Source organism: Symsagittifera roscoffensis, chromosome 1 (assembly GCF_963678635.1).
Source record: "Symsagittifera roscoffensis chromosome 1, txSymRosc1.1, whole genome shotgun sequence".
Taxonomy (NCBI): Eukaryota; Metazoa; Xenacoelomorpha; order Acoela; family Convolutidae; genus Symsagittifera; species Symsagittifera roscoffensis.
The window spans coordinates 6,527,594-6,592,373 of NC_087062.1; the positions used below are offsets into that span (position 1 = coordinate 6,527,594).

Here is a 64,780-nt window from a genome sequence, read left to right on the forward strand (position 1 = left end):
ACGCCCACAGGCGACGAGTATGGATCATGGCGGGCCTCAAGCTGAGGATAGTTTTGCTAATAGGTCCAGTTTTTCTCAGCAATCGGCAAGTTTGATGTAATTATTAGCCAGAGGCAAAACAGTGGTTTTCCATGAATAGCTGAACAGCTGCAACCTTCACCATTTCCTCCTAGTTGGTGTAAATGACATAAATCTAACTGAATATACCTGAATATGTAATCTAGACTGGATGATGACTCATTTGAGATATCGCAGGGGGAGCCCACATAGCCCATCACGCCGCTATCCCCACCCCCCTGCAACACCTTCACCTTCTGGTGTCTCTCTCCGTTCGGCCCACTGTACAGGTGTCTCAAACTGCGGTCGTCCGTCGGGCCAGCATAGGGGTACACGTCATGACTCGTGATTTCCGCCACGCTTTTCGTCGATTCTTTTTCACCACTCATTCTGGCTGATTCGGGTTTGGGAATTTTGGGGTATTTTCTGTTATACGGCTCAAAACTAATTTATTTGTTAATTTGAAAATTGGAGTATTGCTCGAATTTAATTGGTTGGACTTATTTTCAACAAAATATTAGCTGAATTTGCATTAAAATCATTAGCTGATATTAGCTGAATTTGCATTAAAAACATAATCTGAATTTGCATTAAAGTTCAATTAGAAAATTGGTAATTTTTGGGCCGTAAAACAAAAAATACCCGAGTTGTTACCGGCTGGTTCCTTTGGCTTCCGAGTTTTAATGGAGCACGAGTTATTAAAATTTATAAAAAGACCAATTTACAAAATGACAATTTATCAGCTTTAATTGCGTGATTAGTTAGTTCTTTTTTCTAAATAGCACGATTTTTTTTATTAAATACCAATTGTGTTCTGTTCAACCGTCTGTTTTGTGATGCAAAACTAGAAGAGCGTCAAAGGACCGGTTAATTATGTATGTCTGGATATAAATCTCTTGATAATCGTCCATATAATTTTCGAAACATGTATATGAGAAGTATATTGAGCTGCTCATATAGAAAAACTAAATCTGCTTACGTACGTACTATATAACTGGTATTTGAGCTTGGTTCAAATTGACAATAAACTGGTTCAAACTGGTTCAAATTGACAACAAGACTGCTCGTGTATCAGGGCAAAGCCCTCAAGATTGACCTGCATTTTAGAGCCAATTTAAAAGTTTTTTGGGTGGAAAATTGACGAAATAATCAAAAAAATAAAACCAAGGTTTTACTACAATCTTTTTCCTTCAATTTATCCTCCCGCATGCTAATGTAAGCTACAAAGAGATGTATATAGCGTCTTGTGTTCGAATGATTTGACCAAATGTCTTGCCCCAGTTCAATTTGGAACGCATTAATACGCCGCGTCAAAAATATTACAAATTGCGGGTTACAACCGCAATACTATTCAGATAATCATCAAGATTAATGAGGTCAAAATCATCAGAATTTTTTAGTCATGAAAACTCATCTGCATATTATCTAATCGGTCAATATTAACACTAATGACCTGGATTTATTTTCGTACTTTGAGATTTTCGCGATTTACTTTGAGATTTTGAATACTCAATTTTGATTGGCTGAAAGTAAGCTGAAATTAATTTCAAGCATTCGGTCCTTCAAGCATGAGGGACGCCACCATTCGCCACTCGTAAATAATGCGCGTTAAACTTTCAGCCTCAAAGTGTCACAGCGCTCTTATAGTCACGTTAGTCTATTAGTGAGCGTTTCACCGCGATCGTTAAGAGAGGATAGACGAATGGTGAGCGCGCCACTTCAGGGAACACGAAGATCCGTGGATCGATCACTAGAGGGAAATTTCTCTAAGAAATGGTCTGAATAAAAAACCACAAACATATATATGCCTCATTTTCTTTGAAAATCGGAAAAAACCTACCCCAAGCATAGATATTCCGCATTTTCTTGGAAAGTCGGAACGATAAATTTTGGGTGTAGATTTTTTTTCAACATATATGTTTTAGAAAGCTGCAGTAATGATCTGAAACGATTGCAAGTTTGAAACTTATATTTAAGTTAATTTCAGACAATTTATCCACAAGGGAAAGGCCTAAAATACGAGCTGATCACCCATCACGGAGAACCGCTGTTGTGCCTCTGCTTAAGAACTGCATGCAATTATTTTTTTAATATTATTTTTGTTAAACTTATTTTTCATTGGAGGAAACAGTGATTTTCAGCCGAGTTGGTTGAAAGTTGAGTCAAACACCTCGACAAAGGGACTAAAGTTTTTTCCAGAGCAAGTCAGCTAAGAGAAAAAACGAGGAAATGGCGTTTGAATACAAATTTTATTAGTTCGGATCTTTTTTTAGACGAGGACAACGGAAGTACCTCGGGTTCTAACGGAAAGAGTGACGACGACGGCGATGACTCCTCTACGGACGAACAAGCCGACGGCGACTCGGCCGAAAACGTTGCGGCAGGCGAAGATGATTTCGGGTTTGCAGAGACAGAACAGGTGTTGCGTCTCCAATCCGCCGACTATTCGAGTCAACCCGGAAACCGAGTGAAGAAAATCGAAAACGAACTCACAGAGAAACTGTTTGCATTTATTTCCAAGTAAGAACTTAATTTCACCAATATTGCAAAAATTGTAATTAACAGTAAATAACTGCTCGCTTCGCAGATACTGTTCTTAATGTTTTATAGTTAAAGCCAATCCATTGGCCCAAGCGATGACCGCGAGCACCTCACGTGCTGAATTGAGTGAAAAATTGAATTTTGACTTCAAAAAGAGCAGCTTTAGTTTATTTATCTTCGTTCAATTTCTATGGCCAAAAAATATTGCACCAATCAACATTTCGGCATTAACTGTACAAATTGATTCAAATTTGTATCGATATTCCGAAATTTGATGGATGTGTTCATTATTTTGAATGACAGCCAGACGTGATAGTTGCGGGTATCGCTCTCAATCATTAATATTTCGGATCTTTTTAGGAGTTTGACCCCAGAACATCGTCTCATTTTCTCAGCGTTCCTCGCTCTCAAAATGAAATGGTCTGATATTACAAACGACGAAATAATCTTCCTCTTCTACGGGAATCTTCAGGAACGCATGGATTCCAAAGGTCTCGAAGACTTCGGAATCTCGGCAACCCTTCCTGATTGGCTGCCGAAGGACAGGTTCGATGACGTTATTACTGTCTCGCTTCTGCAGGACTCGCCTCTTAACGGACTGTGTCGTGAAGTAGTTGAGCACCACGACGAGTGGAAGGACTGGTTTATGAGGGAACAGTGCGAGAGTTTTCCAATGCCGAGAGACAATGACGAAGATTGGAAGGATATTCACAAGCTGATTGTGATTCGCCTCTTGAGACCCGACAGGTTTTGTGCCGCACTCAAACTCTTTGCCCAGGTAAATCAAAATAGATAGCGGTTTGATTATAAGTTTTATGACGATATGGGAATTTTCATTGCCTTTGAACAGCTCTGTAATCTGACTAAATTTAACAAAAACAGTGAATGAATGTAAACTGTGAATGAAATAACTATGAATGTTCCAAAATTTTCTTAAAATCACAATTTTAGATTATTTTCGAACTTTAAATTAAGTCCCTGATAGTTATTTTAAAATACGAGTGTTATAGGACAACTTGCCAATCATAAACGACATGATGAGTTCGAACGCAGATGAGAAGCCGGACTCCCAGTTGTTGGATCTTATCAAGTCCAACCCTGGCTTTGTCGTGTCTCTTCCTGGAACCGGCTTGGAGTCCACTGCAAATCTATCGAATGTGGAGCACATGAACATCGAAGACGATCTGGTCGAGCGAATTGAGAAATTAGCTGAGGTAAAAAAAGTACTACTTACTATATGTGCGGATCATGCTTTTTTCTATCATGCTCAGCGCGTGAGGTATTCGTTCTATGCGCAAGCTACTGAGTGTCAATGAACATAGTCAAGACACTTATATAGGTCTTGGTTTCTTTTAGGAATAAATTATTTTTCGCCTCCAGCAACAACAAAAAAACAACTTCTAGTTTCAAAAGTGGGTTTTATTTTTTTAGATTTCCTACCTGAACTAAAAAATTAATCCAGTTTTATCAATTTGGATTCATTATCATAAAAATGTCTATCATAAATTATTCTTGAAATTCAAAGAGCTTTAAACGTATGTAATTTTGTTCTGACTTTCGATACGAAAGTAACAGAATATTTGTGCCCGATGAGGTTTTTTTTCTTCAGACAAATTTCGACTTTTAACTAGCTATTTTTGACAGAATTTGTTATATTCAAAAAGTATAGATGTTTGAAGATTAATTTTGAAAAGATATTTTAGCTGTGATCTTTTTTCGTAAAGTTATGGTGGTTTAAAGATTGTAATTTTGGCCGATTTGGGACAATTAACGCGCAATATATTTCGCTCTATTAAAGCGTTAGCGGAGATTTAATCCATCTTAAAAATCTTTCCAAATTGGTTGTAGGAAGCTTATTTTTCATAATTTATTTGCTACTAGGAGCGAATTCTATCACTTTGTTTTTATATGGCGTGTGGGGGGATGATTTTCACAAATCTAAAATAAAAAAAATCGTTTTCTTTTATTACATTCAAATTTTTCATGTTATCACTGCTCCATAGACCTTAAAAGGCAGTCGGAACATTCAGGTCTTCGCCCTGATACGAGCAGCCCTGTTTCCTTTGAAGTTCGATTGTTGAAGTTTTTTTCAAAACACAAGCCTCGCGTTCCTTGAATTTTTTTCCATCTTTGGGCTATTTTTGGTACTTGCTGGCTTGGCTTGTGGAAGCAAAAGATTCAGTTTAGTTTTAGCTCGGTCAAACTTTGAAATCAAAACTGAGTAATTGAAGCATTTGTGTTGATGTGAGCGAATTTCCGCTATTTAAAATTAATTTATTTTTCAAGCATACATACTGAACTTTACATAAAAACGCTTTTCTTATAATGCGAGTTTTTGTTCCTACTTTCATAGCGAAAGTAACGGAACAATTGTGCTCGGGGTGGATTTTTTTCTTCAGACAAATTTCGAATTTTTAACTGGCGACTTTTGACGGAGTTTTTTATATCGTTCAAAAGGTATTGTTGTCTTGAGCTTAAATTGGAAAAGGTATTTCACCTGCGATCTTTTTTCGTAAAGTTATGGGGGTTTAAGGATTGCCATTTTTACCAACTTGGGACAATTAACGCGCGATATATTTCGAGCTATTAACGCGTAAGCGTAGAATTAATCCGTCCTAGAAATTGCGTTTTTCTTGATTAATTTAAAAAACCAAAAGAGCCATTTTTAGGGTAAAATTTTGCACCATATTATTTCTAGTGAAATTCTAAGCAACTTTTGTTCCCATCACGTTTTGTCTAATCTTAATCCAATTTGAGGAAATTGCGTTTGAAGTTTCAAGTTTTTTGCATTTTGTGCGGAAAATTTAAATCAGCACTGTATGCATTTTGAAGAGAAACAAGACTGCTCGTATCAGGGCGAAGCCCTGAATGTTCCGACTGCCTTTTAAGATTTCATGAGCAGTAATCACAAAAAAAATTAATTCTAAAAAAAATTAAATTAAATTTTTTTTTCTAAAATTTGAAGTTTTTTTAAATGAAAATCATTCCCCCACACGCCATATAAAGTAAAAAAAAGATAGATTTCGCTCCTTGTAATAAATCAATTATGGCAAATAAGCATCTTTCAACCAATTTGGAACGATTTCTAAGACGGATTAAATCTCCGCTTACGCGTTAATAGCGCGAATTATATCGCGTGTTAATTGTCCCAAATTGGTCAAAATGGCAATCTTTAAACCCTCATAACTTTACGAAAAACGATCACAGGTGAAATATCTTTTCCAATTTAAGCTCAGGACAACAATAGCTTTCGAATGATATAAAAAATTCTGTCAAAAATGGCTAGTTAAAAAGTCGAAATTTGTCTGGAGAAAAAAAAACCCACCCGAGCACAAATATTCCGTTTCTTTCGTATCAAAAGTCGCAACAAAAACAAATTTTTTTTGGGACTGATTTTCGGACGGTTTTTTCGTTCGTTTTCATACTTTTCCGGACTGTTTTGCATTGGACTGTTTTGTACAGACATGAAAATTTTTCAGGCCAAATATAATTGGAGAACAATTAAAGGGCAGATGTAATATTAGGGGACTTGTCCTGATATACGAGAAATCTTATTGTTCCGACTTTCGATACGAAAGTAACGGAATATTTGTGCTCGGGGTGGGTTTTTTTTTCTTCAGACAAATTTCGACTTTTTAACTAGCATTTTGGACGGAATTTTTCATATCATTCAAAAGGTATTGTTGTCTTGAGCTCAAATTTGAAAAGATATTTCATCTGTGATCATTTTTTGTAAAATTATGGGGGTTTAAAGATTTCCATTTTGGCCAATTTGGGACAATTAACGCGCGATATATTTCGCGCTATTAACGCGTAAGCGGAGAGTTAATCCGTCTTAAAATCGTTCCAAATTGGTTGAAAGAAGCTTATTTGCCATAATTGATTTATTACAAGGAGCTAAATTTATCTTTTTGTACTTATAATGGCGTGTGGGGGATGATTTTCATTTAAAAATTTCAAAATGAAATTTTTTTTTTTTAAATTTTATTACATTTAATTTTTTAATGTTATTACTGCTCCATAAAAACTTAAAAGGCAGTCAGAACTTTCAGGGCTTCGCCCTGATACGAGCAGTCTTGTTTTCTTTTCAGACTAATTTTTGTTTTTTCTTGCTGTTTCAAATTCCTATTTGCCATTTTTGCTTTTGTTTGCAAAGTCCAAGTTTGTTCTATGTAAATTGTTCGCTTACAATCTTTTTGTTTAGATTCCTATATTTGTTTAATAAAGAACGATTTCTGACATTAAAAACAACCGCGTCTTAGACTAAATTATTAAAGTGTCAATTATTTTACATATCTAGGCCGTGTCGTTTTTTTTATATTTCTGGAAAAGTGCAAAAAAAAAACTTTAACGCTCAAAGCAACTCTTTTTTGTTTCAGCTGGCGGTGGACGAACAGGTGAAAGTGAGTGTGATAGACCCAGTGACTGCACCGAGTACCACTCACATGCTGGAGATGGTTGAGAGGAAACTGGGACAGTCCAGAGATGCGGATTGGGTGGTGGTGAGAAACTTCTCCTCAACAGACACACAATTCCTCCAGAGGTTCTTCTACACCTTAGTCCACGTCACCCAATCTGAAGGTCAGTCAAGATCAAAACGGGTTCTTTCGGATCTCTTTAAATCCCCCCTCATTTTTGTTAAAGGGGGAAAGTTCGCTACTAGATGGAACATTTTAAGGGAATGTCCCTCATGTAGGGGAATGTCCCACGTTTCGCCCAACACATATTTCGCCCCTCTTAAATTTAGTGGCACATTTCGCCCCTAACTTATTACACAGTTAATTAACCGCCGCTTTCTTAGTTTACGATTTGAGGGGACGAAATGTGTGACTTGTAGAGGTGGATATTTGTTAGTAGGCGGAACCACAAGAGTGAAATTAATAACGAGATCCCTTCATTTAAGTTAAGCGTAAGCGAAGTAATTTCTTCGCATATAGATTTCTTCGAGTCAACTCTTCAACAATTACAGGCACGCAAAAGGCATACATGCAGATATGCAGTGGCATCAGTATAGTCACACATAGGGGCACACATACAGACACATGTGAAAATTTTTTCTCCGCTAAATACAAATTATTTTACTTGATCCTCTTCGATAATTTTTTCGTGGTTTTAGTCAAGAACTGCAACTGCAAACTCTGGCTTCTGGGCGAACCCAAAGCCGAATTCAACATTCCAAACTCAGTTAATTTATGTGCCATATCTTACGACACCATGTTGGGCAAGCCTAAATTCGGAGTCGATCTTATAGACGCCACGACTCAGAGCTCCGATGGCTCGGAACTAAACCTGAAGCCTGAGTTCTTGAGTCAAGCGATTCGGCAGAGTGTCAAAATGATACCTGATGATGTCTGGAACCGAGTCAACTCTTCAAATCCGACGATTAGAAACTCGGTTCTGGCGCTTTGTGTGATTAATGGAATACTCGTGGCGAAACAGTGTTTGTCCACACAAGGGCTGAGCAAGGTCTATGCGCTCTTGGGCCAAGAGTTACTTCAAGCGGTTGAGAAGTTTTTGTCAAGTGTTGGTCCAAATGATAGCGGAAGTAGCTCTTTAAACAAGATTATTGATGATGATTCTATGACTGTTATGAGGGGAACCAGCAGAGAAAAAGCGAGTGAAGAACTCGTGGAGTTTTTGGTTCAAGTGAGTTTAAAATTATTAAGTTTCTTTTCGCAGTTTTCGTTTAGTTACACATTGAATAATCCAAGGATCGTTAGCTTTTAATTTTCTTGAAATATTCTTAAATCAAATATTTATTGCATATAATTTTTGAGTCGTCTTAAACATCGATTAAAATTTATAATGAAAGTGTTAATAAATTAAAAGAACAGACGACGATTTGTAAAAGATTGAAACTCCGTTATAATGGATTATAAACTACCTTTACTATCTACAAATTAATTTTTATTCAAATTTTAATTTTTTGTTTCATAGCACGTGTACGGGCGACTTCTGTCCAACGAAAGCGACTTCTTATACGTAAAAGCTCTCCTCCTGAACGCCTTCGTCAAATCAGACCTGAAAGAGCGAGTAAACTGTCTGCGCCTGTACAGTGTGCCTCTGCCCCCCGCCAATCTGACAGACAAAAACCAGGTGGGAGAGTGGTTTGTGGATAAGTGTGAATGGGGCAAGTTCACTTCAGCTGCGTATTTGGATGTGTCCAGTCAAGGATTGAATGCTGTGTGCAGAACCAAGTCAGTAGAATAATCATTATAATAATAATTGTAGTTCCTGCGAATCGCAGAGGAGCTATCAGTAGGCCTTAACAGTCCTGTCGAGGATAGTCCATTTGTATTATCTCCCCACATTCCAGACAGTGTTATTTTGCTGAGCGAAGCTGTTTTTTTGTGACTCAAGGCCGTTTTTTTGCGCCTAGAACTTTTACGTGGTACCACTATTGCAGCCAAATTTGGTCAGGTTGTGGTAGACCTGAAGCTGGAGATCAAGTGAGAGCTTTTCCTCATACACTATCATTGCCATGGCATGGGATCGAATACACGATCTGACGATTTCAAAGTGAACGCCTTACCACTGTGCTAAGTGCTAAGTAGAATAGTTCTAAGTCAGTGAATTATCTTTCAACGAATCTGAGCGAAGTTTATACTTACTTAAAACTGCTCAGATTGATATTAGAATTCAGTTTGACCAGTTTTCAATGCAGAAACAATGCCCACAAATTTGGCATAACTATATACTGGTAGTTATAGTCGAGCGCATATATTCGCCTGTAGAAAACTAAAAACTATTTTTAGTAAGAAAACTAAAAGCTATACCAAGATCACTCGGCAGATTCCAAGTTTTTGTTAAGTTTTCGTCTTTTTGTACCTTTCGAAAGGTTAAAATTTTTTTATACATATAAAAAAAATATTTTAAAGTTGTCTCAAAAGTTAGAACTTGGAATCAAGTCAAATTAGAATTGATTTAATCCTTTTTGTATAGCCTTTAAAGTTACCCTCATTTTTACTATCTAGGAACGAATCGACCTTCAAATGGATCTCGACATTGGGCAGTGTGTACCGCCCCTTAGTCCCCGGTGCCTTCAGCGGCTCACCTGACCTTGAAAATGAGGTCACTCAAGCCAGGATGTCCATTGATCTGTGTTACGACCACTTGCCTTCGCTTCTCAATGTTGCCGAAGACGAGACGTCGTTGTTCGTGGAGCCGACAGTGCTTTCCTTCCCTTACCATCCTCCGAGCAGATTCAGCTCAACTGTGATTAGCTCGGCTGAGAGTGGTTCTAACCATATGATGTCCATGCTACTCCAACAGGCAAGAGTTACTCATTCCATGTGCATTCTAAATTATAATGATAACCGTAATAATCATCACTTGAATAATTATAACATTAATAAAATTAACACGAATAATTGAAACGTTAAAAACTTTAGCATTAATAAATTTTACCTGAATAATTATAGCAGTAATAATTTTTATGTGAATATTTATAACCTTAAAACATTATTAATTTTGGATTACTATGTTGACATGTTTTTAATTTTAGTTATTTTTACACTAGCGAGCAGCTAGTGTTTTAGTACGCACCTTCTTTTTTTTCTAATCTAACTCGCAAAAAAGTGCTAATTGAAAGTAGAAAGTGTTTTCGTATTTAGTGGCAATTTTGCTTATAATCACGACGCTTAGCATTGGAAATTTCATAACATCTGTTCTCTGGTTTATTTGTGGCTAGTGTTTGTCATCAATAAAGCGTCCTTGGCTGAGTGGTTAGTTCGTGAGATTTAAAATCTCTAGGTTGTAGATCGAATCCGAGACGTAGCCGAATTTTTACTAATTCGTGGCTTATTTCTACTTTTTTTGCATTTTATGAAGCTGCTTTTTTCGTGTTCTCGCTAGGGTTTTCGGAGCGAAGCCTCGCCTCTGTGTAAGTGACTATATTGGCACTAATTTTTTTAACATTAATTATTTTAAGTTATAATATTGACATTAAAAAATTTTAACATTCGTTATTTTAACTTGGTATACTGACATTGATATTTTTTTGATATTTTTATAAGTAATTATTTTAAGTTCCTGCGTTAACATTAATAGTTTTTACACTTGGCAGCATCTAGTGTATTAGTACTAACCTTCTTTTTTTTCTAACCTAACTTGCAAATAAAAATGTTCATTGAAAATGTTCACTTATATGGAAATTTCACTGTAGCATTGGAAATAGCATAGCATCTGTTCTCTGCTTTATGTGTGGCTAGTGTTTGGTAATAGTTAAGGTTCCGTGGCTGAGTGGTTAGTGCGTGAGATTCGTAATTTCTAGGTCGAAGTAGGAAGTAGGTTCGAATACGAGATGTAGCCAAATTTTTATTAATTCAAGACTTTTTCTACCTTTTCTTATTGCACTTTATAGAGCTGCTTCTTTGCATTCTTGCTAGTGTTTGCGAAGCGAAGCCTCTTCGCCTCTGTTTAAAAAATTATGAAGAAAAACGGAATGATGACACCATCTTAAGGCTTATAAGCTAGCATGATGACAAACCGCAATTTTGTTCGTGTTTGTGCAGAATTGAATTTTGTCAAAAAAAAGTTATGATTACATTGAATTTTTTTCCTATTTTTAAATTTTAATCAGAAATGTATCGGAATGTTACAGTTGTTATGCAATTGTTATTTAATTTTGATGTTAATTACGATTTATTTTCAAGTTCAGTTCATTTTTTTTGTTAAAAGGAAGTCGAACTCCACTATCGAACAGCAAAAGTGTAACGAAAAATTTGATCGACATCTAGTTTCGAAAGTGGAATTCAACTTTCAGATTTCCCAGCGAAAAAAAAGTATTTATTGATCGAGTTTTTCAACTTGGTTTTATTTCATCAAAAAATTGCCAGCCGTAAAATGTTTTAGAAATTCAGAGAGCTCAAAGGGGATTTTTTTCCTGGAAAGTCGAGAAGAAAACAAGTCAGTATTTTTTTTCTGTTTACATGCGTTCATTGACTTTTTTCCATCTGTCTGTTGGTTATGTTTGATCTTTTATTGATAGTTCCAAAGTATTGGTTTTCAAATAGAGCAGTCTAAGATTTCGTTCAAAACCGTTGACCGAAAAGGAAAAGTCCTGGTAACAGTTTGGCGATGAGTATATATAATGGGACTTCTCGTATCGGGGCGAAGACTTGAATGTTACGACTGCCCTTTAAGGTCTATAGAGTAGTGTTTGCTTGAAAAAGAACTGATGAAGTTTCAAAAGCAAATAACGAATTTCAGAACAAATATATATCTTTGTTCTATATAAAGAACAAAGTGATACATTCGATCTGAATTTCGAAGAAAGCGAGAAGTATATGTACTCAGGGTATTTTTTCTAATTGTGACCAATTTTCAAAAGAGAGTTTTTCTCTCGGGAATCCGATCTCAGGATCTTTGTGGGCCCCTTAAAGCTCGCAAACCACCATATTAACCTGACACGAATGTAGGTAATCTGCTCGTTTTTATAATTTGATACTGAAAATGTAACGTGCAGTATTTACGCGTGGTGAATTATCCCGCCTTATAAATCGTTCCAAATTGAATTAAGACAAGCTCACTGGTCTTATCATTTTTATACACGACTCAAGTTTTTACATTTGAAATTGGAAATTGTCAGCCTGAAGTTCATTATTTTTCAATATTTCATTAACCAATAAAATATTCGAGATCAGTTATTAGCAGTCGGAACATTGAGGATTTTGCCCTGATACAAGTAGTATTGATCGCATGTAGGAAAGTATTAAATAGACCAAATAGCATGTCTTAATTCAATTCGGAACGATTCGTAAGACGAATTAAATCTTCGCTTACGTGTTATTAGCACGAAATATAACGCGTGTAAATTATTCCTATTTGGCAATTATTAAACCAGCATAACTTTGCATCAAATGATTGCAGGTGAAATATCTTTTAAATTTGAGCTCAAGACAACAATACCTTCTGAATAATATTTAAAAATTGCTCAAAAAGTGCTAGTTCGAAAGTCTCCCCGTCACTTTCTTTGAATAAAAAGTAGCAAAAAGTTGGAACTAATAGAATTAATTAAAAAGAGCAAAGGACTTATTTCAGAGAAAATGTCGCATGCAAACGCTTAATCCCAAAATTGGCAGATCAACCTTTTAGATTAATTGTTAGATTTTTGTTACATATCAATGCTCTGGATAGTTTTTTTATTGAGACCAATTTTTCAAAAGTCTGGCCCCTCGCATCCCATAGTATCCTGTCACTATTCCGACTAAACTGCTCGTTTCACAATATACACGCGTGGCGAATTATCCCGCTCTACAAAATTGTTCCAAATTGAATTGAGGCAGCTAATTAGTTTTATTCATTCCTTACACGACTCAAATCGTAACTCAAACTTAAATATGATCAGCTTAATATCCATAGTTTTGCCAATACTTAATTTATCAGAAACTATTCGAGACCACTTAAATGGCAGTCGGAACATTCAGGGCTTTGTACTGATACGAGCAGTCTTGTTTACTTTGTATTTCAAAAGTTAAATTATTTTCTGTCTCTTTGCGTTCATGGACTTTTTTCCAACAGTGTCGTGGCTTTTTTCTCTTCAGGAAAACTAATAATTCTTGGTTTTTTTTTCGTCCAAAATACTGTTTACCCATATAATGTGTGTATTTGCTTTCAGGAGTGTCTATTTTTTAATGAGTGGCTCTGCTTCATTCGCCAGTCTCTGCACCAGATAGAGGCCAGTCTTCTCCGGGGAATCGAGTCCCTCCCACCCCACTTGCAGACAGCCGCGCACTCTCTGGCCAAAGAGGAAGTGCCTCTCAGCTGGCTGTCGAACTGCCACACTCCCTCCACGCACACATTGTACTCATTCCTCAAAAGTGAGTGGCCATTTATGGATCTAAGTTGGAATATTCGGCCAATCAGAGTCATCTATTTTTTACACCCTGTACTAAGCTGTGAATGGTGTGATAAAGATTGGTTTCATTAGTACAATTGAAACTAATTTATTTAACACATAGTTTGTTTTTTTTTCAGCAAAAGACAGTTTAAACAAAAATCTCACAAAACCTGATTTATAGTTCAGGCAAAATTGTTGGCAATATCGGTGACCTTGAGCAGTTAAATCGGTCAAAAACTATAGCATTTTAGGTTAAATAGTTTTTCGGAAACCGTTTTTACGAGTTTAAAGTTTATTAACTTCGTTCAGATTCGTTGAACGAAAAGTTATTGCCACTGCCAACAATTTGGCATTAACTATACTTAACAATGTCCCCCCATTAAAATTTCTCCCTGCAAAAAAAAAGAATTCTCAAAAAAAGCTCTAGTGCTAATTTACTGTTTTTTAGAGCAACTCTTTCGTAAATTCCATAGGGGGATTGTTAATTAGATCCACTGAACCTATTGATTAACCGGTAGTTGGCCAACAAGCCGAAGGGCCAAGAAACCGAAAATAAGATTACCATTCCAAAAAGCCGAAAATTAATATTGTTGTGCATCATAACAACAGATTGTCACTGTTGTTATGCGATTGTTACGTAATTTTGATAAAATTTACGTTATTCTGATGTTTTTTCAGATTTACGATATGCTGCTGGTTTGTAGATATGGCGGTTTTTTGAATATCAGGCCGATTAAAATTTTCAAAAAAGTTCAAGCCCGAAGTTCACTTAACAGGAATTTACAATTAAAAGATATGGAAAATTTATAGTTTTTAATTTAAAAACCACATACAAAAATTCGTTCTTCGCTTATGTTTCCTTGAACTCGCTAGCGCTTCCTGAAACCTGTTTTGGCTGTTACGGATAGACCGAATAAAAAAAAACATTCAATAATGATGTTGCGATTATTTCGATTGTTAGAACAATCAAAATGAGTTGATTCATAACGAAAAAGGTGATTTTTGAATTGAAGTCATTTTATGCAATGATCGTCAGATATCTACAGAAGAGACTGAAAGCGTATTTAAGTTATTTTTTAGAAACATCAGTTTTCTGAAAACAAAATGAGGATCTGCTTAACAATTCCCCTCCCCTATGGTATCTACTAAAGAATCTCCACCCCTATAAAAAAAATACAGTAAATGAGCACTACAGCTTGTATTGAAAATTCGAATTTTGCTGCATTCTGAATGGTCGAAAAAAAAGTTGAAAGGGGGGAGGTTGTTAAGTAGATCCCAAAATGAAGCATATATAATATTTATAGCAGTTCGTGTTTTTTTGGGCGTCACTTTGGAAAAATCTATGAATGTGTTTTAGATTTAACTGCTCGCCACGAGCAGTTTTCGGACTGGTTGCGAAGGGGAGTTGTAGCTAGTAAGAGGAACCCCAACCCCAATGGGACGGGGAGGGGCGCTTTGAAGGAGATCTGGCTCGGAGGCCTCGTGAACCCGACGAACGTCCTCTGTTGTCTCAAGTCGACGGCTGCGAACAAACTTGACTGTCTTATTGATGAGGTATGCGAATCATTCGGTCCCAAATTTCTAATATTTTATGAAGTCTCGAATGTGTTTTTCAATCTTGAACCATCAAAAGTAAATTTTATCAGTAATCATAAATTTCAATCTTATCATTGTCAATCGTTGCAAAAATTCTTTCAACTATACTTAAATTATTTGTCTCTTGATCAAAATGTTCGAAAAAACTTCAAATTGTTTTTGTTTTATACAAAAAACATACAATACTTATTCAATCCATGATAAATTTTGGGTCATTCAATACTGTTCCTTTTAGATCGTGTTGGACTTGGACTTTTCTACTGAACTTTACCAACTGAAGCCACTGTCTCTCCGAGGCAATGAAGATGACCCCACCATTGTACTTCGCTATTTATACTTGGAGGGTTCCACGTGGGGGTTGGAGGAGTCCAGACTGAGAACTGTGGGGGTTGCCGCTGGACCGGTCCCGATGCCCGCAATTGTTGTGAAGGCTGTAAAGAGGAAAGACTGGATTCAGAAGAAAGGACGAGAGGACGACTTTTATAATTGCCCTGTGTTCACTAACAAGGTAAGGACCTTACCATCAAGTTTTTAGCCCCCCCCCTCTCTCTCTCTCTCTCTCTCTCTCTCTCTCTCTCTGAAAGGACCAAAATAAGATCCGCCTGACCACAAATTAATGTGGGTTGATACTTGCTCCGCAATGCGCAGAATAGTGTCGATTTTGAGTGAAAGATTGTTCGAAATGTATAAGAAAGTTAAAGTCTAACTTCCTAAGCTGCTGTGGGGGTGGTGGGTGTTAACTTAATACTAATGAGTTTTCACTAAAAATTTTGTACAGCTGATGAAAATTAGGTAATGATAGATGCTTTTAACTTTTATGAATTAGTGTCTGATTTAAAAAAAAATTAATGAAATTTAGGAAAAAGATTAAACAGTTTTTAAAAAGTCAGAAAAAGATCGTACTTCTTTTTTGTTTTGGGAGAGCTCAAAAAGTCAAAACAAGATCGTTTTTCTTTTTTGTTTTGGGAGAGCTCAAAAAGTCAGTTTATGACCTGAAAAAATGAAAAATTGTAAAAAAAAAAACGTGCGATTTTTTCAAAAATTTTATAGAATCCTCACTTGGCGAAAATCTTAGATCTGCTTTGTAACCTTTTTACCAACTTTCAACTCGTTTTAGCAAACTTAAGTTTTTGAGACGTTTCAAACTTGGATGAACAAAATAACTGTTCGACGTTTCAAATAACATTGGAAACCAACTCATCAATGAATTCTCTGTTCTAGTCACGTGCTTCCTTCGTCACCAACTTGAATCTCCCGTGTGAAAACAACCCTTCAGTCTTCAGCAGTGCCGGGTAAATACTCTTCATGATCGTTTCAAAAACAAAGTAGTTTTTATTATGCCCGCGCACCCCTAAATTTGAAATTGACGTAAGTGTATAGCATATTTTTAGCTATTGAGATTAGCTTATTCTCTTCTAAATTCAAATTTGCCGTTTAAATGGGTGGGAGGGGCAAGCAATACAACAGAAAAGACCCACAAAATGCGTATGGTCATTTATTTATCACGGGTGAGCTGAATTAAGATAACTGGGCAAGTCTTTTTCTCAGACTTCAAGAATTTTTGTCGAACATACTTTGAAACGACTCCTAGGTAATTTCGAAAAGACTTGTTATAGATTTTTCTTGATTTTAGCTGAGAAAAAAAATTAAATTTTTATTGAAACGAATTCTAAAAATTTAAGAAACGATTGTTGAAGACTATTTTTAGGTTTAGTTGAGAAATAATTCAGAAAAAGTTACCGTTATCATTTCATGTTACGTCAGTACTTTTTTAGCTCCAGATCGAATCCCGCTCGCGCGGTTTAATTTTTTTCAATTCAAAATTGTTCTACTTTACTATGCACTGAGATGATGTCACCTGACACTGGTATTATTTTTCTCCAGTCTCACCTCGACATGTCTGCTGCTGGACGCTGGCCCTGAAGTGGTCTCTTCTTCCGACTCCAGTCTGAGCAGTAAGAGGATGCGACTGGCACACATCAAGTCCATCCCCAAAGACATCCCAGACGAGACTCACTCTGATATTATATCCACTGCCAGGACCAAACTCACCAGGGGTAACACTATTTAGGATACTCAGTAGCGTGCCTAATGGGGAGGGGGACCGCCCCCCCCCCCCTCAATTCTGGTCAGTAGCGGATTTAAAAGGGGGGGGGGGGATCAGACGCCCCCCGCAGGGATTCGACCCCCTACCGACCCAAAGGCTCCCCCTTTGCACTATTTTCAGATATCCATATTTGGTGATGGACCCAAAATTTTTTCTAAAGGCGCCTTCGGCACAAATCTATACTAATTTTGAGTCAAAATTTTCCAAAAAGTGCCTAAAAACGCCTTAAAAAGCAGCCTAAAAGGCAGACAAAAACTGTATTAACCAATCAGAATCGAGACAAGGAAGAAATTAATAAATACTCGCAGTGATGACAAAAATGGATAAAAATCGATCATCTATAGAAAATATACAGATTTCAGATCTGTTGTAATTTTTTATAGTAAAACTTCGATTATGTAGTTTTTATAATCGATTATAATGCATTTTGTTTTGCAAAATTTTAATACTGTATATCTCATTATCTAATCATTGCCAAACCACTCCAAAACTAATTTTTCTGTATCAAATTTTATGTATACTATAAACAGATTTATACACATTATCTACAGATTATCTACATATTATCTACAGAATACATACTGATTATACACAGATTACATACAGACTAAATACAGATTATATAAAGATTTTATACTGACTACAACACATTAAACACAGATTATACACTGATTTTCTCAACATTCTCACCAGTCAGATCGAATGAGTATTTTGAAATAAAATTATAATGTAGGCTTTTTATTGCAATTTTTGTACTGATGTTTGATCTAAAAACATTCAAATTTTTTTTTGTGTAAATAAGTTGCAGCAAAGCTAAGTTGCTCTGTTATTTTTTCTAATTTTTATTGATGTTTTTCTCACAAAATTGCGCTGAATAGGTTAATCTTTTAAATGGCATTTGAAGAAGTTTTGCACATAATTACTTTTCTTACCGCGGAAATCCTTAGGTTGTCAAATCTTAGAGGGATCTCTTGAAACTTGTAGTTTGCGGTGACCAATTTTCCTCATGTGAGTTCAGCTCACTATAAAACGGAGGAAAATTTTTCCTGATAGCAAATTTTTCTTGAATTTGTCATAAAAAATCATTAATTTAAATTTTGAAAGGTCAAAGTTGAAATTTTTACGACCCCTATAGTTTTTAGGCGATTTAATCAATTTGATACAGATTATCTGCAGGTTTTTTTGTATAAAGTTTATATACTGACAAATGCAGATTATCAACAGATTATATTGAGGTTTTACACCATAGAAAAATTGATTATTTTGGCACTGAAATCCATTTATTTTTGGTGGAAAAAAATGGATTCTATCAGTACAGAATCGATTATCGTTCGAAAAATGGTTGTAGATACACCAATTTAGTACGTTAGTTTGTAGATTTTACTGTATATAATCAATTTTCATCCATTTTTGTCACTGCGGGTAATTATGATTTGTTTCGTAAGTTTGCTTTCCCATCTCGATTCTGGTTGGTTCATACAGTATTTGTCTGCTTACTGACGAGTATGAATATGCGGTTGTCTAAATACAGACCGCGCTCTGGTTGAAATAACGTGAGATAAAAAATGAGAATTGATATTTTCAGGGGAGAGTCTTCAGGACTTGATCAACAGCATAGATCAGAAAGAAAAACCGAAGCCAGCAGTCGAGAGTGAAAAACATACTCCACGTTAGTTCACATATTTTTTCACAAGTAGTTCACAGATCGCATTTAATCGGAGCGGAATTTTTTGCAATACTTGTTTTTTTCCGAATAAATGTAAACGTATTTAAGGTTGCGTCAAAAGAAAAATTGGTTTAAAAATAGAATCAACGGTGACTGATTTTACAATTTAAACAGTCAGTGCACCGTTTATTTGATATTAGCGTTTTTCTTAGCTTAACTTGAATATCATGATTCGCACTCGCTCAAGTTAAGTTACTGCTATTTAGTGATAATTTTTAGTCATTTTTGGAGCATTCCACAACTTTAAACAAATTTAAATATGATCATTCAGGACATCAAATATTATTTGAAGTTGCATCTACTAAACTAGAAGAACTTGATTTTTGAGCCGGGGTTTTGTTTTTAGAATCTCGAAGCGATAGAACTGCGTCCTCTGACAAGAGTATAAAAAAGACAGCGAATGAATCGATGGCTGAAAAAGTGTCCGAACAACAGGAAAAGAGCAGAGTCCAAGACAGGACCTCATCTAGTGAGGGCAGCGTGAAGCCAGGAGGCATAGTGGTCGACGGAGGTGGTGCTCACCCGGGCGGAGAGGGGGATGATGTTGATGAGAGTTACTCGATGTCGCCAGGTTCGCAGAAACAAGACATCGAACGACAAGGTATGATGATTGAGCTCTGCATTAGGAGTGATAATAGTTTGAGCTAAAAAGCAGAAAAAATCAGAAATTTGACGGTACGTTTTTTTTTATAATTTTTTTACTGAGCGAACACAGAAATTACTGCAAAAACCTACCAGAGCGCAGATACACAGATAAGTACTTCTAATTTTCCTAAGTTTTATACGGATTTGAGAAAACAACATTGCTTCAAAATGACTGATATTTAGAAAGTTCTCATTTTTTTCGAAACTAAACGGTGAACCGGTCAAAAGTCTACTTTTTAATCGAAATATTGGGTTTTCGAAATTTTGAAAGGTTTGTATTCATTTTTTCATACAAGTCAGCCAATCACAGCCGAGATAACACAATTTAACTTAATACTCAATTCCTTTTTAGGCGAGCAGTTTGAATCGGAATCCCAAGAGTTCGATGATCTTCTATCCCCCAACGAGGCTTACAAGACTCATTTAGACTTCCCAATTGCGTCGCCAGATACTATTGATCCAACATCACCCGCAAACGACACCCCACGAAGCCAAAAAGCCGAACCACCGCAGGCTATTCATGACACTCCAAAATCTGAATCACGAGGACAACACAACGAGTCGACTGAAAAACAACCCGAGAATTACGAAGAACAATCTGACAGCCGAGATGTTTCCAAGGGCGGAGACGAGTCGTCAGGTCGAGTTTCGGAACGTCCGCGTAGCGAATCGAAGACAGAATCCGAGAAGGGTTCGTTTAAGAATCAAACAGACAACAATCCTCTTAAAAGTGATTCGAGACTGCTAGAACAGATTATAAACGAAGATCCTTGAGATACAGAATCTTCGACAGAATCATTGCCTACAGCGTCAAATCAACTGTCTATAGGCTATCAAAACTATATTTCTCTGTTGGGTTCATTTGAATTAATTTGATGAGCTTCACCCTTAGATTGGAAAAGCGAACTTTAACCTTGTTCATTGTAAATATGTATATTTTGTGAATCAGAGATCCAATTCAAACAAACTTTATGTATACGATAGCTTAAAATCTAAGTCGAAAATTAAAAAAAAAAATTTCGAGATGAGAGTGCATCTGCGGATTCGTGAAAAATATGCCCAATCGGTAGATAACTGAAAAGTGAATATACAAAGCAGGGGCGGATCTAGGATTTTCTCGAGGGGGGGGGGCGGATTTTCAAAAAATTTTCCAAAATTTTGACGAACTTTTTTTTTTTTTAGGTCGACCGAATTGATTTTTGGAGCTCTCCCAAAGCACTGTTTTGCCCCTATTTTGGCTAAATTTTCTGCGCCGCAGGCAAATTTTTGAAAAACAGGTGAAAAAAGCCGTTTTTGGCACTTTTTGGAAAATTTTGACAAAAAAACGCGTTTTTTTGGCGCGCGCTCCCCCTCAAAATTAGTATATATTGGCGCCTTGAAAAAAATTTGAGGGTCGGTCGGCCAAAAATGGATTTCTTAAAAAGTGCCAAAGGGGGGACCCTTTGGGTTGGCAGGGGTTTCGAATTCCTGAGGGGGGGGGGGGCGTCCGCCCCCCCCCCTAAATCCGCCCCTGATACAAAGTGAAAATACCAAAAACTGAATAGTGAAAGTACAAGCGAGTTGTGTTATCTATGCAAAAGCAGATAATTATGTTCATCATCGTCAAAGATGCAGCTTAAGCTCTTAGCGTTCCATTTTTGTCTCTTTGTAGTCAGTACAGTATTTGATCCCATGCCATGGCAATGATAGTCTGCGAGGACAAGCTCTCACTTGACCTCCAGCTTCAGGTCTACCACAACCTGACCAAATTTGGCTGCAATAGTGGTACCACGTAAAAGTTCTAGACGCAAAAAAAAAACGGCCTTGAGTCGCAAAAAAAACAGCTTCTCTCAGCAAAAAATTAACACTGTCTGGAATGTGGGGAGATAATACAAATGAACTATCCTCGACAGGACTGTTAAGGCCTACCGATAGCTCCTCTGCGATTCGCAGGAACTACAATTATTATTAATTAGTGGCTTGTGAAGAGTCATTAGTCCTTTCAGCTCTAAAATGATACTTTATTTATGCCTTCAAATAACGATTCGATTAAATTACCAGGAGTCAATCAAATACAAGGTCAAGTTTTGGTTGCCTCAACAATTATTCGAGACCAGTTCTCGCTCACTAAAATCATCACTTGAATGAAGTCCCAGATTTTAAGCCCGTGTTTTTACACTAGCAGAAAATTTTGTTATAATATGAAGTTCATTTTTCCCTACCTTACGTCGCAAAAAAGTGCTCATTTATTTGGCAAAGACATTATAGCTGGCTTAGTTGAGCTACATTAGCATTATTATTTGTATCTAGTTTATTGGTGCCTAGTGTTGATCAAGGTTTTCTTACTTAATCCGCCAAAAAAAATCTAAATTCTGTTGTTTTCAATTTATGAAGGTGTTCAGACAATTCGGTCACAGACAATTCCGCCAATTTCAAATTCAGTCAAAATGAGTGAGACAATTCGGCAAAAGACAATTCAGACAGTTTTAAAGTTTTAAAACGTGCGCGCAAAAAATTTTCACATGCGGCAAAACATCGAAGCTTTCATTAGACGACTTATAATTAATTCCTTTCAAATGCACATAAAAACAAATATAATTAAAAGAAACAAAAGTACCTAAACATAATAAAACTTCATGCAATTCATTAGTTTTCCAATTTTTAAATAGTACCTAAGCAAAAATAGAACTCAACAAAAAACTGCACAATACTTAAAAATTAACCAATTTACGGCAAAGTGGAACCGAGATTGGGAGTTTTACCGGCGGTCAAAAAGGATATCAGTTAAAGGGTTGACCACCCATATCAAGTACTGGCCACACAGTTACGCTGATATTCTTATCATGCCTTAGGTGGGGGGAGGGTGCAACCGCCTATTAGGTATTTTGGGTATTTGGTAGAAACTAATTAGAAACCTCGTTAAAATATAAACTAATTGCGATTAAAATATTGTCCAACCAGAAACCAGTACCGCGTTCAACGCCTACTTTTTGCAGTTAGATTGTCCATTTACACAATTAACAACAATTAACATTGATTAGTCTTCATTAGTAACTAGCTTGAACAACTGACTGATTAGTATCTGAATCATTCTAAATCTTTCACTTTTAGCAAAAGTTGTCGTAAAATGGAATCGTAAAATCCGTAACATCTGAACGCGGAAAACGTATCTTTGACTTGATGGCTAAAAATACATTGAAAAAACCAACTTAAGAACGGTATCATTAAATGGCAATGTACCTTTGGAAATTGCTGAGCAGTGGGTTATTTGGACGAACAGCAAGAATTCACCTTAAAAACCGAGCATGATCATTTACCAGTCACCAGTCTTACCTCGAAACCCTCAAAAATTCAAGGTAAGAAATTTGCTAACGAAGTTCGAGAAAAAGCCGCAAACACTGGTAACGCTCCCCGACAGATTAAAATCATCACTTGAATGAAGTCATCACTTGAATGAGCGTTACCAGTCTTACCTCGAAACCCTCAAAAATTCAAGGTAAGAAATTTGCTAACGAAGTTCGAGAAAAAGCCGCAAACACTGGTAACGCTCCCCGACAGATTGTCTTCAACGCCCAAATTGACCTGCCTCTTTATGCAGCGCCTACAATACCGAGTTACTCAACATCTCTTCGGAGTATAAACCGAATCAGGCAGCAAGACTTAGAAACAATGCCAAAACCAAAAAACCTTGAGAGCGTCGACGAAACTCCTGAACCTCTCAAACTCACACACAGCGGTGATACGTTCCTGTATTTTGATTCTGGTAAGTCGGACAATCGAGTTTTAGTTTTTGCAACATTACCAGCGCTTGATTTGCTTTCTCAGTCGGAAATCTGTCATTGCAATGGAGCGTTTTCAGTGGCACCAGATGTCTTTCACCAAGTTTATACTATTCATGGTGTAATCGAAAACGCAGTTATACCCTTGGTGTATGCTCTGCTGCCCAACAAGACTCAAGACACATATGAAAAAATTTTTGGCTGCCTAGAGCAATTTGGAAAAAAGTAGTCATTCGGTTGAATGTCAAAAAAATGATTTGCTTGGCATTCGTTCCCATTGGAGGCATCGATTGGCAGCTTCAATAAAAATTCGCGTCGATAAAGCACCCCGCCCTCCCCAAGCTGATCACACGTTTCAAAGATGAGCAAAAAAATGCCGAAATAAATGTAGAGAGACTGATGTCCGGCGGTTTTAGTAGAAAACCGAGGCCCAAGTATTCACTCGCCAATGAGAAACTCGTTCAAAACGCAAAAAAACTACAATCGAGACCATATACAGAAGTATTTAAAACTTTGTACCTTCAATGTACTTATATCTTAAAATTTTATGCATAGCAAGTTTGTTTTGATCTTTGAAAGTTGTTATTTGATGTTTCACATTTCTTTGTTAAAGTGTTGAAAGCCTTCGGACTCTAATCAAATTAGAAAAGTTTTAAATTTTCCTTTTATCTAGTCTCTTTAATCTAAATAGGCCGAATTGTCTTTGGCTGAATTGTCTGAAATTTTTTGGCTGAATTGTCTGTATTTTAAATCGGCTGAATTGTCTCTGCGCCTTTATGAATACAGTGAACAAAACACTGATCGCGCTGATTCGTTGATTAATACAAATGCCATCATTTTAATTATTAGACAATTTCTAACAAGTCCAAATTATGAGCAGATGTTTAGTATTTTTGTACTGCAGCTATTTTCTGTGTTTTTTTTCTGGTCTGGGTAAAACTGCAGATTATTTTATCACAAACTTGAATAGTTTTCAAAATAATTAGTATTTTAGCTCATTCGGTTTAATTATAATATTTAAAAAAACTGAACTTTGATGATTGGCTAATTCTAATCCATCAAATTGAAGCACAATAGTTTCATTTTAAAAAAACCTAATCATTCAAGGTACAAAACCACTTGTACCTAATATAAACACAGCGGAGCAATCAGTCGCTACCTGCCAAGGGTGCATGAATTTAGTGCTTTTGTAGTGCTTTTGTCGCCATGGTCATTACAATTCACTGGCAAAAATTTGCCAAATCAGGTATCGATTTTTGCGGCTTTTATATCCCAATAAACTTAAATCAGTTTAAAGGAAATCTACTTTTGAAAGCTAGCCAGAATTACTGCTGTTTGATCTATATGCAGTTTTATACAACCTCGTTATGTAATAAGCCTGAATGATTTTGAATTGAAAGTTGGATAAGTTGAAGCTTCTACAGTGGGTGATTTATGGGAGATGGCACGTCTTGTCCAATGGTTTGAGTAAGAAGCAGACTTGAATCAATATCGAAAATTTGATCTAATCTCACCGACCTTGTGTGTGTTTTGGAGAAACCAATTGTAATTTTGAACCAAACCAAAATAGTATAATAAAGAATTAACGTTTTTTGGGCTTAAACATATTGAAATATTTTTCACGTTTTTCTTCAAATTTGTCCGAAAAGCGCAATTTCAAAATTAATTTTCTTGAAGCTGTCGAATCATTGAAGCAATCACGACTAAAAAAAACTTCAACTTGACGTACCACGTGATTTATGTTGGTGGAGGCTTCTTGTGTTCCCTAATTTTCCTTGGAAACGAGAAGAGAAAATTTTTAAACACTTAACCGAAAGCAAAACTTCTTCCCAATTTGTGTTTCCTTTCCACCAAAACTGGTAACTAGTGCCCTCATGACGGTTAATGATGGTTGCTTTGAAATAAAAATTACCAGCTGCAATTTGAAACTTTTGAAACTCGATTTTTATTCGTCCGTTTTTTGAAATTTTTGCTCCGATTTTGAAGGAAAAAATTAGAAAATGATCATGGATGACAATTTTGGATGACAAAACGACCCTAAGTGTGTTGATCGGACTTGAAGCTTGAATACATCCGACGCAAGTTTTGAGCAAACTGTGGTTAAAAAATATCACCGCGCTTCAAGTTGCATCAAAGCTTGTATCTTTTTATCGGCGCTAAAACTATTGAGCAGAAACTATGAAAAACTAAAATTAGTGCCTTTTACTCATTTTTTGTTAGTCTGACTGACAGGAAACAGGAATTGGTGCAGAAAAAAACGTGCAGAAAGATCCGTTTTTGGCAGGTTTGTGAAAAAGTGACTTAATAATAAGTTTATCAAGTGTCGTCAAAAAAATCGAGAAGGTTATACGCGAATGTTTCCCAAAAAAAAATGATGCTTATTATAACAACAAAAGGATTGACGTTAATTCAAATGAGCTCAATTTTTAGACATAGAATTTTGTCAAAAAATCTCGGTTACGCTTTTTCTGAATAAAACGCAGTTGTAATGCAAAAACAACAAGTTGAGTATTCTAAAATCACTGTTTGAGCCCCATAGGTTGAGCCCCATAGTCTGATGAAAATGGAAATTTATAATTTGAGCTGAAAGTGGAAAAAATCAATTTATAGATTAGCGAAAACATATATAATTTTGTATTAGTATTTAGCAGGCTTCCTTGATTAAATTTTGCTCAATACAGGTTTATAAATTGTACAACTTATAAGCTTATCATATCAGGTCTGAAAATCTCTGGACTAAATAAATATTTTTTTTTTGTTTTGATTGGAGTTTAACAAACTAGGTTGCGGTGCAGCATCGAAACAATTATATACTTTTTTTTTCATATGACGAAATTAGTTTTAGTATATTGTTTGGATATGGGTTGATCTTATCCCCACAGATGAATTTTGTCTTTTTTTCGGTCTAAAACTTGACATAACCCATACTAATTTTGCTAACTTAAATAACCCATGCTAAAAAAAACTAGCTGATAGCGTTGGTTACCCTAAGTGGTTTGCTTCCAAAACTTTTAAAATTTTTATAAAGTGATGCCGTTAGGTGAGAAATCACGTGTAAGCAATTTTTGCTTGAAATCAAATTCTTAAGCGTGTTTTTTCTACTTTGGCTGTTCTGGCATCTCATATCAGAAACAGTTATTCTGGCAAAAACTAACAGATGAAGAAAACTTTAATGCCTCATTTAAAAATCATATAATTGAAAAAGACTGTCAATTACTGAAACCCCAATTAGTTAAAATTGAACTTTCAGCTACCCGTAAAATTATACAAAAAAAAATCAATCAAACATCAATGACCGGTAGCAGTGACTTGTGTTTTTAGTTGAATTTTTTCGTCCAGAATTTTGATTAAAATAACGGGAAACTTGTGATCGGTGTGCTTTTTTATGATAACTTTGATTATTTAGCCAGCAGTTTGTAAACACTATACAAAAGCTATCAATGAATTAGCTTTAAATTTCAGGTCAATTTGGCTGTTTTGTGATAAATCTGATCTAATAAAGCGTAAGTAGTTTTAGACTCCGGCCTAAAATTCAGTCCAAAATGGTTTGAGTCAACTTTTTGACCTCATTCAACAAAAAAAAATTTCTTCCCATTTCCCACCATAGAGCAATAATTATTGTTCCGACTTTCGATACGAAAGTAACGGAATATTTGTGCTCGGGGTGGGTTTTTTTTTCTTCAGACAAATTTCGACTTTTTAACTAGCCATTTTCGACGGAATTTTTTATATCATTGTTGTCCTAAGCTTAAATTTGAAAAAATATTTCACCTGTGATCATTTTTCGTAAAGTTATGAGGGTTTAAAGATTGCCATTTTGGCCATTTTGACCAATTTGGGACAATTAACGCGCGATTTAACTCGCGCTATTAACGCGTAAGCGGAGATTTAATCCGTCTTATAAATCGTTCCAAATTGGTTGAACGAAGCTTATTTGCCATAATTGATTTGTTACAAGGAACGAAATCTATCTTTTTGTACTTTATATGGCGTGTGGGGGGATGATTTTCATAAAAAATTTCAAATTTTTGAGAAAAAAAATTTCATTTTATTTTATTACATTTTAATGTACTGCTGCTCAATAAACCCTAAAAGGCAGTCGGAACATTCAGGGCTTTGCCCTGATACGAGCAGTCTTGTTCAATTTAAATTTTGTTCAATGTTGTTAATGGAATATTTAAATTTGGTCAAGTTAGTTTACATAGCATACGGTCTATGCAGCCAATCAAAACAGAAAGCTGTTAGGCTCTTTCACTGGCCATGAATGGGTTATTGTTCCGACTTTCGAGACGAAAGTAACGGAATATTTGTGCTCAGGGTGGGTTTTTTTTCTTCAGACAAATTTCGACTTTTTAACTAGCCATTTTTCACAGAAATTTTTTATATCATTCAAAAGGTATTGTTGTCCTGAGCTTAAATTTGAAAAGATATTTCACCTGTGATTATTTTTCGTAAAGTTATGATGGTTTAAAGGTTCAGATTTTGGCCATTTTGACCAATTTGAGGCAATTAACGCGCGATTTAATTCGAGCTATTAACGCGTAAGCGGAGATTTAATCCGTCTTAGAAATTGTTCCAAATTGGTTGAACGAAGCTTATTTGCCATAATTGATTTGTTACAAGGAACGAAATCTATCCTTTTGCACTTTATATGGCGTGTGGGGGGATGATTTTCATTGAAAAAATTTCAAATTTTAGAAAAAAGCGTTCATTTTATTTTATTTCATTTAAATAAAATACGAGCAGTCTTGTTTAGTTTCCGGGCCGATGTTGTGTTTTTGTGATTACACTGCAGCGACCGATTTATGGCGTTTTCGGATTTAACAGACATAGGAGACGTCTACGCTGCCAGCGTATTCCGTGTAAATTTATTGGCAACCGGTGCAAGGAAACGTTGATCGCGACTAGCACTACTGCATACGATGTTTTTTTATCAGAATGAAATGGTTATTAGAGTTATTTGCAATGTTTCGACCGTGCTCGACCGTTTTCGATGTATGTTTCGAATGTGCTCGGGGTATGCTTCGAATTTGTGCTCAGACCAAACCCCTGTCTCGGCAATTATTTTCAGTCGAGCACTGACATGTGCTCAACTTTTGAAGTCAAAAATTGAAGTGACCATCTCGACCCGGGGAAAAAATTCCAGCTAATTGATCGACTTTCGCATTTGTTGCATATTTTTCTGCTACAATTTTACACTTTCAAATTAAAAAATTTGTGATTGCCGTTTAATGGTTTTTGCTATACAAATTAGGGATTCGTATTGTATTCCTCAAAAAAATCTCAACTTTTGAACTTTTTTTTCTTACTTTTTGAAATTGCAAGCCATTGCGACCAAAATTTGATATTTTAGACCTACGCGGTGAATTTGGGAATATAATTTTTTTAGGTGTGGAACGAATGCCGAAGACACCTTCATGATGTAGCTTGCCGGGGATTCTGGGCACTATTACCAAAAGTGTTTATTGATTTTTAATTTACGAACTCGAATGCCACAAATAACAGAAACGGATAGTTAGATTCTTTGTTGAAAACACATGAAAATTGAAAAAAAAAGTTCGGTATAGCGATTGTGCCTTTGAAGTCGAGCACGCATTTATCACCCTCTTACTAACGGTTCCACAACTAACGGTTCCATAGGTGAAGGAACTGAAAAATTTTATTAGGTTCTTCAGCAGAAATTAAACGGAAAACTCGACACTAGTTACACTATTCCGATTAAATTCATAAGGAACTAGTTATCATTAATTCTGGTCACAGATAGCTCATAAGTCTTCATGGTCACACAAAGCGACAGCAGTTCGAAGCTATAACACACAACAAAATTAACGGTATAACCGAAACCGATATTATTTTCACCAGTTAGAACCATCATCTTTAACACCTTTTCAACAATTGCTACTTACTCTCTTGAAAGTGTTAGGGCTTCACTTATTTGCAATCATTCGACGATTTTGAGCAGCTGTTTCAACTACAACCAACTGATTCACCAGAATTTGCAAAATTTTCAAAAATTCTTGAGTTTTCAAATTTTCAGCCAAATTTTTCCACGTTGTTTATGTTTCAGTTTATGTTTCAGTTTATAATTTCAGTTTATGTTCGCGGCAATAAATTTAATGAAACACAACTCCATCAACTTGAAGATGAACAAAAACTTCATCAATGCAAAATATTTTTAGATCGAGTTTGTGACTTGACTATAAACACATGTCGGATTATGACGTTTTTTTTTGCCAAGGAATTAACATCGGCGCGATATCAGAAATCTGAAAAGACGTCGCGCGACTCAGCCCGGGTCTTTATAACCCAAATTAGTTTTAATTGAGCTGCAGCCTATTCTTGCTTTACAAAAAGAAAATTGAATGTTCCGCGGTGTCACGTATTATTAGGTCAATTTTGAAACAAAGCGTAGCAATCAAGTTTATTTTAAGATTTTCTCATTGATTTATCGTACTGTATGTGCCGTACCCAAGTGAAAGTAAATCGAACCTAAACACCGATTTCCAGAGGGGATTTTCCCTCTTTTCAAAGCCAGTAGTTCGCATTTTCTGGCTATTCTTTTATCTTGGTCAAAAATCGTGCCAATTATTTACCACTGCGGGAAAATTTATTTACCTCTAATTCCGATAAAACCCTGAAATTTGAAGCCGAATTGTTATGATAGCTATATTTTCTTTTAGGGTGTATTATAATTATATCCAAGAATTCCCTGAGAATTCCATAATTTGTTTGTTTAGGCGAAAAATATATCTGATTCGTTCAAAGAAGGTCTAATTTGAAAGCATACGGGACCATTTGAAATGAATCACTCGACTTTGCTTTGTTATCATAACTTGCGTGATCAAATAATTAATGAAGTGTGACAAATTAAATATTACGTCATCAGATCAAAACTGAAATCATTTGAAGTAAACCCTTCAAGGAATTTTTTTGACCCAGTAAAAAAATCCGCCTTGGGATATTAGTTTGTAAATACCAAACCATGCTGTTGTCTTTTTTGTGCTTTTTCTTTTTTTCTGAAGAAGAAGACAATTTTCTGTGATTGAAAATTGGTTAATTACTGCCATGCGGTAACTCAAGCATTGAGCAATCACGTGCATAACTGTCAAAATTAAGTGGTGCTTCCCGTTTGCCTCAAAAGAGACCTTTTCAGACAGGTAAAAAAAGAGGAGTTAAACTCCGTGCCAATAATGAAAAAAGACTCTTCATTTCTAATGAGACTTTACAAAACTGTGCCGGGAGCTGCCAAGTAGTTCCAGATAAGCCAGAGCGAACTGTTTAACTATTTTTCTTCTAGCCGGGGTTGCGCATCATTTTGGAATCGGCTATAGAAAAGACAGCCAGCGGCCAATAAATTTGTAACAAGAGAACGTGGCGCCTTGACCTAGCTAAAATTGGGTCTTTAATTTATTATTGATGAGCGTTTGTTTCCTTCAAGCCTTTACAATAACTCTAATTTCAGAATTTCAGTCACAAGCGAGTGGACAATTTTTATTGGATTGAACAAGTAAAATTTGCGAAACTCCAAAATTTTAATTTTTATTACGGGGCCAATTTAGTTCAGTTCTTATAGCCACAAATATAAATATTTATAATGGTCTCTAGATTATGGCATTTCTTGAAGGTTAGCATGGTCACAACTAATTAGGTCCTTAAACAATCATTTTCTTCTTCACTGCCAGACAAAAATATAATTTCTGCTAAGAATAGCTACTCAGTTTTGAACCAATGACGTAATAAAATGAAGAACATCATTTAGACCAGACTATCATTTAGTAATGAGCTGCATGAAAAATAGCAATTTGAGTGGAGTGCCGCTTTAAGTACGATTGTACTTGGAATTTAATGCTCCTAAAATTCCGTGTTCAGATAAATTGCCCTGCACAAAATCGGGTTACTCGGTGCTGAAAAGGGCTTAAATTTGACGTATAGAAACTCCCATTATGATTGAACGCTTTCGTTCATTGAGCTCCAAGTTTTATTTTTTTTTTTTGACAATTTACTAAGAAATTTACTAGTTTTTGAGTCATTTTGATTTTACGAAACATAAAAAAGCCCTAATTTGTCAAACTTTTTGTTACCGAATCGAATGCTTCATGTGGCAGGTAAGTTTATTAGATTAAACTACTAGATGAAATTTCATGTGAGTGCAATGTTGGTCTTTTACATTTTACACGCATTTTTTTGCGCAGTGATTTTTATGGTAGAAAATTGAAGCGAATGCTAACATTGTAAGATGGCTCAAGAATTTTAATGAGTTCGATGCAAAAATTAAATCTGAACCTGCAAAAAAGCGGGGCTGCAAAAAAAAACTGGTTTCGAGCGGGTCTAATTTTTAAACCCATTTGCATAATAGAGAATAAAAGCAATCAATCATTAATTTAATTTTTACTGTTAAGTAAAAGTTCAGAGCCAGCACTTCGCATTCTTGAAGTTTTATTTTTGGGTTGAATCTCAATCACTTTAGCCCAAATTAACGATTAGTATTCAGTTTTTATATCATCGTCAACAGTAATGACAGCGAACATTTAAATTGCCAGACGTTAAGTTCCTCTTTAAAGTTACCACAAAAGGTTAAAGTTAACTTTTCAATAATTTATGGCCAGCACTTAAAACGTTTAAACATACCACTCTCTCACAAACCTTTGTCTGAAACGTGAACAGACTTTATAAATACACCTAACTTTCAAAGACTAATGTTAAACTGTTACTTTAAACTGTTAGTATGCGTTAATTGAAGCCTATGTTAGGCTCACCAATCACAGAAGATTAGAATTTTATGACATTTTCTGACTTTCCTAAAATTTTGACAGATAGCGGAGCCGCAACCAGCAGGAGCTGCCGGAAAAGATAACTCAAATCAAAATTAATCCCAGTTTTCTGCCTTCCAGTTGTTGGTTAAATTATTTTGCTGTTATATTTGCCGGAAAAACAAGTTGTTTTGACATTTTAGTCAAAATAGTACACATTTACTGTACTGCAAGTGCAAAGGGCGTCAAATTTTTATTGTATTTCACAGGTAAGAAATTTAAATCAAATGATTTTTGGTAACTTTGACCAGTCTCGCGCCGAGGCTCGTTCGCTAATCGTAAGTCGACGAGACCAAAATCTATTTTAACAGCTTTTTATCGGCAAAATTAAACACATTCAAACATTTGCAACCGAGAAAGAGCAGTCGCCTCTGCTATGTTAATTATACAGTGCTGATTTAAATTATCCGGACAAATCGAACAAAACTTGAATTTTCAAGCGCATTTTTCTCAAATTGGGCTAAAATTACACAAAAAATGAAGAGAACAAAAGTTGCTTAGAATTTCACCAGAATTAATATGGTGCCATTTTTTTCTCCGAAATTCTCAACAAAAATTTTACCCCAAAAATGGGTTATTTTGGCTTTTTTCAATTAATCAAGAATTACGCGGAAACTACTTTGAATTATCATGGTCAAAAGATTCAAAAACTTTTTTTTTCAGCTCATGGCATCAACATCTATCAGGTGGTATCAATAATTGCCGTTGAAAACTGCTACTTCAGTTTGAAAGTCGAAAGTGGTCTGAAGAAAAAATCACCCGAAAATAAACAAGACTGCTCGTATATCAGGGCTAAGCCCTGAATGTTCAGACGGTCCCTTAATTTATATCGATTAATTTTTGTGAAAAGAAAAATTGAAAGCCTATACATATTGGACAATATCAATGCGTAAAATTTTGAGTCGTACAAACAAATTATCTCATTATTTCATCTTTACAACGTATCTCAGGTTTTGATTTTTATATGCATGGTTTAATTACGCAAAACTACGCAAAACCGGTTTCAAAACCACATACATTATGAAATTCTATTCAGTTCTTGACATCATGTTTTTCTATAAAAAATATTTCAACTATTATAGAAAACTAATAATTGCCGCCAAATGTTACGCAGTTAATATGACGTAACAGAAAATTGTTTTTAGAAAACTTTGAACTTTCAAGAAATAATTGCTAGTTTGCTCTCTACAGTGCTTGAATCATATATTATACATTATCTTTTTTATACAACAAAAAACCATTGTCAAGATTGTTGAGGACAGTTTTTTGGCAACTGGATCATTTAGAAGTTTGATTTACTATTAGCAGACTTTGCTCTTATCATGATTATTTTGCATTGCTAAAATTTTTATAGTTTTAATGACTCCTGAAAAATTAATGAAACCCTTATTCTAGCTGTCTTTTTAACTCTGATATAATTTTTGTTCCCCAAACTACAATTTTTGACAAAAATGAGTCTAAAGGTCCGCTAAAATTCTGAGATCAAAGTTTTTTTTTCTTAAATGCTGTTTTTTCATTGCGGCGTATTACAGGCAAGCTATAACGCACTCAAAAATTTTCGAAAGGAAGTGAAAAACATAATGTTCTACAACACAAAAAATTTGTCGTTAGATCATGATTTTGCTCTCTTTGGGTGCATTCTTGCAAAAAAATTCAGAAACACAAATTGAAACAAAAAGTAGGAAAAAGCGTGAAGAAAAGGGTTAAGGGGACTCTCAGGCTGAGTGAAAAACCAAATTCAATCGATCACACCAAATGGATAAAATGTAAGGCAAAAAATTGTTGCGAAGTCCTTGATACAATTTCCCGCTATCATACTGCATAACTTGCAGTATCTGTGACTGCAATCTAAAGTAAAACCAATGCGGTCTGGCAGGTAAATTTTCATCCTTTTTCTGAAATCATTTTGAGCAAAGCTAACATACAGGGGAAGCCAACAGAAATTCAATTTGGTAGTTTTTCATCAAAAGTTTCGGAAATTTTATCACAAGGAGAAGTCAAGCTTTACTATCTCGACAGTAATGCACTAATAATCGCAAAAAGGTTCTAAGAAGTCTAATTGCTCCGATGGGGAGGAACTTTGTAATCATGTAAAGTTTTAGTTATTTTTTCAATTTTTCGTTTTGTTTTCCCCACAAAATCAAGTACCACAATTATAAATTCGAATGATTTGAGTGATATATCATCTTAAAGCCCCTTTAAATCTTGATTCGATAGTCGCTAACAAAGTTTGCATAAATTTTTTCAGTTTCGAGAAAAACCGGTTTGAAGCATTTGGTTTTTTGGTAAGATTTTTTGAGCCAAAAAAGTGAGAATGTGAGCTTAAATTAGTCTTTTTATTATTAATTTAAGCCGTGAAAACTTCGTTTTATTCCATTAAAGTTTTTTCGTGGTTCATTTGCGCCATTTTTGAAAAACGTTTTCGAGTTTTTGAAAATTAAAATAAAATTATCAGTATTTCTCTTTTTTCTTGTCATTTTTCTATGAAAAACTGATTGTTTTTAATTTTTTACTATGACTCTCGAATATGCCTAACTTCTATTTATTGCTTAGATGTTTTTATCACACAACGCAGCAAAACGACAGTAATTTAAAGAGTTTTTTTTCTCGTTTTTTAACTTATGGTCGTTTTTTTTTTTAGTTTTTGAAGCTGTCTTCATCTCCTTCCTACTACCCTAAAAACCTTTTTTTAACTTTTGAAGCTGTTTTTATCTCCTTCCTACAACCTTAAAAAGACATTGCAAGGCACTCTTTTTGAAACTATCGTTGGGAACACGAATCTGTTAACAAGTTATTGAATACGCATCAAAGTTATTGGGCATAAGCCGGCTTTTTGAAATTACAATTTTTGAGACAAAATCAAGCCAAAAAGTGCAGCAATCGTAGTGAAACGAAGATTTTAAAATTTCGGGCCATAAACAAGTGTTCCTACAAAAACCTAAACATTTTATGAGAAGATTCGAATTTTCGATTTAATTTCAGACGCGCAAAAAAGATAACACGAAAGCTTTTTTGCATTGTGACAATTTTTACTTTAATTTAAAACTAAATTTTTACGCTCGGGCAAATAAAACGAAGCGCTATCGAAACTGGACGCCATGATTAAATATAACTTTTTTTTGTAGATTTCTGGGTATATACAAATTGATATGAGTAACATAACGCTACGAATATATTCTATAAATATAAATTGGTTAAGGGCGATTCTGCGAACATAAGTGAATATTTTATACAATTTGCCTTGGACTTTTGCGAAGAGGGGTAGCTAAATTTGTCAAAAAAGTTTTAAGTGTTCTTAAACTTGATCAAGATCAACTTTGATTTCCCCCCAAACCATATGACTAGCCCTTATTTTGTCAAAAATTTCTGCCATGGAAGCAAAACTTTGGCAAAACAACTGGAACACATCTTTTTTTGGCAAACTTGGGATTTTTTTTCCCCTACATCGCCCGAAAAGGTTTTTTGGCGCAAATGCCTCCATCAAAACCAAAAGCGTGATAGGCGGCTTTAGAAAAAAAATGGGTCGTTTGGGCAAAACAGTCATGCGGTCGTACCAAAAATGAGTCCGTCTCGGTCGTGAGGCGTGAAATCTCTGCGAAAAGGCGTCCCCCTTCAAACCCACCACTGTGGTTTATTAAATGGGATAGTTAATGAAAACTTGGAGAAAAATTTTAAAGTGGTAAGCCAGCGGTAGTTGAAAAAAAAACCGTCTAACCAGAAGCAGAGGCCAAATGAACCAACAGAACTGAGCATTGATTAAATCAACTTTGTTAGAGTTTTTGACGCGTTTGAAAGTTTTTCACAGGATAGAAACAAATAAAATGAATCACATCACTTGATCAATATGTGAAGTAAATTTTGATAGATAAAAACCACTGAACGTTTTTGCGCTATCACACATGACTATTTGCAATTTTACTGTTTGCTTTCCAATTTAGTTTTTTAAAAAATTTGCAAGTCAAAATTCATATTTTTGACAATGTTTTAAGACTGAGTTTGCATACAAGAGCAAGCAAAATTGAAAAAACGTAGAAAGTTAATTGAACAGTCTTACATCATCTACTCATGTTTTTGATGATTCTATTAAAAGGAGAAACCAATGTTAACTATATCGATGATTACGAGGCCAAGCTGTGTAATTTGTGAATTGTAAGAGGCCAAAATTTGTTTTGTTGCTGAGTCCCAAAATTTGTTACTTTTCTTTGATCCTTTTTGCTGTTCTGAAATCCACAAACAAATATCAAAAACACTATGCTGCTCAAAATATCTCCAAAAATGGGCGGAATCTGCACCAGAATTCGGAAAACCATGTTGAATCCTTAAGGAAATAATAAAATACAGCCATAGAAAAATTGAACTGTTGCGGATGCAACAACTGGTTTAGTTCAGTAATAAGCAAATTTGCGGAGCCCACTTACATTTTTTGGAATCCACGTACAGTTGTGGAATCCAAAAAAACTAGCTATAATCGCTTGTCGCGGAATCTGCGACAAAACAACAAATGTGCCGACAGATTTTACTTCACAAGTATTTGTACGCGGAATCCACAAAAAAATTGCTATGAGGAATCAAATTAAATTTTGAAGCATGTTTAAACACTTGTCTCTGGATTCCAGAGACATATAAACACCAGACTGTGCGCCTATCCACTGCAGAGTTTGGCCACATAATGATAGATCTAAAAACAAGCAACCTGATCCATGTCTCTGTTTTGTGCATTTTAACTGGGCGTTATCAAAAATGTTACATTTTTAGTTGTCTTTATGTCCCTACTTCATCAAAAAAGTTTAAAAAAAATATGATAAATTACCTTAACTCTTTTTATCCCGACCATTGAAAGTGGGGAGGAAATTTGTGTTCATGTGTGTGTTTTAGTTGACTTTTTTTGCTTTTTGTATTCCAAATTAATTAATTTAAGCCGTGAAAAATTAATTTTACTTAGGTTAAGGTAGTCTTTGTAGTTTTTTAGCGCAATTTTTAAAATCAAAAATTTGAAAATTGAAAAAATTTCCGCAAAAAATTTTACTATGACTTTCGAATATGCGTAAGTTCTATATTTTCGCTCAAACTTTTTTTTCATCACAACATGCAGAAAAAAACGACACCAATTTGAGAAAACATTTTTGTATTTTTTTAAGACTGTGGTCGGAACATTCTGTGCTACCTGCACAATAACCGGCTATCCTTTTTCAGTTTTGTTGTCAATTTTTCCATAACCTCACAATTGGAACAATCAATTTTTTATGCGCATCAGTTGGCTGTTTGAAGTTACATTTCTTCGAGGTAAAATAAGTCAAATTAGGCAGCAAACTTATTGAAATAACGATTGCTAGTTTCAAGTTTTTGGATGCCGTAGAAAGACATTCGTCTGCTTTAGGAGATTTTGAACTCCTTAGTTGTTTATACATGCACAAAAAAAACAGTCGCCACATTTTTCTTTCATTGTGACATAATTAAATAAGTTTTTGTTGGAAAATTTCTCATTTCTTGTTCAAATAAAAGTTATGCCCTCATAAATTGACCCCTTAATATTAAACGTTTTTGGGATATCAATTTTTGGATGTAGATATGACAAACAGAACATATTTTTTTAAAATGAAAGACTAAAATCTTGAAAAAAAATGAGGACTCATTGCACAAGCAGTCGGGAACGGATCTATTTTTTTTTGGTGGGGGGGGGATTGAATTTTGTGGTCGGTCAAATTAATTTACCGAATTCTCTCAGAACATTATAGAGATCTTATTTTGACAAAATGTTCGGGCCACAGGCAGATGTTTGAAAAATAAGATCAAAATACCGTTTTTGGGCGCTTTTTGTAGGGTTTTGACCAAAAAAGTGTGTTTTTGGCAAACTCCCCACTCAAAATTAGGATAGATTTTGGCGGCGAAGGCCAAATATTTCAAGTTTGGTCAGCCAAAAATGGATATCAAAGAGTAGTACCACAAGGGGGTCGAATCATTGATGGGGGGGGACGTAAGAGCTTTTCAAACTGCTTGGTAAGAAATTAAATGTACAAAAAAGGGTTCTAATATTCCATGCTTAGCACCAAACGGATATAGATATAAAAATCTAGTTTGGTTTTTAAAGCTTTTTGTGATCTCAATACTTGGTAGCTGACGCTTTTTGAAGCGAAGTGAAATGGCAAAAACAGTCACACTTTTTGAATGTGGTATAATGAATAATTCATTAGCCCAGAGCTGCTAAAACTCATATAATTAGAGTCGCATCAGTCATTTAAAGACAGAAAACTATATTTAATCATCAGACCTTCAAAAAACTGCCAGTGAAAAAACAACTATTTCCGCTCATTTTAAAAAATATTGTTTGCATGTATATTCTATCAAAGCAAATTCAGTACGAGGATGGTCATCCACAAATGCGATTGAGCTAATTTTTAGCTGGAAAATTTTATCCTTTTAAAAATCTTTTCTCGTTTTTTACTCAGAGCTTTCACCATTTGGAGACGTTTATTTAACAAATATAACAGAGTAAAATAGAATACATCCATGAAGATGGTTTTATGGGTTGGTAATGGTACAATTTGACCAATTTGTTAAATTTTCATTCACGCTTTTTTCGGCTGAGGGGTTTTGAGACAGCTTCTTTTATTACAGGAAAATATTTTTATGTTCACTGAAACAAAGCCCTAGAAAGCACTAAAAACAAACAGAGTTTTGTCTCATTTTACTAGTCGTTTGTCTTCGCTAGGACAGTCTGTCTGTCTTTTGTTTATTATCTTGTTTACAATAAAAAACTGGACGGACATACTTGTAAATGGACGGCTAAAAGGTAATACCTAAAAACCATTATAACTATGTTTTTAAATATTAACAAATTTTAAACAGTGGTGTGTGTAAATGCGGCCGTTTTTTTTTGTCAAAAATTTTGGATTGAGAATACATTAGTTTGCACAATTAGTTTGCATTGGAGCTCATGGTATCTTAATTGCCAAAAGTTGCTTAAATTTAGGGAAAATTAATCGTTTTTTGGCCAAAATTTATGGAAATCAAAACTCAAAAGTGAGAATTTTGGAAAATTTGGTGAGCTACATTGAACGAAGTGTTGTCCAACCACGGCTTAAATTAATCTTACTCAGCGCGCTACTGGCTTTGGCTGGAAAAAATTTCAAGAATGTGAAATTTTGCAAATCGATCATTATCACCTTCAATTTTTTCATCATAATTTTGTATTTACAAAATGATTTCTATACCCAAAGAAACTTTTCCGGAAAATAAATGCTTGCAAAAATATAATTTTTTTTGTTTATGACATAGTCCAGATAATCGAAAAAACTAACAAAAGCTCAAATTTTTAGCCATAAAGTTGAGAAGTCATAGCTTATAGTCGTGGAAGAAAATACCTCAATCTTTTTTGCCAGTTAAGCGATGCTGTCCTTTTACTGCTTCATGGCTAAATTTCAGTTTGTGGTATATCTTGCAAATAAACTAAGCAACTAGTAAAAGCCATTTTACCCATGGGTTGTTGCTCTAATTTGTCTTCGCTAAAACATAATTTTTAGTTTTTAAAACGCGTTCTAATTTTATTTTGATCATTTTTTAAACATTTTTATTGCAACGAATAAAATCAACTTTTTTGAAACAAATCAAGAAACAATATTTCGGCAACTACTTGAGGAGTTTGAGTTTAAATTAGTTATTTAGAAACCTAGAACCGAGTAAATTATTTTATTTTAAGCAAACCAACACCGCTACAAAGATTCAACCTGTCGTTGGTTTATGTTTGTACTCTACTGCTCTGATTTTCAATTGATTTTTTTATTACTAATTTTCTGGATTGCCGAGTCATTCTAAAGACAATGATTTGCCTCTTTTTCTGCTTTTATGGCTCTTTGGATGTCTTTAAAGTCATTTAAAAATTTAAAAAAAGTTTGAAACAAGAAAAAAAAATTTGATAGTTTTTCCCGATATGAAAATAGTGCAGTTTGCTTATTGCGGTCCAAAATATGATTACAGAAGCTTTGACTCTCACATTTGATTTTCAAGTTAAATAAAGAAAACTGGTTACTGTGCAAAAAATAAAGTTAAATAAAGATAGCTGGTTACTGTGCAAGTAGCAAAAAGTGTTCCAACCATAGTGATAAAAAATACAAAAACAATACAAGAACAATGACAAGAAAAAAAGAATCAAATAAAATGTTCAATTTTTTTTTCATTTTTTGCAAAGTTTTGAAATTTTGAAGTTCAAAAATTTTATTCAAACATCTAGCCATTAAACTCAGTTTTGATGGCTCAATTTAACCTATATTAAGCGAATAAGTGATTACAAAATACTATTGTAAACATGCTCGCTCCATTTGTTTGTGTCTTGTGATTTACGACAAAAACAAAAAAATTAAACCCGTTTTTCTCGATACTGGTTAAACTTTTGATAATTTTCACGGTCGTTCGTATCAGGACTGAAAGAGTTTTACTTTGATAAATCATTCGACTCACTTCGATGATTATTTGTGGTAAAAAATGATGACTTTGCGTGAAAACAAAAGGCCCGAATACAAATTTTCGACCCATTTTTCAAAAGCTCGGAATAAATACTGTTTTTCAAAAATCTGCTTTCTACGTTCAATTTTGGCTTCTAACAGATACAATTGTAGAAGTAAAAGGCACTACCAGAATCAAATAGCTAACTTTAATTCCGTTCAGACGGGTTTCCTGCTGGATATAACTGCTGCTCATCAATTTCCTTTAAGACCGAAATCTTATCATATCTTTTCCATCGGTTGTGAAACTTATCCGGTGAAATATTGTAGCTTTACAAGTGTTTGTCACATTTTTTTCGAAATCTGAACAAAAAATCTAGCTTTGTAGAAATTCAGTAAAAACTAATTGCTTTCGTATGTTTAGTTTGACGCAGTAGCAGGTTTAGGGAGGGGGGGGGGGGGGCGTCCCCTCAGGGATTCGACCCCCTCACCACCTAAAGGGTTTTCCTTTGATACTAGTGTACGTCATCCATTTTTGACCGAACAATTCTTAATTTTTTCTATAGGTGCCTTCGGCAATAATATACTAATTTTTAGGGGCATAGCTGCTTTTAAATTTTTTTTACGTAAGCTTTCAAAAAAGTGCACAAAAGTTTTTGTAAATAGCTTGAGTCTTGGATTTTTTTTCTACAAATTGGGGCTTTTTTATGATATCTCGAAAAGTAGACATTGTAGACCTAACGGAAAAAATCTCCTAGATTCGCCCCACGCCTGAAATACTTGCCGTGTCGAACCTGAAATACTTGATAGAAAATGGCAGAACATTCCAACAATCTTTTTTTTTAGCTGCGCTGCAACTGATTCAGTCAAATTCTGTGGAAACAACACGAATACCTGCTTCTGTAAATGACTTTTGCACTCTGATTTTGTGCAATGTGAAGTTGAAAAGTTTTCTTTCTTTTACAACCCTTAGTCGGTTTTATTGTTGTTCCCACCGATTGTTGTTCCAATCCGAGGAAAATCTTTGAATTTGAGCGTGTGTTCAACCATGGAAAACAAGTTGTTTCAAATGATCCTATTTCAGTCTTGATTTGAGATGCAAGGAGATTATACTGAGTCCAGAAAATTTACATAAAATTAACTAAGTAATGCGACTAAAAACGAACTAATAACAACTTCTTATTAACAATCTTAAAAAAAACGAGTTAATAATTAACTGAGAATATATCATACCTTTTAAATATTTCATTTTGCAAACATTCCTGTGAACCTTAAACAATTCGGTTCTACTTGCAAAGCAACCGATTGTTTTTCTCAAGTGATTTTGAAGCAAGGTTCAATCGTTGAACATTTTATAGTTTTTTCAAAAAAGAATTCAATTTTTTTTTGATATATTTACTATTTGTTTCCACAAATGCGCTCATATGCTACGGTTGCATGATTCTTGCCAAAATTTCCTGGTCGAAACATTTGCGTACATTTTTCCATGAAAATAGACTGAATGAGCAGAGTTTTTAGTACAATTGGTCCCTTACTGAAAAGATGGTCCCAAAGGCGCCCAATTAGAGGCCCAATATTTGAAATTTTGGGTTCATTTATCCTTTTCCAAGGCAAATTGGCTACCAAAAATTGGGCTAATTCAGCCCCATTTGTACAAAACAATTTTCTCTAGTGACTCGAACCGACTCATTGAGTAACCAAGAGCTCTGTGCTTTTTTTCCCACCAATCCTTAAAGTGACTGTTTTTTTTTTTGGTCTATTTGTATTAAAATTAGGAAAATGAAAAAAGCACAATTGGCTAAAAGTTGGGCTCATTCGGCTCCGTTTTCTGAAAATTGGGCCCATGAAAAAAATGGGGATCAAATTCGACTCTTTTTTTTTCGGCAATAAAATTTGTCTTTCCAGTGAGGTTCATCATCTATTTCTCTAAACTGTCCAGAAGAACTATCTTTTTAAGATATGATGATCATATCTTATCAAATACATTGCAGTTAAATAAATTCGAAAAGGGCGTGGAAATCTCGGAAAATTTCACTTGAAAAAGTTTGAAACTCAGGCGTCTAATTTTCAACTGTCAAAATTTGATTATATTTAGTCAAATTTATAGATTTTCACCTGATAACCGTTTGGATTTATTTTGCTGCTGTTCGCCCTCAAAACATTTCACAATGCGTTTCGATTAAAATTTACAGTTTTCAGTTGCCCTTTAAAATTGCAAATTTATAACTGAGTTGAAATTGCTCCTTAAAAGTTACCCCTAACGACCCAGTTTTCAACGACATGTAATAACATCTCAATAAGTGACGTTAGTTTGCATAACAAAAAAGGAGTCAAATAGCAGAAGCTTCTACAGGCCGGTTTTCTTGAACTGAAACATATATCATCTTACCAGTTACAAAACCTTATACCATTTAAATCATTTTTTTTAATCACTGTTTTAAAAAATATTTATTATTCAAAAATTGCTAGAAAAATTTCAAAAACTACATAATCTATCTAAAAAATTTTGCGCAGTTTTTCTAAGTTATGGCTTTAAATTTGAAGTTTAGGCTTTATGAATAACTTCAAAGTGTGAATCGATCTATTGATTGGTTTTATGGAACAGTGGATACAATGCTGCTTTAAATTATCCGGACAAAAAGCTTTGAACTTGAAGTTTAAGACGCTTTGTTCTCAAATTTGGTTGATTTTAGGTGAAAACTGATAATACAAAACTTTCTTAGACTTCCAAAAGATTTAATATATTGTACTTTGTGTTGCGAAAATCGGGCCCAAAATTTGACCCCAAAATGCATCATTTTTGCCCGTTTTTATCCCAGCAAAATTTACGCCAAAACCAATTTAAGTAGGGTATGATCTCCAGAACTTTGTATAAAATGTTTTTATTTTTCTTTGAGTGACAAAAAAGTCTTTTTTACTAAATAAAACATCAATTTCTTATATAAAAAAGAAATTTTGAACGTTTTGCACAAATTTTTTTTGAGAGTATACACTTCTTAAAATAGCTGAGCTATATAAAAGGTCAACTTGTTATATTCATATTAGTGAGCAAACCAGTAATTTTGGCGCAATTCTTGATTGACCTATAAAGTAAAAAATGATCCATTTTTATGGTAAAATTTGGGCCCAATTTTTGCAAAACAAATTATACCATATTACTTCTGCTGAATTTCTACCTCATCTTGTCATCGTCATTTTTTGTCAAACCAGTTAGAGAAAAAGGTATTTTAAGTTTCGTTTTCGATGCGTTATGTCCGGATAATTTAAATCAGCACTGTATCAATTTTCAAATTAATCTGTTTTCTTTTTAAATAAGTTCTGCCAGAAAACTCATCTGCAAGTAGTGAGCATGCCGAAAAAATAACCTGAAAAACCGAATTTTTTTCACCTTGATTGTTTGTGTCTGCACAATCACCAGGTAAGCGCTTCCGGCACTTTATGCAGAAGAAAATTAAGTTAGATGGTAAAAACGACAGGCAGCAACTGAGACTTATGTACGCTGTACTAATTTAGTGCCATACTATTCCGCGGCTTACCATAGTTACCATTTCAGATTTCAGCACATCTGAGATTTATTCTAAACTCTTTTCAAGCAGAAATGGTTTATTATTTTAACCGCTTTTTTACTACACTTGTCAAAGTGTTTTAAAAAGTATATTAGCTTTGAAATTCAATGTTATGTTTTCAATTTTTGCTTAAAAGCCATTTGCTTATGATCTTTTTAAAACGTCTTAGATAAAGAAAATCTACGATTTAGGCTCTTGACGGCAAAAAGACAGTTGATTGAAAAGCTTGCAATTTTGTTCAGATGTTTGCTTATGCATTTTTTTTTTATAAAAAAATGTTTTTCTATAGTTACTTTCTCCTCAAATATTTTTTACTGATTTGTTTGTTGAACTTTTTAATAAATTTGATTAATTTTGAGACTCTTAGTAATAAATTTGTATTTTAGGTTTATCAAGCTGCCCAAACTGAAGAAAACGTGAAAAATGTGAGCAAATTTGAACAAATTCTGCGACAATAATACCGTCAATTACATCTGGTTTAGTATTTGTACTGATTTTGTGTTAGTTAGCGGGCTAGAGATATTCTGGGGTAAAACCCTGTTAAGTATTTCCGCCATTACGAATTAGCCTTCCGTCACTGCTTCCGCTATTTGGCATTTGCAAATTGGCAGCTTTGTTACTCCATTTATACCAACTACAGTTTATTAACACTGTTCTCAGATCAGATCAACGGATTTTTATTTTGAATATTTATCAAGCCAAGAGTAACGATTTTTTAAAGAGTCAGTGTGTTCAAGTACTATTAAAAATTTTCCTGGCCGCTCTGAAAGATATATTTTTTGAAAAATGTAAGCTTTGGCTGAAATTCCTGACTACCATTGTTCCCTCATTAAATGGTGATTTCATCAATTTTGCTTTTATTAAAAAAAAAACTTGGACCAGTTTGTTCCATTGTTCTACGCTCGTGTTATGGCAGAGATTAGAACTCTTACTTGTCGGTCAAAAACGTCCAATTAACGGAACCTCAATTTTCTATATTGTGAAATACCCGAATCCATTTTCAGCTAATCCTAAAATAAAACGGAAGTTGTCTGCCAAAGTTGAAATTGTCAAACTAAAAAGGAAATTTGCTCTTTTACAAGGCAATTTGAACGCAGTTTCACGTGTGATTTTCCATCTTTTCATCAGCTGACTAGCTTTACCTTAGGTGATTTTAAAACCATAAAACAGCACAAAATTCTTTTTAACACCACACTCAGAAATCGATCAAAGACTCAATTATGACTGCAATATGTTTCACCTTTTTGGTTATAACCTGCTTATCTTATTACCAAATAAGCGCTACGAATAATGTGGCCACTTCGTTCGGCTCTCAAACTTCGGTAAAAAACCGAACTGTTTCGGCTTGCCCAGAACACTGCACTTGTACGCGGACGAAGTATGACGTCATTTCTGAAGTGGACTGCAGCTTCGCTATTTTACCCGAAGTGCCGCCGTTGCCGCCGAGCGGGGCACTGAAGCGGGTGAACCTAGCCGGAAACATGCTGGAAACGCTTCATCTGCAGTTTAGACACTCGACTGGAATCGAAACTTTGATGCTTAACTTCAACACGATTAATCTCATCCGATCTTGTAAGATTTTTTAAATAAAAAATTCTAAAATAGGAAGAAGCATGGCCTAATTTGAAAACTGATTTGATCTCGACTGAGGTCTTTTTAGGTATTTTTAATTGAATAGACACCTCAGAAACGGATTTAGGGGGAGGGCAGGGAGGGTGGGGTAACGGACGCCTTTCCTTCTCAGGGATTCGACCACCTGCCGACTCAAAGTGTCCCGTAGTACTATTTTGAGATATCCATTTTTGGCTGACTGACCCTAAAATTTTTCTTCGGCGCCAATATATACTAATTGAAAGGGGGAGCGCGCGCCGAAACAAACGCCTAAAAACGCTTTATTGGCCTAAAAACGTTTTTTCAAAATTTTGCCTGCGGCGCAGAAATTTTGACCAAACAAGGACTTTTTAGTACTTTAGAAGAGCTCGGAAAATCAATTTATTCGACCTGATAAAAAAAGGTCGACAAAATTTCGAACATTTTTGAAAATCCGCCCCGCGCCCCTCTAGAAAATCCCTGAGATACCTGAAAACTACTTGGCGATCTCTTAGTAGTACTGAATCTACTAAAGAGTGATTTTTAGGGATTTTTTTTCTGTCTGCAAACAATTTATTTTTATTAAAACACGGGATCGATTTGGATAACAGAAAAGTATCGAAAAAATGAAAAAATGATCATATTGTTTGAAAAAAGTTTTCACTTATATTTTCCTCTTCCCGATATTGAATTATGATTAAGATAAAAGTGCAGCACGCTATTCGAGAAGAATTAAGTCAATTTTATCAAAAAAAAATGCATTTTAAACTGTCAGCTCGTTCAAGGTATTTAATTCTTGGTTAGCTGTGGAATTCAAAACAAAATTGTTGGTTTTACTGTATTTACGTCCGGGTGGCCTTCTCATAGCGTAATTTTGGAGAAAGTACACCGTATGTTCGTCTTGCTATCTTACTTTCGGTCGGATAGATTCGTGCAATAGATCTAGTATATACTGGTGTTCTTGGTAGAGGAGAGAAAGAGGCAACTGATTTCTAAGCTATATTATATTTTCTCTGGCTAAAATTATGAACAGTTTCAGCTTTACAATTTACCATAAGTGTTAGTAATGGATCATGATTGGTTAGTTCTAAATAATTTACAGTGATAAATATAAAGTTATATAATAAATACTTTAATTAAATATTTGTTTTGAACTGGTTCCAATACTATAGTTTTGATTATGCAAAGACAGATAGTATGGTAAACACACAAGCCAGTGAGCACACAAATTTACCAGAAACTACTGAACGAGGGATTTTAAATTAACATACCACGGCAGGGAGAGATCTAGGATTTTCTCGAGGGAGGTTGTCGACTCTGTTTCGAAAATGTTGTCGACTTTTTTTAGGTAGACCAAACTGATTTTCTGAGCTCTCTCAATTTTGACCAAAGACCCTATTTTGAGCAAAGTTTTCGCGTCCCAGGCAAATTTTTGAAAAAAACATGCCAAAAAAGCGGTTTTAGGCCTTTTTAAAAAAAATTTAGCTTAAAAAACGCATTTTTTCGGAGCGCGCTCTCTCCCCTCAAAATTAGTATATTTTGCCGCTGAAGGCGCCTTTGGAAAATTTCAGGGTCAGTCAGCGAAAATTGGATATCTCAAAATAGTACTAAGGGGGGGGGGACATTTTGAGTCGGCATGGGGTCGAATATCTGAGGGGGGAAGCGTCCGCCGCCGCCCCCTCCCGTTAATCCGCTGGTGTACCATGATACTCATCTCCTAACAATCCAAAGAATTTTTTTCACAAAACTATCTGAAAAATCAAAATAAATAATCATCTTGAAATTTTTTTCAAAATAAGTTCGAATTCAACCAAATTTGAATTATATCTGCAAAATCCCGCGATATTATCAAGATATTATTGCAAAGTTTGTAAAATATTATCGATTTAAGAAAATTTTCTGTGAAATTATAGATTATAGCAATAAATTTCAATTATCTTAGCTCATGAAAATGAATTTTGGAGCAGATAATTGTCATATGAAAGCCCATAAACCTTCATGTTTGCATTGTTTGCATCAAGGAACGCAAGAAGTCAATAGCAAACCGATAGTCTCATCAGATGGTCTTCAAAAGTGAGCCAAAAACTACTCAAAAAACTACTCTTTTCTCTGAAATACTTTATACACCCATATTTTGCAAATAGCTGACCCGATTAAAGGTTTCAAAAAATATTATTTTAGTCCCTATAATAAAAATTTATCAATAAAAATATTTAGATTATCAAAGCAAATCACTTTCAATTATTTAGAGATCAATAAATTGTTACAGTCTTGATCATCAAATAAATTTAGCAAAAAATTAGTTTAAATAATCAATACTATAAACTCCACGAAAACTCATAAATCCGAATTCTCTTTCAAACAAGTTTTTTTTTAACTCTCCAGAAGCTTGAGTAAAAAAAATTTTGCTCCAATCGCACGTTCAATGTTGATCTTACCCTTTTTTGCCATTTTAAGACATCCATTTTCAAGGTGAGTTCAAACTGTGTATTTGTAAGCTTTGAGCAGATTCCGCAACGAGGATTGACAAGGCTGTATTAGGAATCCGCAGCAAGGCTGTTGTTTTTTATATCTTTTTCCTTTTCTGGAATCCAGAGACTGGTAAGGATTAAAACATTATACAGCCCCAAACGCTAGCTTGGTATTTTATTATTTTTGAGCGTTGTTTTGTTTTTTTTTGCTCGATTTTGTTTCTGCGACACGTTAAAAGTTCCGACGATGTTTACTTTAGAAGTATTTTTGTGGATTCCTCAACAACTTGATAAGTGGATTCCACTTATAATCTTTGACATGTTGAAATACCGGAGACAAGTCTCTAAACATGTCAAAAACCATAAGTGAAATCAAATCCACTTAGCAAACTGTTGCGGAAATCACAAACAAACACTTGACACATTCGAGGCGATGACTCCAGAGACACACACGCACTATTGTATTTTCGCCTCATTATGTTTGACTGACAACCAGAATAAACAAAAACGATAAAATTTGTCAAAAAGGGGTTTCAGGAAATAAGACGATCAGAAAATAACGGAGTTTAGACAACAACTTGCGTGCAAATTGCGTGAAATTCTTTTACAGACTTAAATAAATAGTTTGATTGAGTAAGGACTGGTTGTTCAATTTAGACAATAAATTGAAGCAAATTGCGTGAAATTTGTTTGCAGACTTAAACCGTCAAAAAGTGCTCAAAACAGCATTTTATGCAAAACAATTGCTGGCAGCGCCAAAAATTTGAAAAGTTTCGTTAGAATTAAGAGTACTCAAACTGATTTGCTTAAAAAATATATTTAATCCTTCTGATTGGTAGTTATATTCAAGAAGAGCGTATTTTGCTCATTTTTGACCTTGAACATCCGTAATTTTAGTTTTTTTTTTGTTTTTCAGTGACTGCCACTTGCTAATAAAGAGTTGAATAATTTACTAACCATTTTCCCAAAACCTTATGTTAACTGGTAATTGTTACATTCGTTTTGAAAATGGACATATATTTGTAACTGCGCTTTAGTCTTGTAAAAATTAGAAAAACAAATTTAAAAATAGTACGTAAAAAGTATCATTTGTTCATTTTTCGTTCATTAGTTTGTTCAACTCATATTACAAAAAAAACTTGAGAAAAACTTTTCATATAAGGAGCAATTGCAAATTTCAAAGCTAATTCGAAAAAAACTAACCCAAGCAGTTTTTACAACTAAACGGAATTCACGATGTTTGCTGGTTCACTTCTTTCGATTTTTTGTAGTTGAAAAGGTGAGGCGTTTACTCAACTGACAGTTTTTGTTGTCAGTTATTCAGACAATAATTGAAAGTTTTTTGTCACCAGAGTTTCAGGGTGTAAGCTTAGCTGCACATATTTAAAATTACTTGGGGGAGGATGCTAACTTGGGCCCAAGCTGGAACTTTTAGCCAATCAGAATCGAAAGTTTTGCATTCAGAGCTTATCAAACTCAATCAATTATCAATTTCTGGGTTGGAAGGTCTTAATTTGGTAACTCTTGTCAGAAAAAGGATGTTAACTTGATTCTCAAATTTCTTCTCCCTTGTTTTCGTTTAATTATTTGATTTGTCAGCTCCACGAGGCCATTGTCTCTATGGTTCACAAAAAAAGATTTCTACCATTTTTGCGGCCAGTTACTGCTTGTTGGATATTTTTGTAAGCAGTTATTCAGACAATAATGAATAATTTACCAAACCATTTTCCCAAAACCTTATGTTAACTGGCAACTGTTACATTCGTTTTGAAAATGGACATAAATTTGTAACTGAGCTTTAATTTTGTAAAAAACAGAAAAACAAATCAAAAATTAGGACGTAATAAGTATAATTTATTCATATTTTGTTCATTAGTTTGTTCAACTCAAATTACAAAAAAAAACTTGAGAAAAACTTTTCATTAAGGAGCAATTGCAAATTTCAAAGCTAGAAATCACATTGACGCTAGAATTTCTAGACTTCTAATTTTCGCTCTGAAAAATTCCACTCATTTGTTTTCAGTACTAGTAGACTTAGATAGCAGAAACGAATGATATTCGGAGTCCCTGTGGGCAGGACTCCAGTGCGACCAACATTTTTTGATAATTTTTATCTAAGAGCCGGAAGGCGAAATGTAACCGAAAATTTCAACAAATAGTTTCCAAGATGTAATTTGTAAGCAGTCAGCTCAGTAAGCAGACAATTTCGATTCTGAAAAATCTGATTGGCCTAAAAAAGATATCAAGTGCGATTTGGAAATAGTTATTTAAAACTAAACTATTTTTTTTAAATGGTTAGATAATTAAAAGTTACTTAATAATTTAGATAACGTTTTTAAAATAGACCAAGTTAAGATCCTCCACCACAGCGCTCAATTTGAATGAAACTTGCTAACCGCTGCTTGTAAAATGTTCTATTCTGATTGGCTGGAACTTTAAAATTAGAACCAAGTGAACCACCTGCCCCCTTAACAGTTTTGGTTGGAGGATGTTAACTGGGTCCAACGAAGATGCTATGAATTTTCTAGGGAATATTGGGGTGGTTTTTATGCAAACGAGAGGCGGACTACACTGCAAGTTTTTTTTGTTTTTTGAACTATTTGTATTTTTTTCAGCTTCTTTCGTTTTTTTATCTCTTTAACCATTTTGGTTTTTATTATCTTTTGAACTATTTGGTTTTTTCAGCTGCTTTCGTGACTTTGTTCAACTTGCAACTGCTGAATTTGGACCACAACAACCTCACTTCTCTGGACATCAAAGCATTCATGCGAATCCCAAACTCTTCTCTCGCCCTTACCATCAGTATTATGTTCAACCCCATAGCCTGTGCGTGCGACCTCGTCAACCTACACAACAGCCTAATTCTCGCCAAGCAGAATTTAAAACAGTTTCACTTCACGTGTTTAAATGACAGAGTAGCTTACTATAACAACAGGGACTTCGGCCGAAATGGAGATGGGACGAGAGATGAACAGGAAGACAGAAACTTCTCGAATCACGTGTTGCTTCGAAATTATGCAGAACGGCTCTGTGACGAAGAGATGCTTCTGGTTAGTCTTGGTTCAATCAAGCGCGGTTCCAAAATTGGCACTTTTCCAGTCCACCCTTTGATTTTTTTCTGAAATTCAATGTAAGGAAGTCTTTCTAAAATGACTTTTCATGTAATACACTGCTTTAAAACATGTCAGCGCGAACAGGTGAACAAACTTTTACAATATTTCTTGCCGTGTGGACAATTTTTGAACAATTTCCTCTTGTAATTTTACGAGGGGGGTGGGAAACTGGAAAAGAGCCCCAGATTTTTCTCGTAGGGGGATTTGCAAAAAATTTTCAAATTTTTTGTCTAACTTTTTTTTACATCGACCAGCTTGATTTTCCGAGCTCTCCCAAAAACAGGAAAAAGAGCTTACTTTGAGAAAATACTTAGCATCTCAAAGGGTGGATCTACGATTTTCTCGAGGAGGGGCGATAGTCAAAAACATTTAGAAAATTTTATCGATTTTTTTAGATTGACCAAGTTGATTAAACGAGCTCTGCCAAATTACTATAAAGATTCTATTTCAGGGTGTGATGAGGCGACATTTAGTACCTCATTGTTATATTGTCTTTTGCCAATGAGGCGACATTTAGTACCTCATTGTTATTGCCTTTTGCAGCTATGCTGCAGATATATTATACCAGTCCGCTCAAGGTCACTGGCTTGGCTTTTCTGAGTGACACACTGTGTATGATTCACTCTTATGTTCTTTATCATCGCTTGTTAGATGTAAACTTTATTCAACACTTTTGTTAAACATATTTCTATTAGTCAAAGTCTGACTAACTAAATCTAAACAACCAAGAATCAAAACAACTAATCAACTAATTCACTATTACGAACAACCTAGTTTTGTCCTCTAAATCTCGGCAAATGTCATGGCGCAGCCAGCAGTTCCTGTGAATGAAGACAGGACTGACCTGTTGGGTATTCCTCCGTTTTGGGCAAAACCTTCGATTAATCCGCCTTTTCTTTGGGAATCTTGGATTGGACAATTCTTCCTGGCAGTGGGGTTGAAAGATAATCTGAACCCGCAGGATGTATTAGCAGAACCCGTGGAGGTTATAGACGAACCACCTCCAAAAGCTGAGGCTGTAGGTGCAACGGAAACCGCTGCGGAGACCGATGCACGCCACCTCAGAGATCAGGCAGCGATTCGTCGTGTTAATGACTTCATTACCGAGCGCAGAAGGAAAGGCCCTAGAATAGGCCTAAATTGGTTTTATCACGAAGCAGAGGCTCGCCTGAAGTCACGTCTGTTTTTCGCTCTAGGAAACGAAGGAAAGCGACGCTTCGCGGATTCTTACCCGCATACGGACATAAGTGTTACCTCGTTTCGGGATTTTCACCAAGCTTGCGAAGTACTATTCAAGATAGAACGTGATTATTTTGTTGAGCGCATTAAACTGTACAATAACATCTTTATGTTGGAAAATGATACATTCTCTTCATTTTACGCTCGTCTCAGTGCTCAAATTGCCTTGTGTAATTGGCCACGTGCTCAAGAGAGGGATACTCTGAAAGATCTGTTCGTAGGACGAATTCGTGATGTGGATGTTCAACAGCAATTGATTAAAGCAAAAGCAAACTTAGAGGATACATTTCAACTCGCTCTGGAGTGTGAAAAGGGGGCTAGCACGTCGGCCCAGTTCCAAAAACTACTCCCGCATAACCAGGTTACCGGCATCAAGGTAAAACAAGAACCCACTTTCTCGATACAGTCATCTAGAGGAAAGCGGAACACTCCTCAGAACAACTATAATCGACAAAACACACAAAGTAACAAAATCAACAAAGCATGCTTATCTGTGGCAATCCTTTCAGTCTGGAACACAGAAAGTCGTGTCCCGCTCGAGAGGTTACATGCAACCTTTGCAAAAAACGAGGTCACTTTGCAAAATGTTGTAATTCATCAAGACGGCGTGTCAATTTGGTAGATGATAGTGAGGCAGTGACAGACCCCTCAATCGACTGCAACTTTATAGATACAGAGTATGATAGCGAACCTGAATACAGTGTGTTACAGCTAGAAAGTGCGGTTCAGATAAATACCATTGAGCTCCTCAGATCAAACAGGGGAAAACCAAGAAGTCTTAGTATTCAGCTGCGTACGGGATTGAGTTTTTTCTATTCAACTATCGACACTGGAAGTCCGGTCTCATTTATTAATAAACGTACTTGTGATTTAATATTACAACGCAACCCGTCTTTCCAATTTCGAGATGTGGCACGGTACCCTATAGACACTCTGTATGTCGATTACAATAAAAAGCCGATTCGCCTCCTTGGCTCAGTGTGTCTCCCGGTATCGTCTAGTGGTTGGAAAGTGGAAGAGGCTTGTTTCCTTGTCTCTGAGAACCGTACAAGTTGGGGCTAGACCTGCAAGAACAACTGGGTGTAGTGACCACCCAAATGAGGGCCGAACGTGTACAGCAACTTGAAGTTCAGAGTCAAGATCCTATCTCTGATTATTGGAGTTCTTTCTTCGCCAAAAAATACATGCATGTGTTTAATCGATTAGGAAGATCAAAAAATCACAAAGTGTTTACAAATTTCAAGTATCCTTTGGTACCGCGTCAAGTGAAGGGACGTAAAGTCCCAATTCACATCCAGGATAGAGTCGCTAACGAGATCAAACAATTGGTAAAACAAGGTCACATCGAGAAATTGGATAAATGTACAACCGATTACTCCATAGCACCCATCGTACTGACCGCCAAGAAGGACGGCTCGATAAAACTCGCCTTAAACGCTAAACCGATGAACGCGCAAATCTGGAAGAATAAATACCAGATGCCAAATATTCACGAACTTGTCGATTCGGTGGCCCAAATCATCACTAAAGACGTACCTGGCACTGTCTGGTTCACCTCGTTAGACTTGAAATATGCTTTCAGTCAGCTGCCGTTGTCATCATTTACCAGCACTCACTGTAATTTTAATATTTTGTGTGGAGATGCTACGGGGACTTATCGCTTTAAGACAGGGTTCTACGGGTTGACTGACATGCCGACTGAATTTCAAAAGGCGATGGATTGTACCTTGCACGGATTAGAAGGTGTAATCTGTTACTTGGACGACATCCTAGTAGTCACGAAGGGAGATGTTCAAGATCACAATAAATTGGTCGAGAGAGTGATGCAGCGACTCGATGAAGAGGGCTGGGCATTGAAATTCAGTAAGTGCGAGTTCTCAGTAAACCAGCTAACTTGGTTAGGTTACGTTATAAATGAGCACGGGTACTATCCGAAATTTTCAAAAATTGATGCGGTCCGATCACTGAAACCCCCCAAAACTTTAAAGCAGCTCCGCTCCTTTATGGGGACGTTAAATCATTTGCAACGATTCCTACCTGACCTACACACCTATACCGTTCATTTTCGAGAATCTTTAAAGGCATGCAATAAACAGTCTTTCCGTTGGGGGGAGGAACAAGATAATGCCTTCAAGAGTATTATAAACCTGTTGGCTAACATTCCAAACTAATTCCATTATGACTCTTCAAAAAAGTCTCGGGTAAAATGTGACGCTAGTCATAACGGGTTAGGAGCATGCTTGGAACAGGAAATCGAGCAAGGGGTTTGGGCTCCTACAGCGTTTGCCTCACGCTTCCTCATTTATGCTGAATCAAAATATAGTACGAATGAACTTGAATTGTTGGCGATCGTTTGGGCGTGCGAACATTTTCGTAGTTATTTGTTGGGAAATCGTTTTCAAGTACTAACTGACCACAAAGCCATCATTTCGGCGCTAAGCGAAAACTATAATAACAAATCATATCAGTCGCGCCTTTCACGTTGGGCGGACCGGTTACTACCCTTTGACTTCGAAGTTATCCACGTGCCTGGGGTTACGTTAGGCATTGTGGACTACCTTTCTCGACACCCAACCTTCTCAGCTCCAGCGCCATCAATATACGATGAACTTTTTGTTGTAAAGTCTATTGAGGCTTTTAATTCGGCCTTATCATTTATTAATGCATTCAATATACTTGATTCGGCTAATACAATACATTCGCCGTCGCAAGAGGTCGTTGTGCCTCAAACTCTGAAATCAAACCGTTTTCTCGACCAATCAAATCACGTTATGCAAATTCGCACGTACGATCTCTCACCGAGTGAGGGCGTTAAATCATATTGTTACAAAATTGACCAATCAGAAACCGGTATTCTAATTAATAATTGTAAACCAAATACGCTTGACTGGAATCATTGTCTCCGACCTGAATTGTTAAAAGATAGTTGCAAATATTCCTTCTCATCTTTTTCTAACTCAAATCAATCTCTTTTATTTCACTCATCTCATCTTTTTCACTACAACACGAATCTATCTAATCCTACTGGTTCCCATCCTACTGCATTACCACATTCTGCTCGTCAACATACTAACGATAAACCAATAACTCAACCAACTAACATCACTAAACCACATCCGTCACTTAGTTCAATGGAGGATCAAGCAGAACTTCTTTCTTTCGTCGAAAATTTCACCTTGAGTTCTCCCAACTTTAGAAGGCCGAGCCCGCGCCTTTCAGTAAGATCGCGTCAAGTAGGACGAATCTCTTGTTTGGACCAGGTGCGCCAACGTAATCGGACACGAGAGCGTGCGCGAAGACTCGATTTGTGGCTGCCAGAACTGCCTCTAGAAGGGAGGGACACACTCAGCTCTTGGAAGCTATGAAGAAATGCCGTTTGTCAAGACCGGGGAGAATTCAACTTGCTAATAATGTCGGTGTGTACGCAATCAATGGTGGCAAACCAATCGTCTCAGAGTCGAAGAAAGAAATTGTGGGTCTCCCAGGTTTATTCGATGCCGACCTCTTAGCTGAACTCACTGAGGAAGACCGATTTCTGGGCCCGATGAAACGAGCCATTAATAGCAAAGACGTTTCCAGTTTTAATAAACTCGGATCTTACATGGCCCAATTTTGGTCCAAAGCAGCGGTTGTCAACAACTGTGTGATTATTGACAACAAACTGGCCATCCCAGAGGTTTTGAGACCAGCCGTCCTTGCCCGACTTCATCGGTCGCATCCTGGTCAAGAGGCCATGATGTCCGCCTCAGAGTATATTTGGTGGCCGTTCTTGAACCGGCAGATAGTTGACACCTGCGAGAAGTGCCGCGAGTGCACACTGTATGGTAAGAACCTAAAACCAGTTCAAACTTTTCATACCGCACAATCTTTGCCCCAGTTGACGGGGCCAAATCAGGAATTGCAGTTAGATTTTGCTGGTCCTATTTTGGATGACAAAGGTGTGAAAACATTCCACTTAGTAGCCATCGATCGCTTCTCGAAATTTCCTTCTGTACTTATTACTAAAACCACTGGGGCTAAAAAGGTTACGAAATTTCTTGAATCTTATATCCGAATTCATGGGTTACCTCATTCTATCAGGACCGATCACGGCTCTGGGTTTAAAAACGACATGGTACAACAATTTTGTTCTAGTAAAGGTATCAAGCATATTCTCTCTCCAGTCGGAGACCATCGAGGCTCTGGTCTCGTTGAACGTATGATACAGACTATAAAACGCAAGCTAGGTACTGAACAACTGGACCCTAACTTCGGTAATTTTAAAGAAGTACTTCATCGAATAATAGAAGATATTCGTAAAAATAATCATTCTACACTTAAGAAGTCACCATTTGAAATGCATTTCGGACGTAAGCCCAATACTGAATGGTCCCAAGCTTTTCTTAATATAGTTAATTCTGATTCTTCAGCACAAAGACTTGAACGAAATCTCTTAACGCCGGACCAAATCGCCAGTCAGGACTATAGTCGAGATCGGGTCAAAGTGGTGCCAAGAGGTAGTCTCAGTCCTCAGATAACTCCGCGCTTCAACCCAATGTTCTCACTAGAGGGAAACATCGCCGAGAGTGAACCATACAAAGCGCTGGCTGATCTTGCCCGGGCGGCTAATATATGGACACAACAGAAGAGGAATCTTCCGCCAGATGGGGGAAAACGGGTCCTTCAGGAGCTGTCGAATCGACATTCAGATTTGGCCCAGTCATTGAAAACAGGCCTTTCTCGTAAAACGCTATGTTTCGCGGAAGATCGTTCAGCCACTACGCCTCCAGGGGCTCCGAATAATGTTCATCGTTTACCGACACTTCAACCCCGTCGACAGTCAAAAACAAGTAAACTAGAAAAGCTTCTTTTATCCGACCCTAACCGTGTGAGAGTGTTTAGAAAAATGATAGATCGTCAGTCTGGCAAACCTCTTTTTAAGCTTGCGAAATTCAAAATTACTCGCATCACCGATCACACCTATGTTACGGACAAGGGAAAAGTTTATCGCAAAAACCATGTCTGCCTTAAGCCTAACTTCAATAATACCTTTTCAGCAACACTAGGTGGTCGTCTTCAATCTTCTGGAACATCATCAAAAAGTGGGGGATCGAAACCTGTTACTCGCGCATCTCATCCAACGATGCTTGAAAAACGGCCAGCTAATACGAGCGTGTCACTACCGGCGGTGGTGGATCTTACTGTTGATTCGTCCAATGAGAGTCCTCCCGATCAACACGCTTCGCACGAAACTCGGCTATCTACTCCAAGGGAAAAACGAATACGGTTGAATGACGAGTCACCGCCTGTCACCTTTGGCAACTCATTCCTCACACCGGGTCAGTCTTCGCTAGATACTAGTGTGCCTCTACCGCCTATCACTCAGCCTGTGGTCCCTACAACTTTGGTTCACAGCCCTACAACTTTGGTCACAAGTCCACATCAACTATCACTTGATGTCGTCGACCCCGAGGGTCCGGATCTCCCAGCTCGTCCAGTTATTCAAGCAAACCCATATTCGTCGCTTCCATCGCTCTCTCTCCCAGCTCAACCGGCTACGGATGATTCAGAGGGAACTCGTACTTCATCTCGAAGCAAAAAGGCTCCGAAATTCTATGGCGACCCACTACGACACTCGGTTAAATGGGTAGAAGAAGAAAAGTCGCCGGAAAATGAAGCCGCCATATTGCCTACCATAAGCGCCCAACCATCGTCGCAGTCACCTAAACGGCGACCTCTCATTCGGGACCGTTCGCATTTAACTCCTCCGGAGGCGCCATTCCCATCCTCGCTGGATAAAGCTCAGGACGAAAATTGATTGCAGCTAAAACTCAATGTCAAACTCTCAATAAAACTTCGTATTTATCTTTAACTTTGTCACCATGCATTTTTACGGGATAGGGGTGCTATCTAATATTAATGCTTAGGGGTGCAGTTTATTTATTTAACTTTGAACAATTCTTGGTTTCTCCAAAAAATTTTTCCTTTCCGCGGGGAATGTGATGAGGCGACATTTAGTACCTCATTGTTATATTGTCTTTTGCCAATGAGGCGACATTTAGTACCTCATTGTTATTGCCTTTTGCAGCGATGCTGCAGATATATTATACCAGTCCGCTCAAGGTCACTGGCTTGGCTTTTCTGAGTGGCACACTGTGTATGATTCACTCTTATGTTCTTTATCATCGCTTGTTAGATGTAAACTTTATTCAACACTTTTGTTAAACATATTTCTATTAGTCAAAGTCTGACTAACTAAATCTAAACAACCAAGAATCAAAACAACTAATCAACTAATTCACTATTACGAACAACCTAGTTTTGTCCTCTAAATCTTGGCAAATGTCACAGGGGCGGCTTTTTTGGGGGGGGGGGGGAGTCAAAATTTTTCAAAAAGTGCCTAAGAACACCAAATTTGTACCAAAACAGAGTCTTTTTAGTGCTTTAGGAGAGCTCGAAAAATCAATTTGGTTGGCCTAAAAAAAGGTCGACAAAATTTTCGAAAATACTATATATTGGCGGCAAACGTGCCTTCAGAAAAATTAAAGAGTTAGTCAGCCAAAAATGGAGATCTCATTGTGGTACCAAAGGGGGGACCTTTTGGTGGTCAGAGGGTCGAATCAATGACAGGGGGGAGCGTCCGCCCCCCTAAATCCGCAAGCAAGTTTTTGAAGAAACAGCCAAAAAACGACGCTGTTTCTGTAGTTTTTTTTTAACGCTCGTTTTTACCTCAAAATTAAAATATATTGCTGGCAAAAGAACTTTGAGAAGAACTTTAGGGTTGCGTGGCCGAACTTAGATTGGGCAAACGTAAGCCAGCGTCGATGGTGTCAAATATGAGGCAATTTTTATCACTAAATTCGCCACTGGATTAAAATCAAACCCCAATAAGAGATCTGAAAAATGAAAGTGGCAATAAATAAGGTTAAATTATACACTAAAAATTGAGCTGTATCTTCAAATAACTACGGCTAGCTTGTCAATGCAAAGCTGCTCAAACGATCGAGCTTAAGTACTACCATTCAATGAATACGGTGTGAAGTTTTTGCTCATAATTGACTTTATCAGCCTAGCTAAAAATATATATAAATCTATTCATGGTGTTTTTCATATCTGGCGTATCTCGAATCTTTAAAAATTGGTCACATCTAACTGTTTATAGCTTTTTTAGCCCTTTAGCAAAGAAATGTCCGGTCGAAATCGTGTCGCCACTCTGGACATAATTGCCATCGTTCTTATCACTGGAGTTTTTCTGCTATTCGTTTTACTGGTAATTTATTTTGGAATCTACAAAGTATGCAAACATATGCGACGCCAGAAGAGATCCAGAAATGTGCCTGAAAACTTAGAAAACGCCAAAAATTTTGATCACACCGACGCTGCGCTGGCCAATGGAAACATGCACATTCACGGAAACGGTAAAATTGATGCCCAAGGCAATGGTAACATACACGTTCAAGACAATCATATGGACGAATTAGTTCATGAATTTCAACTAAACCCTTCATCGTCTTTACATTCGATGCCAGATTCACCCCCACCCCCGCGACCACCCGCAAGGGCGGTACTTTCAAAACAGCACCCGCCGCCGAAACCTCCGAAGCCCAGTTTACCAGATGGGTTGTATTCAGTTGCACTTCAAAGCGAACCAACCAAACTTCCGATGTTGGTTCCTACCAAAGTACCAATTCCAGTTCCACCGGGAGGCGGGATCCTTAAAAACAACCCGAATTCCAGAGGCGCCCAGTCTCAAAACAGCGTCGATTCTTATGATTCCAGGAACGGTAATCGAAGAATAATGGTGGATGCCGGGTTCAGACATTCGAGTAGCGAGAATAATTACAAAACAGTCCGAATGCCAGAGCAAGTTGCAATCGTTCGGCAAAGTCCGAGTCGTAATACTCCGTCGGCCGAACCATTTCCAATACCGACTCCAGCTCGGAAAAGCCGAAGTTTTTACATGCAGACCTCAGTTTGAGTTTTGCGGTAAACATATATCAAACTTTCGATTTTAATTCGATTTGATTTCAATTGAACTTATGCGATTGCGATTAATTGCTGATACAAATTCTTCCGTTTAATAATTTTTTACCCTGATTTGCTGTTCCATTACAAATGCAATTCAAATACTCTTAGTAAAAAATTACTTAAGCTTCAGCTATATGGTTTTTAAAGATAATTATGAGAAAAGAATAGGTTATTTAATGACCAAATTATTTTTGTGACAACTCTTGTAGCTTTGAATGCCTCTTTTTTCTCCAAAAACAAATGATCATTTTCGGGAGTAAAAGGAGAATTGACAAAAACAGTACTAAATTGTCCTTTTTTATATATTTTTTTGGTCTAACGTAAATCAGTTCCGGGTAAAAATCCTTTAGATGGTAAAGGCTTCGAGTTTTACAATCTGGGCGTGTCCAGAAAAGGTTGATCAAAATTAAACATCAAGCTGAACAAAACTTAAGGTCACAGCTAGCGATTATTGCTCATATAAATAAAGGCAGTATTCAAGTTGGTCAAGGTGGTTGACGCATAATCTTGAATTGTCCAAATTTCATTTAGAAGTCAAATCTTCTAATAGTTATTTCGCAACAAATCACGACATTGATAAATAATTTTGCCGCGTTTTGCGAGAATAACGTGAGACAAATTCATGTCATGAATAACCTCGGGGGAGAGAGATCTAATTTAAAACCGAAGGCGAAGAGGTTGAGCCTAGTTTTTTTTACTGTAGTAGATTTAAGTGGTATTAAATCTCCTCTTTTTTGGGGACACGAGGGCAAGTTTCATCGCTGGTCTCGTTAGAACATCTAGGGTTGTTTTCAGTTCACACCAGCGCCCGTTGGTTAGATACCTCGTGGTGTAAAGTCCTCAAGTATCCACACGAGGTCATGTTTTTCGAGTAGTTTGAGGGATTGCGTCCATTTAGTCTTTTTGAAGAGAGTCGGAGCGTATCCTTTAAGTAGACGACTCCAAAAGCTATCTTTTGCTCGCTTCCAGGACAGTTTACTGGTAGATGCTTCGTAGAAAGCTGCTGCCAGAGCGTAGACAAATGGACGACCCATTAGGAAGCGGTTGGGTGTCAGCGGAAGGTCGTCATCAAGATCATGCGTTAGCGGACGGAATTTGAGGATTGCCTCAGTCTCGGCTACAATAGTAGCAAGTAAATCTCTTGATATTCGATCAGAACCGAGGTTTAGTAAGAATGCTGGTTTTATCATTGACACGAGTCGCTCCCACACGCAGCCAAAATGGGGGGCTGACAGAGAACTTACGCGCGATTCAATATTGTGGATTTGTAGCGTTTTATTTAGGGTGGTTTCGTTGAATTTTATTGGTTCTGAGCGTAGTTGTTTACGGGTGCCGACGAATTAAGTAGCGTTGTCAGAGATTAAAAGCTTAGTTGTGCTTCTTTTAGCAATGAAGCGTCTAATTTCCGTTATGCAGTTGTTCGTAGCAAGATTATCTGTCATTTTCAGGAGAACCGCGCGAGTAGAGAGGCATGTGAAGAGGCATTTGTAGCCTTTTTCAGTTGTATCCTTTGATGCGATGATGTAGAATGGCCCTATGTAATCAATTCTTGTTTTTTGGAACTGAAATGGATTATCAGACAAATCGTCGAAACGAGTTGGCGGCAAGTCGGCCATGAGTGGATGTTACCCTATGCCTTAGAATCTTTTACAGAGAAAGCAATTTTGTCTTATCTGTCTGAGTGTTTTTTGGAGCCCAATTATGACTTTTTTGCAGGTAGTTGCGAATGTACTCAGTGCTGTGATTCCTGTAGCGGCCTTGGGCGCTCTGGATCATCATGCTCAATATTGGTTCCTTTGCATTTAGAACTATTGAATGTTCTGTTGCGTCCGGTAAAGATGCGTTTTGTAGTCGTCCTCGAGCGCGAATATTACTGTTGACGGGAAAAGGTGACAACTGTTGCAGTTTGTCTTTGTTGTGAGCTTGCTGCTTGATTCGTAGTTGATTGTAGGTGTTAATAAAGGTTTCCCGCTGGGACTATTGATAAAGCAGGAGCTTGGCTTTTTCTAGGTCTTCCATAATGGCTGAGCGCTTACCGTTTGACTTCAATGTATCGACAAAAAGTATACCGCGAGCGGTGACCCGAATTTATCGAAAAAATTTAAAAGTCGGGAAAAATTTCATTAGTGATGTAGCTGAGGGGTTCCTTTCATTGTATCGTTCAGCCTCAAGTAGGCTCCTTGTTGACTAGAAGTTGTGGTGCATCTAACCAGAGCTTTGGTACGTCTTTAAATTGATTTTCCCGGGTAGCACTATCTGCTGGGTTGAGTTCATCAGGGTTGTGTTTCCTTTGTTCGGCTTTGCATAACGTAACTAGTTCATCAACTCTATTTACGCAGTAAGTTTTCAGTTTACGGGTGATGCGATCCAGGACAAAACAGTAGTTCTATCTGCCCAAAAGTGAATGGAGTGGGACTTCATTTGCTTTCCAGCAGTAGCAAACTTCCACAGCCGCGCGCCCATATGAGCGGCTTGTAATTCCAGTTACAGAATCCTCTCTTGGTTCAGTCGTGCTACCTTTGTTCTGCCAATAAAAAAAGAGTGTGTGCCAGAGCTACTTGCAGTTCGGAAGTAGAAACCGGTAGCCATTGCTTCTTTCGACGAGTCGCAGAAAATACGAAGCTGTTTATTAGTAGGTGATAGCCTCACAGCGGGGACTTGTTTGCTTTGGTCGACCCATTGCTCCATTATGGGAAAATGTCACTGGCTACAGGTTTCGTAGAAGAATTTTAATCTTCAAGACAAATGCGCTTATTGGACGAACCTAGTGGGTCGAAAATCCTTGCTACTGTAGAGAGGACTGCTCGGAGTGTAGACGTTGTAAAACTAATTACCTTGGTTATTGACTGCACGAATATCGTATCGACTTGAGGAGGTTTTCGGTTCAGTGGGCCTATCTTAAGGAGGATTTCAGTTGTGTATTAGATACTCTAGCCTCGTTTGTCGTGCTGAACGATTGAACAAAAATGTCCAAATAAAAACGTTTTTATAGAGCAGCTAAGCAATATTGGGCTTAGTTACGCAGTAATCGGCAGCTGTTTGTTGATGCGCAAAATGGCAAACGATGGCGAGCATTTTGCACCAAAGATAAGTCGCATGTATTGCTTTTGCTTGATACCGTTTTTAGTAGGCTTAAGGAAGCGTGCATTTTGATCTTCATTCTTGATATCTATTTGCATATACTTGCCTTCAATATACTCCGATACGGCCACAGGTTTTTCCCCGGAATCGTCGTAGAATGTCAAACATGTTGTTCAGGAGATCGAATCCATATTCAAAGCCAGAGTTCAACGAGGCGCCTTTGTACGTCAAGGCAGCGTTGGTTACTCTGCGTACCTTCCTAGGCTTGTTTTGATTACTCACCGGGTAATCTGGTAGGTACCAACAATTCTGGCTGCCGGCTTAGATTTCTGGTAGAGTGGGCCAGTGATCGTCCAACCTAGTAGATTTTTGACATTGTAGGGGGTGCCTGTATGACCTTTCCTGATATCGCGCTCGCAGTATTCCAGAAAACTTCTACGCACTGTGTTATTGTCTAGATCAGGGCATTTCGAAGCTGATTGTAGAGTGAGCACGTTCTGTTAAGGTTGTTTGCATCGATGGTGTTTAAACTCAGAGTTTCAACTGAGTAAGTTGACTGTAGAAAGTAGGTTTTGTAGCGTTATGTGGTCCGATACTTAGCCGGACCAGAGAGGAAGAAACGTTTTTTTACTGAAATCACCTCGTAGGACAAGTTGCAGTTGTTGGCTTGGTTTACACTGATTCATTTCAGCTGCTTTGTTGAGGATGTATGAGAAACTGCTGCAGTTGTCGAGTATGGCGTAGCAACTTAGTTTGATGTCATTAATAAAAGTGTAACCTGCTTAAGTTTTAACTGATTTCTGATGTTACTCAACTTTTCGATTGCATCCAAATCTTGTTTCAAGGACTCGGTTACTGTAGTGCCAAGCTGCATATTATTTGATATTTAGTCGTTCATTTGTCGAACGACTAAATATTCAGCTTTTCGTCGATGTTTAGAGTTGAATGGTTTATCCTCCGCAGTTGTTGATGAAACATCGTTTAGCCGATGTGCATTCACTAAATCTGTGTTGTCTTAAGCAGTTGAAGCACAGTTTATGTTGTTTCACCAGCTCTGCCCGTTAATCTACGGTCTACGGGAAGTTTCAAAAATTGCAGACCTTTTCTAATGTAGTGGGCTTGGTTATATATTGGGCGTGTTAAATTGGTTGGTCCTGTCGATACTGACACCTGAATATCTGTCGTAGTTTAGCCA

General features: G+C 36.4%; 3 protein-coding genes across 8 annotated transcripts in view; 2 read left to right on the forward strand and 1 right to left on the reverse strand.

The window, feature by feature from the left end:
• The window catches only part of LOC134854402 (uncharacterized), a 1,330-nt gene extending 363 nt beyond the window's left edge, over positions 1-967 (reverse strand). Inside the window, exons 1-2 of one of the 3 annotated variants that reach the window (XM_063870649.1) lie at positions 712-967; positions 208-451 (exon numbers count right to left, since the gene is read on the reverse strand). In XM_063870649.1, coding sequence (XP_063726719.1) covers positions 208-446 — 239 coding nt within the window. In that variant the 5' untranslated portion in view covers positions 447-451; positions 712-967. Of the gene's footprint in view, positions 1-207; positions 484-699 lie in introns of all 3 variants that reach the window. The other 2 variants (XM_063870642.1, XM_063870658.1) reach the window with 2 other exon arrangements.
• Positions 1-20,488, forward strand: part of LOC134843901 (uncharacterized) — a 681,357-nt gene extending 660,869 nt beyond the window's left edge. The window contains exons 53-67 of the mRNA XM_063860276.1: positions 2,331-2,577; positions 2,959-3,376; positions 3,609-3,812; positions 6,978-7,179; positions 7,715-8,244; positions 8,536-8,795; positions 9,573-9,870; positions 13,217-13,418; positions 14,796-14,992; positions 15,270-15,542; positions 16,256-16,326; positions 16,919-17,091; positions 18,727-18,810; positions 19,214-19,468; positions 19,865-20,488. Of these exons, the coding sequence (XP_063716346.1) occupies positions 2,331-2,577; positions 2,959-3,376; positions 3,609-3,812; positions 6,978-7,179; positions 7,715-8,244; positions 8,536-8,795; positions 9,573-9,870; positions 13,217-13,418; positions 14,796-14,992; positions 15,270-15,542; positions 16,256-16,326; positions 16,919-17,091; positions 18,727-18,810; positions 19,214-19,468; positions 19,865-20,286 (3,836 nt within the window). The 3' untranslated portion in view covers positions 20,287-20,488. The remainder of the gene's footprint in view (positions 1-2,330; positions 2,578-2,958; positions 3,377-3,608; positions 3,813-6,977; positions 7,180-7,714; positions 8,245-8,535; positions 8,796-9,572; positions 9,871-13,216; positions 13,419-14,795; positions 14,993-15,269; positions 15,543-16,255; positions 16,327-16,918; positions 17,092-18,726; positions 18,811-19,213; positions 19,469-19,864) is intronic.
• Positions 20,489-30,758: 10,270 nt separating this feature from the next.
• Positions 30,759-60,590, forward strand: LOC134853998 (uncharacterized). Of its 4 annotated transcripts, none has more exons than XM_063870056.1 (4): positions 30,759-30,894; positions 44,471-45,656; positions 50,831-51,195; positions 59,648-60,590. In XM_063870056.1, the coding sequence occupies exons 2-4, from the start codon at positions 45,305-45,307 to the stop codon at positions 60,452-60,454; spliced, it is 1,524 nt and encodes a 507-aa protein (XP_063726126.1). In that variant the 5' UTR covers positions 30,759-30,894; positions 44,471-45,304; the 3' UTR covers positions 60,455-60,590. The 4 variants fall into 4 exon arrangements, with proteins under 4 accessions (XP_063726126.1, XP_063726142.1, XP_063726134.1 ...); XM_063870072.1 differs by lacking the exon at positions 30,759-30,894 and adding an exon at positions 32,080-32,289; XM_063870064.1 differs by lacking the exon at positions 30,759-30,894 and adding an exon at positions 38,578-38,870.
• The last annotated feature ends 4,190 nt before the right edge of the window (positions 60,591-64,780 follow it).

Coding starts and splice junctions, on each gene's coding strand:
- LOC134853998 (XM_063870056.1), top strand. CDS start 45,305: ATGACTGCAATATGTTTCACCTTTTTGGTTATAACCTGCTTATCTTAT. Junction 45,657..50,830: donor GATTAATCTCATCCGATCTT/GTAAGATTTTTT, acceptor TGGTTTTTTCAG/CTGCTTTCGTGACTTTGTTC. Junction 51,196..59,647: donor GTGACGAAGAGATGCTTCTG/GTTAGTCTTGGT, acceptor TAGCTTTTTTAG/CCCTTTAGCAAAGAAATGTC.